Source organism: Monomorium pharaonis, chromosome 1 (assembly GCF_013373865.1).
Source record: "Monomorium pharaonis isolate MP-MQ-018 chromosome 1, ASM1337386v2, whole genome shotgun sequence".
NCBI classification, from domain to species: Eukaryota; Metazoa; Arthropoda; class Insecta; order Hymenoptera; family Formicidae; genus Monomorium; species Monomorium pharaonis.
In genome coordinates this window covers 33,536,140-33,608,228 of record NC_050467.1, presented here as the reverse complement: position 1 = coordinate 33,608,228, position 72,089 = coordinate 33,536,140, and the positions used below count along the sequence as shown (strand labels likewise).

Here is a 72,089-nt window from a genome sequence, read left to right as displayed (position 1 = left end):
CAAATTCAATTTTTTTCCAGTTTTTAGCGTTTTCGAACAACTCTTCTAAATGGTGTTGACGAAGTTGCTCGAATGTTTCAGGTGGAAGATCTGGTTTTCGTGATTGCGGACCGTAATGACTATTTGTTCCTGATCTCTTTTATAAATTTTTTTTGCCTTCCCTGTGCTTCTCGAGATTCTCTGGTTCTCGCAATTTTTTTTCGTCACTGTTTCTCCAGATTCTCGATAACAGGTGGAACATTCTTATTCATACTTCGTTGTAATTCTGTAAGCATTTCGTGTGAATTATATTGTACAACTGCTCCCGCAGATCTAGCATCAAAAGAACCTCGTTTTCCAAAGTGAATACGTTTTCCACCGATCATTTTACATACTATTGAGTTAAACGATTCTGCAGGATTATTGGTCAAGTGTAATAATAAGCTGTCAGAATAACCGCTTATATAAAAAATTGCACTTTCTATTTTTTGATACAAACCATATAACTTTAAATATGGTACATAATTTTTTTTTGTTCTATTTTTATTTCTTTGGCACATTTGACGACATATTTCGCATCGCTTATGTTCGCCAAAAACGTGGCTAGGAATGTTCAAGATATCTTCCTGTAATTCTTTAACTCTACAATGTTGAGGTTTTTGTTCTTTTCTTCGTAATTTTGCTGCATTTTCTATTTCCCGTCGAATATTTAAAATATTTTTTTTTACAATATTTCGCACCTGTACAAAACCACGCTGTCTATGCGTTTTTGGCTGAGTTATTTGTGACACAGCTTTCAACTTTTTGCATAAATTACGGAGTAAATGATTTGTGCATTTTATTTTTTTTACTGTCACCATCTGTTTACTGTATCATATCACATATTGAGCAATACTTATTGCGGACACCAAGAAATAGAACCTTTTTCGTGTGGTAACCAATTATGGCTCCAACACCGGATGCAAGTTCCACAAGGATGGAAAGTGATGCTATTGCGGAAGGTTTTAATTGTAGTCTTGAAATGCATAATTTGATTTATAAAACGGTTATTGCGGATGGTGATAGTAGCGTATTTCAAACCATTCTTGATAACGCACCATACATAATAAATATATAATAAGAGAACTTATGTTCTCTTCAGCCAACAACCGTCTGCTACAACGGGTATGTATGGAATACCGTTTATAACGTCATTCCTTTCAAGAGCGAGTGCTCTTTCAAGTTCACCGGCTTTTTTCATACTTTCCATAGCCGTTTTTTGAAATTCATCAATTATTTGGTCTCTGTACTTTATATAAGTTGGTTCAGATATGCAAGAGAGATTTATAGCTGCACGTAGCTCTTGTAACTGGGCAAAGCCTATTCCAGTTGTAATAGTTCCAGCTACAGCAGCACTATTAATATTTAATGTGTCGTCTTTTGCGGATGCGACCAAAAATAGGCTTCATAGTTACACATTCGACATTAAAAAAAAAATTGTGTTAAAAATCCCAAGCGACGAGAATTTATAAGTATACAATCTTTAAATTGGCACTCTATTCCTCGCGCATGGTTATCGAATGTTCTGTGCATTTCTTTCAAAAAATGAGACATATTTACAATGCAATTACTTTCAGGCTCGTGTTCTTGGATAAAATTTTTACACAGACCTTTTTTGATTACAAGACTATCGTCATCATCTTTGCCAAATTGCACATTTTCATGCATATCTTTCATGCATATTTCGCTTTCTAATTTACTTACGTCCAATGATGCTTCTTGAATACGATCTACCTCTGGATCTATCATACTGTTATTATTTAACAGCGATGCTACTGATGTCTGGCTATTGACAAATTCGTTGTCCGTTGTTTTTACATCACCTTCCTCTTTCAGCTTTTTTGATAACTGCCGTCTAAAAAAAAATATTTATTTTATATATATTTACAACATAACAATTAAAGCTATTTATAAAATATTAGCATAATTAAAAAATATAATTTTACATTGTGTGTGTGTGTGTGTGCGTGTGTGTATGTAAATGTTAATAATGTTACAAGATTTATAATTTCAAAAAAATTACAGTTCATTGCTTCTTCATTATCATCTAATTAAAAACTTATTATTTTACTAGGTTGACTGTTTAATGCAGTAAGTAAAATTCATAATAATAACAAATGTTTTTTTCGCATTACGTATTTAACAATATCGTTAGAATTGACGCATACATTATTATTGAAGTTGATGTTTCATACAATTATTATGTCAGTATCATCATTTTGACACATCGCAACTTTATGTTTTCAATACCGTCAAATTGGACGCATTTGATACTTATTTTGTCAATACCATCAAATAAGACGCATCCAACATTTATTTTATCAGTACCGTCAAATTGGACGCCTCTGACATTTATTTCATCAATGCTATTTTAATTGTTACTTTTAGTATAAAGTAAATTATTATTTGTTATTAGTATGAGTATTATCCTAAAGTAGAATCAGTATGTGGATAAAATAAACCATTTTCGTAAATTTTTATAACAAAAAACTAAGGAACAATAAAATGTCACTATTTTTTAATTATAAATGTAAAAATAATTACCAAAGAATTGTACAATTTTGAGAAATTATGACAATTTTAATAATAATAATAATTATTATTATTGTGATTTTTATCATCCAAAAAGCCATATAAAGTTAAAAAAAATTAATCATATAAGAGTAAACATTAACTATATAAAATATTAAATAAATAAAGAATTTAATTAAATTTTATTTTTATTATAAGATTGATAAAAAGCTTTGATATATATTTAATATATTGTCCTTAAAATAATATTAAAAATAATTGCATACGATAAAAAGTTTAGCGTTGTGCAAGCAATTTCAATTATGCGTAAAACAGTTTAAAAATTAAATATAGAATTAACAATGTTAGCACTGTATAATATATTTATTTTTTAAAATAAAGTATATCTTTTTTTATTTAATAATATTTTATTTGTATAATTTAATATTTAAGAAATTAATTTAATTAATTAAAATTATTTTTATTCTACTTTTCAACGTGATTCACTTTTACACACACTGATTCTATATACGTGTAATTTAATTTTTATTGTATATACATGAATATAAGCAATGGATTGCATTTTTATTATTTTCAGACTCTAATTTTCAAATCATATTACAATAAATATATTATTAATATAAAAATTTTTGTTTATTATTTAATAAATAATCTGAAAGTATCATAAAGAAAGTATTATACAAATGATTAAACAATACTATCTACAAAATAATTTTTTTTCATCTTAGTTAAAAAAATATCAGTCAAAACATTTCACTAAAGGAGAAGTCTTGTATGAACATTTTAAAACTACAATTAAACATAAAAATATATGTAACCATATATAATATAAAACTTTCACAACAGATTGTCTGTAAAAGCAGGGAATTCTTAGTAATAAATGAAAATGGTATGAAAACTTGATACAACTTATTTTTATATATTGGGACATGTTTTTAATTCATGCAATTACTATTTTATCTAAAATCGCATTTAATATGTTTAATTAACATTTAAACATCATAATAATTTTTCAAATTTATTTTCTAATATAATAATATTTGAATAGATTAAAAATGTTTGAACATACATAAATAATTTCAATAAGAACGATTCTACGAATGTAATTTAAAATGCAAGGCGTTATTAAATCTCTTCATTTATTATTAAATCTCTTCATTGTACAATTAAAAAATAATTAAAATTATTGTCATATAATCAAATATCATGTAAATGAAAAATTAAAATTAGATGTTTTGTTTGCAAAATTCACACAGATAACAAAAGTGGCTTTCTCGATAATCTAAAGGTTAAACATGTAACTGTTTAGATTTAGGTTTAGGTTAAAAATTATATAAAAATGAATAATAATGGTTTTTGTAATAATTGTTTCCAGAAGTTATGTACACTAAATATTGCATGTTACTCTAAATCTTTTACAAATCTATATGATGTGTAAAGAAAACTTTTGTCAAATAAAACATACTTTTTGCTTGAGCAGAACTCTTTATGTAATCTACTTGGAACTATAATTATTGAAAATAATGACAGAACACTGAGTAATTCAAAAGTTTTTATAGAATAATACGCAAGGTTCATACGTTTTTCCTATTTGGTTGACAAAAATGAGGTGATGAGGATTCAATATGTAATAACTCTTACACTTATGGTATCAAACTAATTCCTTCATATAACATATTGAAGATACTAACCTTTGTACCCGTCCTCTTTTCATAGAACGTCGAGGATACCAAAGAGGCAAACGTTTATCATTATACGTTTTCCCCATTGTTTGTACTGTCGGTAGTACACAAATATATTTATTCACTTCACTAACTAACTCACTTCACTCACTGAGTTATTTCTACACGTGAGATCTGACACACGTTAGGACATGAACGTCGTCTCCCCGTGCCGCCCGTGCGTCTTTGTTTTGCAACACGCGTTATGCGCTAGCGCCACATTGTGCGCGATTGGTAATTTGCGATTCATACTTCGTAATTGGTGGAAATTTGTTCGATGTTCGGGGAGATTCGTTATTCGTTACTGTAAACCTTTCTGTAAACTATTCGCGATTCACAATATATCATTCGACAAAAAACCGCTTGTCCAGCGAATCAGTGCGAATGACGAATAGCACATGACGATTCGACGATTTTTCTCTCCACACTATGCACGAACGTCAGATAACCGCGAATTACGAATTACGACTCGCAAACACGCGCATAGTTCGCTAGCATTATGCCCGAATCACACTAGCGATTAGCGATTGCATCTGCGTTCGCGGTTGCGTCTACGATTGTCTCTTGACCAATCAAAAGACAGCTGCTGGCAATTAAAATTAAAGATTCTCATTTAGCTGTCCTTCTATTTGTCAAGAGATAATCGTAGGCGCAATCGTAGGCGAATACAAACGCAATCGTCAAACACTATATGTGATTTGAGCATTACATCGGGCATAACAATTCGCGCCATGAAACAATCCGCGCAGTAGATAATACCGGCGCACAAGACAGTCCGTTTACTATATGGTGTACGTATACTACTATAATGATACAGCACGACTAAATATAACAAAAGCTACGTAGCACGAGTCAATGAAAAAGTTTTAAAATAATTATAATGAATATTAATAATTTTAAAATTTGTGTATGTTCCAGTGACTATTTCTCTATTTCTCTATGTGAGAAAACTAAGATATATATGTGTGTGTATCGAAAAGGTCTCTAGGATCACATTTAGTTCATGGAGAGTACGCGACGTGTGCGTGCGCCACAAGCCTAATTTTTGGTCTTTAAGTTTCCGCCCTAGTATGCGGTACATTTATGTTCTTCTCTCTGATCTGCGCCACGCGGTGCCTGTGCATCACACGTTTCTTTTATAAAAGTTATAACCACTCAATTATATCATTTTGTTGTTTACTAAATATAATTACCAACGTACAAAGTTGTGTGTGTTACTACGAGTACCTTCGTTTAGCCTAAATCCCTGTCAGGTTATGGGCCCAGGGATCGTACACTGTGCCAATAAGTAAATTCAGTGTTCAAAGAAAGGACACGCAAAAATGGCTACTGCATCGAGTCTCGCAAATATTGAGAAGCTGACTGAGACTAATTACGAGCTGTGGAAGGTACAAATGAAAAGCGTATTAGTATTCAACGACTTGTGGAGGTACGCTGAAGGCACGGAAATAAAACCGGCAGCAGATGCACAAGAGTGGATAAGGAAAGACTCAAAGGCATTAGCGTTGATAAATTTAAGTATCACGCACAGCCAACTCAACCACGTTAAGAAGGCTACGACGTCGAAGGAAGCATGGGACGGACTAAAGGCGGTATTCGAATCACGAGGCCCTGTGCGGAAGGCAGCTCTGTACAAGCAGTTGCAGAGGATGGAAAAGAAGCTGAACATCACGATGACGCAATATGTAACCGACTTCACACGGAAGGCGGAACAGCTTGAAGAAGCGGGCATCGAAATACCAGATGAGTTGTTATCGATAATGCTATTAGGATCATTACCGGCCGAGTTCGAAAATTTTAGTGTAGCGATAGAATCACGCGACGAAATACCGACACTTGAAAACTTAAAAATAAAGCTCATCGAGGAAGAAGCTAGGCAGAGTGACCGCGTCGCGAGAACCAACGAAGACTGTAATAATAATGAAGCGTTACTGACGAAAGGACGTCCCGAACGGTCAAATCGGTCGAATGCAAAATCAAAGGACAGTCATACAAAGGCGAGCGTAAATAAATTTAGCGGAAAATGTTATAGTTGCGGTAAAAGCGGGCACATGAGTCGATTCTGTAAAGCGAAACCGAAACGCAGTGAATCAAACGATGCGACTAATGCGATGACGGCAATAGCGTGCAATACCGAAATTATTAAGAAATCGAATACTTGGTACCTCGATAGCGGCGCGACCAGGCATATGTGCAATGACGAGCGTGTTTTTGTGACAATAAAAAACGACGAGCGAGTAAAAATAAATACAGCCTCGGATCACTTCGTGGAGTCAGGCGGTAGAGGCGATATAAAGTTAGACGCGAAATCAAATCGACAAATAATTAACTCCGTAAAATTAAAAGATGCGTTATACGTTCCAGAGTTGCGAAATAATCTTTTGTCAGTGTCGAATATTACTGAAAATGGTTATACGGTCAAATTCGGAAAGGATCGAGCAACGGTTAATCGGAAGGACGGTTCTATAGTTTTTACAGCGTCAAAACGTGATCAGTTATATGTTGTCAACGAAAGAAGAGAACAGGCAGCGTTTGTTAATGAAAGAGAAAAAATCGAATTAATAAAATGGCATCAGAGGTACGGACATCTTAATATTAGGGATTTAAAAGCGATAAAAACTAAAGACATGGTACTAGGTATGAGTCTTGCGTCAAAGATAAATGAAATAGATTGCGAGGTATGCGCAAAGTGTAAAATTCACGTGAAACCTTTTAAACCATCGTCTAGTCGTGAACCGAGCGTTTTAGGGTTAGTGCACTCTGACATTTGCGGGCCGATGAGCACTGAGTCGATCGGTGGCGCAAAGTATTTTGCCACTTTCATTGACGATTGTTCCAGACATACAGAAGTCGTCATGCTCCGAAATAAATCAGACATTTTTCAAGCATTCAAGGACTACAAGAGAAGAGTGGAGAATCAAACTGGCAAACGAATCAAGAAGCTCCGTACAGATAACGCGAGGGAATACTTGTCTAATAATTTTACCAATTTCCTCAAAGAAGAAGGAGTTCGACATCAGTTGAGTGTCGAGTATACACCCCAACAAAATGGTGTGGCAGAACGAGCCAACCGCACGCTGGTGAAAATGGCCAGGTGTATGATGCTGCAAGCTGGTCTCCCTGATTCTCTATGGGCAGAGGCAGTAAACACGGCGGCGTATTTGAGGAATAGATGCGCAACGAAGTGTCTTGATGGGATTACACCATTTGAAGCATGGACGCAACGAAAGCCGTACGTGGGTTTCTTCAGGACGATCGGAAGTAAGACAATTGCGCTAAATAAGAATCAAAGAGGAAGGAAATTCCAACCGAAAGGCGACGAATATTTGCTGGTGGGTTACTCCGATGAGTCAAAAGCATATCGATTGTGGAAACCGGGAACGAAGACTGTCATCAAAGCACGGGATGTAAAATTCTTTGAAAGGATCGAATCTTCCCCAGAATCCCCGTCAGGAAAGGTGTTTGCCGCACCTAATACTTTCATTGAAACGTCAGACGGAAAAACGAGTAATGAAGATACTGAGGATGAAGTCATAGGAGATTCTAGAGAAAGTCACAATGGAGATACGGAAGACGAACCTATGGATAATGCATCAGATCTCCAAACAGCAGAATAAGAAGTAAGTGAGCCGCGCCGGGGGCCAGGTCGTTCTAGGATCGCTAGGACAGGCACACCGGGAAGACCACGAAAAGTCTATCAAGACAGCAACGCTAGACATCCAGATCCAAAGTCCACATCACAAATGTTAGAGAGAAATGACAGAGAAGCATGACTATCAGCCATGAAGAGAGAGTATGACATCTTACTAGAAAACAAGACATGGACCCTTGTACCTAGACCATTGGATAAGAAGATTTTAACTAAGCGATGGGTATTTAAGGCCAAAGTCGGTCAAGATAGCGAGATCAAGAAATACAAGGCACGGCTTGTAGCTAGAGGAAACACCCAAGAATGGGGAGTAGATTATGAGGAAGTGTTTGCCCCTGTGGCGAGATATGAAACAATTCGCACGTTACTCGCCGCTTCTGTGGATGAAGAAATGCATGTGCATCAAATGGACGTGATCTCAGCATATGTACAAGGAGAATTGAACGACGAAATATATATGGAACAGCCTGAGATGTTTGTTAAACGTGGGCACGAAGAAAAAGTTTGTAAGTTGCTCAAACCATTATACGGCCTAAAGCAGTCAGGACGAGAATGGTACAAGAAGCTCGACAGCTATATTATGGAGATTGGTGGTAAGCGCACATCGGCAGATCCCTGCGTCTACGTAATCGGTGAAAATGAAAGACGAGTCATTATCATCGTTTATGTCGATGATTTAATTTTGGCTTCAAAGAAGATGGACAGACTCGAAGATGTCAAATTGAAGATGAAATCAATGTTCAAGATGGTAGACCTTGGTCAAATAAATAATATTCTTGGAATAAGTGTGCAGCGCGAAGGTGCAACCGGAAGAATACACCTTTCGCAAAAGAAATACGTTGAAGATTTAATCGAAAAATTCGATATGGAGCAGGCTAAAGCGGTATCTACACCAATCGAGCCAAACTTGAAAATTACTAAGGAAGCAAGTCCATCAACCGAAGAGGAAAGGCAAGAAATGAGGAATCGACCTTATAGAGAGCTAATCGGCGGACTGATATACTTAGCGAATGCCACACGTCCTGATATATCATTCGCAGCCAGCACATTAAGTCGGTTTTGTGCAGACCCAGGAAATGATCATTGGCTCATCGCGAAGCGAGTATTACGCTATCTAAAAGCAACGTCTCATTATGGAATCACATACGTTAAGGATGAGGAACGTCTAAGAGCATACTCTGATTCGGATTGGGCAGGAGACATTGACGACCGCAAATCGTGCACCGGGAATGTCTTAACACTAGCTACGGGTCCAATTAGTTGGAAATCAAAAAAGCAAGCGTCTGTGGCTTTGTCGACCATGGAGGCAGAATACGCGGCACTTTCAGAGGTTTCACGTGAAGTAGTCTATATCAAACGGCTGTTAATTCATATGGGTTTCGAAAAATATGTGACACCTCCAATTAATGTGTTCTGCGACAACCAAAGCGCGATTGAATTGTCAAAAAACGCTGTATTCCATAAGCGAAGTAAGCATATTGATATTAACTTTCACTTCACACGCGAGTTAGTTGATAAGAAAGAAATTGTAATTCATTATCTACAGACAGATTCGATGCTTGCTGACATACTTACGAAACCGTTAACTAAATGTAAACACGATAGGTGCGTACAGATGTTAAATCTAAATTCTATTATTTGTTGATAGAGATCTTGTCGATAGAGGGAGTGTGAGAAAACTAAGATATATATGTGTGTGTATCGAAAAGGTCTCTAGGATCACATTTAGTTCATGGAGAGTACGCGACGTGTGCGTGCGCCACAAGCCTAATTTTTGGTCTTTAAGTTTCCGCCCTAGTATGCGGTACATTTATGTTCTTCTCTCTGATCTGCGCCACGCGGTGCCTGTGCATCACACGTTTCTTTTATAAAAGTTATAACCACTCAATTATATCATTTTGTTGTTTACTAAATATAATTACCAACGTACAAAGTTGTGTGTGTTACTACGAGTACCTTCGTTTAGCCTAAATCCCTGTCACTCTAGAAAATAAAAAACAAAATTTTAGAGCTTTGCTCTCATATATTTTCTAGTTATTACTGTCAGAAGTATGCGCATTGTGAATTATATTATGCAATATTTTAATAATTTAAAACTAATTCCATTGTATTAAAACAAATCCTTGGTTTAAATAAAATTAATGAAATAATTTGAAATAATATGAAAAATAAAATCGGATCTAACTCTTATCGGAATAAATGTAAATTTCAAACAAAATAAATAATAAATAAAATAATTTAAAAAAACTAAATACAATAAAGCCAAAATAAATTATATTGCATACTATATTTTTATGTTAGTTATAAAAATTAATTAGTATTAGACTTTAAACATATTAAATGTTAATTTCTAAATTATACACACTAAAAGAAAAATGTCAAAGTATCGAGAACCAAATATTTCTTATGACTTACGTTACAAAAAGTATTCTTTTCATTACTTTCCAAAATATGTTATATATTACATGCTCGTCGGCAAAAAATATTTCAGAACAAAAATAAGTTAATAATTTCTCGAGTCTGTTATATAGTTCATTTTAATTTACATCAAAAATAAAAATATAAACAATTAATATAAAATAAAAGAGTTAAAAATTATAGGCAAAGAAAACAAAGGATAAACCAGTTTTAAAAATATAACGTTATTCCATGACACAAATATAATAATTATTTACAATTACATGTTGAATTATCTGAAAAAAGGAAATAGTCCAACAAGATATTAACATATCTAAAAATTAAATTTTTTATATTACATTTTCCAATGTATTTGTAAAAATATAATTTTTATAAATTGTTTTATAATTAACAAACATGATTGTTACATTAAATAATATTTAAAAATAATATTAAATAGTAATGAACCAATTTTATGAATTGTCATAGCATATATTTCTAAAACCTGACATTACATTAGATTTACATGCCGCGAAAAATAAGTGCGTAAGAGTGAGTGACTGAGTGAGTAAGTAAATGAGAAAGATGAAAAAGCGAATGCGATTGGCCGCCATAAACTGCGATTCCGAGTCCCGAGTCTGTACTCGAGAATTACCCACTCCACTCACGCATACGAAACGCGCTCTGTGTATCCATGAGACACCGGCAGCAGTCGCGCGCTCTTTTCCCCCTTTGATCCCTCCTTCTAACTCAGCACTGATTCTGAAGTGACCGCGGCGTATGCTATCGCATGGGCGCTCGCAATTCTTATGACCTTTCTCTCTCTCTCTTTCTTTCTCTCTCTCTCTCTCTCTCTCTCTCTCTCTCTCTCTCTCTCTCTCTCTCTCAAGTTATCAATTCTTTTCTCTACAAAAAAATTAACACGAGACAATCACCTATTTTGGAAAATTAACTAACATTGCGTATAGTTTTTCTCATATGAATAATGAGCATCAAAGAACAACGAGATTAGTATAATACAGAGAAGGCGTCACTGATTTGAACGATCTTTTTGTGATAATAGTACTCTATTAGGAGAGTACATAGGCATAAGGGTAAAATCCAAAATTCAATCGTGAAAAATTTTAGGTTCTGGTGATTCATATACCGCATATGTAACGTTGGTTTCAAGAAGGCTCTCTGGCGACGGCCAACAGTCGAATGTCTACCGATCTGTCTATAGTTTTTTTTTTAAATATATTCTAAAAAATTTTTTTATTAAGTAAAACAAGATTTAATAATTGTTTTGAACTTTTCTGAACAAAATAATTATTCTCCTGTAACAATAAAGCACAATTATTATTAATTTTGTGACTTTTTTTATACGTATTGAATCTGAAGTAATAGGGAAAAATATAACGCTTTTTCAATGATACAATCATTTTTTTTTGCGTTGTGTAAAAAGTATAGAAGGGACTAACCGTTCGTACGGTCAGGTCAATAAATTTGGAATGATGAATAAATGAAATTGAAAGTTTGACTTCAAATCAGTTTATATTTCATGAATTCTGATTTATAACATTATAAAAAATATAAAATAAAATTATTATTAAAATTGCGTTATATTTTTCTCTTTTATTTTAGATACAATACGTATAAAAAATAGTCGCAAAATAAGTAATTGTGCTTTATTGATATAGAAAAATAATTTTATACAAGAATTTAAAACAATTAATAAATTTCGTCTTACGTAGATAAAAAAATTTCATAGATTGTATGAAAAAAAAGGAGAAAAGAAGTACGACGGGAATTGAATATGAATCGGCAGAATGCTAGGCACTGGCCCGTTGTCCGTCGTCCGTGTGTTCAAATTGTTGCGAGTTCAAATTTTATTTGGTTTCTTTAATTTTTGCATTTTTATAATTACTTTTGCATGTATACTATACAACTATACAACACATTAAAAAAAAACATTTTTTAATTATTTTTTTAAGTTTGCCATATAATTTTTATTTTAAAAAAGTAAAAAATTTTTTTATTTACATTCAAAGTAAGACAAATAAAATCTACTTGAAGTCATTTTTAAATTATACTATTTTTATGTTTATATGTATATACAAAAATTTATATATGTATAAAAATGGTATAGTGTAAATGCAGTAAATCTGTCTGATAATTATACATACATATGTATAATTATATATACAATTGTAACACGAGAAATTGAAACTTGCACACGGACGTTTGAATATCTAGCGGCGGCCCTGAAATGACAGTACGCCAAAGAAAGCGCTCAAGCCGGCTCGAACGAGACGTGGAAGCGGCAGCAGTTAGCGGGGTGGGGGGAGAGGGGAAGCGCGTTGTTGCCATGCTTTGCCTCGCTGCACCGCGCCGATGCTTGATACAGCCATACAGGCCGTGTTATAGCTCGAGCTGCTCGAGATCTTTTCTTGGCGCGCTCTTCTTCGTATTCGAAAAAATATTGGTTATTATTGCAAAACAATATAAAAAGTCTACTTTTAACTAAATCCTTTCTTCTATCTTTCTCAGAGTTATTATACATTTATCTTATACATATGTATAATTCTCAGAAAGTTTTTGCACTTACACTATATATAACTTTTATACATATATTGAAAATAACACAAATTTTAATTAACAAAAACCACAAACTTTATTTTAAAAAAATTACATTTAGTTTTATTGTAAATTTTTGTCAGAGAAGCCTCTATATATATAATTTTAATAGCAAACTTTCAAAGGCAAATAATGAGAAATGCATTTTTAATCTTTTTTTTAAAACTTTTACCTGACAGAATTTTTTACATTTTTCTTAATTTTTAATCAAAATTTTTATTTTAAACAATGTATGTAAAAAATATTTTAAAATTATTAACAAAATATAAAAAGAAACTAAATCTTTTAAATAAATCTAATAAAATTATATTATTTTGTTCTATATTATCTTTTTTCCTTTAAATTTTCTACTTTGTTAAATTTTTTTAAATATAACAACATAAAGAATCGAATCTGTGCGATAGTAAGTATAAACCAACATTGATAGAAAAATATGTGATATTTGCACTATAATTGCATTGTAAAATAATTAGTTAAAAATATCATTTTTTTTTAGTAATTATTAAAATAATGTTAAAATAATAACTGTATACTTAGTGTTGTCAGCTATGAAAAAATTGTACTATAAATTAAGCAACTATAGGACAATTAATAATTACTATAAAAATGAAATTTCTCACCATAATTATTTTACTATGCGAGTATAATAACAAATACAACACATTTTTCTATTAATGTAATAAACGCTCTGCTACTACGTCTCGACAATGTGATTTTATGTTCTTGTAATTATTACCCAAATAGCACTGGATGTTTCAAGGACGTCCATTTTAAGTCCAATTCAGGTCCGTATGTCCATGGACATAAAATGAACATTCATTGGATGTCCATTATTGGAATTTAAACGGATGTTCTATTCAGAACGTCCTGTGCTAGATATTTGATTTATGTCCGCACTTGTATCTTACTTTTATATAATTTATCTTTATTATTTTTATTATATATATACATATATATATATTATTTACAATATTTATAATTAACATTAATTTATAAATAATAATAAATTATATTATTTTTAATTTTTAAAAGGTTTATTTTAATTGTTCTATTTTTAGATATAATATGAAATAATATGAAATAATACGTATTATTTTTTTATTTATTATTAACATTATTAATTATTGGTATTTTTTTAAATGTTTGTTGTAATATATTATTGTTTCTTTTTCGTTTTTTATTGTTTTGTTTTTTTTGTTTCTTTTTTTTTCGTTTTTTTGTTTCTTTTTCTGGCTAAAAAAGGGACACAGCAATTGATCCGGGTCAAGAGCTGTCTCTGTCTAACCAGTAGCATAATGGTCGCTAGACAGAGAAAGAAATTGACCCGGACCACATCTCCTCTTTGTCTTTACGCCGGACACTTTTTAAGAGCTTTTTGCAGGAAATGCGCAGTCCATGCTTTATGTCGATGATTTTTACAAAATGTAGATTAATCCACTATTGCAGCAAGCCCTTTTATTGAAAAAGGCCCAAAAGAAATAATCAAACCATAATAGGTCCAAAATTTGGTTTATTTCGAACTTTCTATGAATGTCCGAAATTGTAACAAACATATATTCCATGGACGTCCATTATAGGACTTTCTATGAATGTACAAAGTTGTGCCAAACGTATATCTTATGGACGTCCATCGAATGTCCGACGGACCTTATTTGGACTCTTAATGGACGTCCGAATGTCCAAAAGCGGATATCCATTGGACATACAATGGATGTCTTTGTGCTATCTGGGTAGAGCCGCTGTAATTATTGGTCCATAAGCAAAGTGCATAAGAAATTCAACCAATCGAATTTCTTATGCATTTATGTTATGCGTTATGCAAAAGTCTGTGCGGGAGCCCTTGTAATACAGCACACGATACGTATCGTGTGCCGAAGACGGTTCCGGCAGACCAGCGCGATTTCTGTCGCGCGCAACGCGCGATATTCAATGGGTGTACAGATATGAGCGAAAAGGCGGTCGCTCATTGGACATCGCGCGCGACAGAAATCGCGCTGGTCTGCCGGAACCGTCTTCGGCACACGATAGGGCATGATTGGTTCTTGCCCTTAGTTCTTTATCCCCTCTTCATACGCCGTATGCTACCGGGGCTGGAATCTGCGATCCTTCATCTAAGTGTCGCGTAGTCATTGTTTTTCGGTCAAGATGTCTCGCAAGGTGAAAGTGACGAGCGTGACGAGACGTGAAACACAAAAAATGCCACGTAAATGTAAGTACTTTATAATACATATATATAGCACACACACACGCACGCACGCACGCACGCACGCACGCACGCACGCACGCACGCACGCACGCACGCACGCACGCACGCACGCACGCACGCACGCACGCACGCACGCACGCACGCACGCACGCACGCACGCACGCACGCACGCACGCACGCACGCACGCACGCACGCACGCACGCACGCACGCACGCACGCACGCACGCACGCACGCACGCACGCACGCACGCACGCACGCACGCACGCACGCACGCACGCACGCACGCACGCACGCACGCACGCACGCACGCACGCACACACGCACACACACACACACACACGCGCGCGTGTTGATACAGATTTAATAACCCATCGAGTTTGCTAGTATATAAAATGACCACGTGGTTCATCTTTGCGGATATCCGACTCGATTGTTCCAACTTCTAGGTAAACTTATCTACCAGGTAAGAATGTGTCTATCTTTATTTATTTTCTTAAATAAATAAAGACAAAATATATTTACCTGATAGGTAAGTTTATTAAGAAGTTGGAACAATCGAGCCAATGTCGGATATCCGCAAAGATGACCACGCGGTCATTTTAATGTGTGTGTAAAATTATTTATAGACTAATAATCTTTTCTTTCTTGTTACAGCAAGAAGTGAAGGCGTTCTGCTGCCCGACGGATAGCCGACGGCACCCTTGCCGCAGTCGACGGCGGCGTCCTTGCCGCAGCCGACGGCGCCCTTGCCGCAGTCGACGGCGCCTTTGCCGCAGTCAACGGCGGTGCCCTTGCCGCAGCCAAGAGCACCTTTGCAAGAAATAAAAAACGAAGATACCTATTACGAAGATTATGAGGAAGAAATAGAAGGAGGAGAAGGAAGAGGCGGAAGAGGAGGAAGAGGAGGGAGAGGAAGAGGAGGATTGTTGCATAAAAACGTAAGTAATTTATAAACTATAATATAGTTAAATTATAATATATTATAATAAATCATAATATTATAATAAATTATAAGTTATAATCTATAAATTAATTAAAAAATGTTTATTTAATCTGTACGCACATAATTTTTATACATTTGACATTTTTTTTTGCAGCAAGTCAAAACTTAGTGCGGCGGGCATTACAAAAAGAAAGAAAAAAATTGTATCGGAAGATATATGTATCCATATCAATATCAAAATGCATATATCCATGGAACATATCCACCACCTCCACCTCCAGCTCAGCTGCCGCCGCCGCCGCCGCCGCCGCCGACACCATCCTCGTACATGTACGGATACGGTAGTTACTACTATCGTTATCCGTATATATAAAACGTGTATGTAAAAACAACGGTAGTAGTAACTACCGTATATATGTAATGTATATATGTGTACATTGTGTATGTATATATGTAAAAATAAAGATATTTTATAAAATTGATTTTTATAATGATCTCCTATCTCTTTCTCCTTCTCTCCTTCCTCTCTCTCTCTCTCTCTCTCTCTCTCTCTCTCTCTCTCTCTCTCTCTCTCTCTTCCAAGCTCTACCCGATTACCCGATGCTTTCCCTCAGCGGCTTGACTCGTTCCTTAGGAGACACCGGAGTGTGATAATAATCGATTTAAAATTATTCCATCGAAATATTATCATGTCAAATATTATTGGGTAAAAGGATAATCGGCAATACTTATTCATTCGCGAGAAAATCGAGAATAAAAATTACGAATGCACATATCAACCCAAAAAAGAGAATTTTCTGGCAAGAAGCGCGTAGCACAGCGGCAGCGTGCTAGACTCGTAATTTTGACAGTGCGGGTTCAAATCTGAAGCAACTTTTTTTTTCTTGAATTAATAAATTTTTTTTTAATGACACAATTTTTTAAAATAAATTAATATAATTAATACGTTTTAATTATTTATTTCATAAAAATACATATTTTCTTTGCCTGGTAATTGTATTTTTAAACATTAATGACAGCAATAAAATATACACAACGCAAATAAATTTGAAACGAAATTTGAAATTTTTATTTATGTAAAAGTAGATGGAACAGTACAAGTTGCAGGATGATATTTATCATAAAAACAAACGAAACAGTAATTTGCACGACATCTCGAGCATCGTACAAAAGCCGCTTTTTTGCAATTTGACGCAAACCGTATGCGACCACGCATACCGTAACATGTTTTCAAAAATCGGAACGGACAGTTGATGATGTAGAATGGAATGAATTTTAATGCAATCTTTACGAGATGCTATTTCGTGTTTCTTCTAATAAAAGTGAACAATTCTGCAAACGTTTAATGAAATTTTTTACCTGTCTATAAAAACGTATAACGAATTAATTATATTAATTTTATGTTAAAAAATCGTGTCAATAAAAAAAATTTATTAATTCAAAAATTAAAAAAAAGTTGCTTATAACGAGACTTGAACCCGCAATGTCAAAATTACGAGTCTAGCACGCTGCCGCTGTGCTACACGCTTCTTTCCAAAAGATTCTCTTCTTTGGGTTAATATACCGCTCGTAATTTTTACTCGCAATTTTCTCGCAAATGGTTGAGTATTTCCGATTATCCCAGTAATACTTGACATGATAATATATCGATAGAATAAATTTCATCCTAATCGAGAGTTTGCAGTTTACTCCGAAACACGTCATATTTAATAGTGACGCGATTTCGAGAGGCGAGCGTGAAGCGATAGATGCAGCGCTGCCACATTTGATGCTTTGCCTAGTCGGTGTGACACAAAGCTATGTGATGGTAACGCACACACGGAAGAAGCCGTGTAGAAGCAGGTTTGGCAACGCTGGATGGATGGCGAGCGCGAGAAGCGAGCGGTAAGCGGAAACTGTCAGCTGAGCGCCTTGTTTGTTTTCGGAGATCTTGCGACAGAACTATCTTTTCTCGCACTCCCTCGCACGCTGTACATTTTTCCGACGATCCGAGTGTCTCGAAGAACTTTTCTTGCCACGCGTAGACGATGCTATATATAGTATATAATGCTATATGTAGTATATAAAAACGTATAATTTTTTATTTATTGCAAATTATTGTAATAAATTATTACGAGAGAGAGGGACATAAATATCTGAATATAATTTTTATGTTTAGAAAATATTAAGACTTTTGATCACAAATGTATATATTAATGCAATGTTTTACATATAATATGTTAATTACGTACTAAATAATAAATATTTGTGATGAAGGCGTTCAGCTGACAGTTTCCGCTTACCGCTCACCTCTCGCGCTCGCCATCCATCGCTTCCGCTCGCCTCTCGAAATCGCGTCACTACTACAAATGACGTGTTTCGGAGTCAACTGCGAGCTCGTTGCAATATTATAGAAGTAGATATGTAATGAATGATGGTAATATCTCATGAACAAAATATTCACGCTATAAATGAGTGTTATAAATAAAATGTTTCATTCATTATTATGAATAAAAGAGAGAGAGAGAGAGAGAGAGAGAGAGAGAGAGAGAGAGAGAGAGAGAGAGAGAAAGAGAGAGAGAATATGCGGGCGTAAGATTTGGAGGTAAAAGGGAGCGAGGAAGTGCTGGACTACGGTAGCGCCGCCTATCTAAACATCCGTGAACTAATTGACCGCTATATATAACACATTTCATGCAGGCATACAAAATTTTCGGACTCGAAATGTTTTCCAATGTGCAACTTTTTTTTTTGGACGCCTACGCTCGATCTGAAAGCGTAGTATTGTTCCTTAATGTTCACTCGTGTGCGGAAGGGACTTGATTTATACATACAAGTTGCAAAATTTTTATATCAAGCACATTTTGGTACGAGTCCACGCCAGACGCCGACAATTTTAAAACTTTTTTTCGTTTTTTGTATAAAATTGTTACTTCCGCATATTGTTATCGTCTATACTTAAATTGTGGAGAAAGATTTTTAATTCTGTAAATTTAATAAAAAGAAATCCTTTGGTAAAAATTGTCGGTAAAACAGACGACTTTAGGATCCCCTTAAAAGATATTTTTCTACTTTCAAGATTGGCACAATCAGACCTTGTCAATGAATCAATACGAATTCTCGACAACAATTGTCGATAAGTATCATCCTCTTGTTGACGCATATTAATCGTCAATTCATCATAATGAAATAATGTAGTCCACAAATTAATGGTAATTAAAGAACCAACACATTTTAATTTTGTCATTAGATAATTGCACAAAAACAGGATCCTCACGTACGGGAGGTAATTGAAGCAAATCGCCAAATAAAAAAATGTGTTTTCGACCGAACTAATCCTCTTCAACATCATTAGTATCACATATTTCACTCAACCGAAGATGTATATACATTAAAGTCAAATTCGATATCATTGACACTTCATCAATCACAAAAAGAACAACATCTTTAAGCTCTGCACGTAAAACTTTTAAAACATGATTAGACAATGGTTTATACTTTAAAGTCTGACCGTGTTCAACAGGTAATTGGAGTAATCTGTGAACTGTCAAACCATCAATATTAAACGCTGCTATACCAGTAGGTGCCGCTAGAGCAGTATCTTTGTTAAGATTTTGTTTTATCCAGCATTTAATTGTTTTAATTAAGAAACTTTCCAGATCCACCTTCTCCACTAACATATAATTGTAATATTGAATTCCCTAACCTTATAGTATCAATAACTCTATCGAATACTATTTCTTGATCCGAATTTAATTTTGTTATCATTTCAGAAACATCGATTTTCTCATCTATTTTATCACCAAGATCTCTAAAATCTTGCATCGCTTCACCAGCTCCTATATTTTGAACACCTATCGGATTATTAGGGTCATACTGAGACACATTTTTTTGTAATTTTTCATCTTCTTGTCGAACTAACTCTTTTGCTTTTTGAAACTCTTGTATCTTTTCGTGGTATTGCAATGCCTCCGTAAGATGTAATTTTTCTTTTTTAAATGCTTGCGCATAAGTATCACAACCATCTCTAAGATCCTCTAAATTTCGCCATGGTTTAAAGTTTAAACTTAAACTATAAACTTTGTCTCATTGGCCCTTACGCGTTAACATCACGCGGGTCCTGCGTCCTCCCGCTCGGGAGCGGACGCAAAAGTGTATTTTTGTGTGTGTGACGTCCCGTGTGTTGTCCGCGTACTAATCGTTAAGATTTTGCGAACGCTACATTGCGAGTGCGGTGGAAATCAGTGGCCGCAGCGATCGATCTTGTAATTTTTTGGCGTCTCGTCTCGATGGAGAACATTTCCGGAGGTCACCAAGTGAGCGGACACCGAGGGAATAACGGAGATCCTTTTCGAGCGGGGGTCCACAGGTAATACCGCCCTTGTCTTGCCTACAATTCTCATCACGTAAGAATTCCGATACTGCGGCCAAATTACGCTTTTAGGATCCAGCGAAGGCGCGCGAGGCTGATGTTCCGACGAGGCACCTACGAATCCGATCCCGCGCTAATCCCGGCGGAGATCACGACAATTTGACATAAGTGAACGCCCTCATCGAGAAGGAAATACCGCCCCGGTGGCGAAGAAGGCGCCTGGCCAGGAAGAAGGAATCTGCCAGAGGAAAGCGCCAGAAATTCCCGCGCACGGGGCCCAACAGTGTCGACTACCGCGCCTGGATCGATCAACCAGCGACGGCATGCACGCCGCGCGAAAATCGATTTTTGAAAAATCGACCAATAAGGACGCAGAGTATCGGAGGCAGGGCGGCGCGCGTCGCAAAGCGGCCCCCGCGGGATCCAGGATTCCTCACTCGAGCTGTGGACGTTGTATTGTCTTGTGCGATCCGGATCCCGAGCTGAGATATCATGTAAGAGAACGCAGGAGCCGGAAACCTCCCGATCCGGACGAAGCCGAAACGAAAGAGTCGGCTTGGTGAGACGAACGTCGCAAATTGTAAAGCCGCCGATTTTGTGATTGGGCGACTCACGATAGAGTCACAAATTTATTATGCTCTTGTAGTATTGGATTAGAGTCACGAATTCGTTGCGAACTTGTGGTCATTAGACTAGAGTCACGAATTTATTAAAGTATCGTTGTTTCGCCTGGTTGCACCCGCCCGCGTGAGTTCGCTCCGTGTTCGCTGCTGTTCTAATTACGTTGCGTATGGCCGCAGCCGAGTCAATTGTGATTTCGTTCTATAGTTGTGTCGCGAGTTATTAACCGCGCTGTGAATTGTCGCGCATTTATGATTTATTGTTAGAAGAATTTGGTTTAATTTATCGCATCGATATCGCGAATCTTTGGTAATTGCGCTTTCGTCTAATTTCATATTCTTGTCTTGTACTACTTCGTTATCGAGCTCAGAATAATTATCGCGCATATTACTCGCGGGATCTTGTAACGTGCGGAGGAGCACGAACCCGCCGCGTGTCGCGTGGACTCGGAGCTACTGTTCGTCCCGATCGCCCTTGGCGACAGTTATTCCATTGGGAGTTTGGCGTCCACCAACGGCGCCGGATAAAAGCGTAGACCCGTCGGAGAATTCCCGCGTACGTCAAATCATCCGTTCATTGATTATTCCGTATTCGCAACATGTAATGTCAAGTGATCGTCAGCTTGTAACGCGCGCAGATCACCATTGCCGCCCCATAGAGCCGTCTAATTCTGTATTACTTACTGTCAAATATATTTGTTAATTTTATTGTTAAATTTATGTTGCTTCAATAGTTCTCTCGCTTTCCCGATTTCATCCACTCGCGCCGAACCTCTCTCTCTGCCATTTTAGGGCTGAGCAGCTGGATATCGGAGCCGCTAACGCCTCGGTCGCCTAACGAGCGCCCGTCTTTTCCGCGATCTTATTAACGTAACGACAATTTGTGATTTGGTGTAAACTGAGTGGTACGCTTAACGTACCTGGCATCCAACCGAATATTTATGTAGAAAACTTTGCTAGAAAAGGTTGCCCCGACACCTGGGCGGCTAAGGGCCGCGACCAGGGATGGAGGCAAAGTTGGCCGTCGCTCGCGAGCACGGTTACAACTTTAAACATAAGCAATGAAGAAAAGAAATAATCTTCCAGTCGTGTTTCAACATTGTATTTATAGTGATTAATAAGACATGCGCGTTGTCGCCGTTTAAGATAATGAATATTGTTTATTTTATAATATTCAATATTGTTACTTCGCGGTTCGATCGTCGTGATATCGTACCATTGTACGAATTTATAAAGAGACACAGACTCCAATTCTTGCGATCTATTTGGATAATAATCGTCTATTACAGATGGACAAAATATATCTGTAGATTCACCATCAAGAGTTTCAATTTCTTTACGACTTTTTAATTTCTTCTGTTGTATGCGATAAACGTTTAACCATTAAATAGTTGTATTGCGATCAGTTCCATATAAAGGAATATTTAGCAATGTATCAGCAGCTTCAAAAGCTCCACATTCTCTATTAGTTAGAGATCGTAAACCAAAATTCCAAAGAACACTTGCCAATGATTTGCTTTTATTATTCTTAAAACTTTCAAGATCAAAGTCCGACAACTCACTTTTTCCTGGTTTATTCACATATTTAGTAATATACATGTAAGCAGTGTCGACTTTTTACCAATATATTGTATATCCATATTTCCTTCCCATGCAGTAAGAAGAGCAGAATTGTAATCATTCATATCAACTTCATCAGCTGTTCGAGGAAGATCATACAATCTGCTTTGATGTTTTAATTGTTTTCTGCCTGCTATGGAAGTTGCTACATCTCCCATGCGCAGTGTTTCAGTAACGGTACGAGGAAATCCAAAACGACAACAACGAATAACTTTACGTCCTACTTTTTTATTACGAAGACAATAATCATTTTGTTTATGTCGTTGATGCGTAGTAACCCGTCTGTACAATAATGGCGAAATATTTTTATCTGGCTTTTTGCAGGTTATGTATTTTAAAATAAATTTAAAAACTTTTTCTACAGAGGATTCAACAAAAATCGGTGCATCTTTAATCCAAACTAACAAGTGAAAATGTTGTATGCCTCTACCTTGATATTCTCGTCGCCAAAAATAGTGTGTTACTTCACCAATTGGACAATCTTTGGAACAAATAAAATCTATCATTGCTCGAAATTTATTATCAAGAAATCTCGACGTTGATACAGGATCTTTAGCAACAAGTTCACTGGTACTCAACGAAGAGTTTTGTCATCCATTAACTTCACGAATATAATCACCGAAATCGTCCCATAACATTCACTAGGACTTAACGTTATTGTTAAAAATATACGTTATGCACGTGCGATCTCGATTAAAAGATCTCCGCTGGCTTCTCATCGGTGTAATTTCTCAAGAGATTAAGGCGGTCAAGGCATATGCGCCTTTTAGTTTAATTAGCTGAATAAAGACGATCACTGAGTAATCACTGAATCAACTTTATTGAATTTGACAAGCTATCGTACACGATGTTAGCGACATGGAGAGACAAAAGATTCTGGTCTCCTTGTGGTTGCAGCGCGCCTCAAGGGGAGCCGGAAGGGCCCGAGGAAGGCCGAACCACAGAATGACGAGCTCGACTCGATAGGAGCGGGCTAGTATCGGAGAGCGCCCGGGGGAATATTATAAAATTTTGTTATGAATGGCTCTACACACAAAAACGTCTAATGCAAGACGTAACAGTTATAAACCATGTTGCAGATCCATAATGTCGGGTCATACAATCTAAATCATTTCTTGGTTGACGCCCATATTGCTCAGTATTTTGAAGTGAAGAAAATATAGTATTTAAATTGAATTCCAACGCATCTTTAGACATAGCATCTAAGTATTCTGCAGCCGTGTAACGACTTCGTGGATCAGTTATATTCATTTTATGATAAATTCCACGACTTAACTGATGAATATTCGCTTTATTTAACAAATAGAGTAAATATTGTTGATTTAATCTAAATCGTGGATGCCTAGACATTAAACGACATTTAATAAATTCATGCTCTTGAAGTTTGACCGGTCTTTTTTCATCACATTGTCCATTCGAACCGAATGGATATAAATCTGGAAAACACATCAAATCCAAATTCTTTTCACGATTATCGAAAGATGAATCTTGAATTTTTAACATTTGATACAAGGCAGTCGCAGTTTTATTTCCTTTTTTTCATACAATGGATATATAGTATATTGCTCGTAGTAACTGTCACTTTCATCTTTTTGAGTTAACATAGCCTCACGCTGATGCAATGTAACTTTCACGTGATCTGTTATCTCTTGCATTTGTAAATCTGAATTATTTAACGGTTTACATTCTTCATTAAATAAAACTTCTGTATCATTTTTTGTTTCTTAAATATAAAATTCTGCATTATTAAGGGGATGCTGGAGTTGTCTGTTTTACCGACTGAACACTAATTATTTTCTTTTTCACTTGGCTCTTAATTGATTTCATAGAATTGTAAATCCTTTTCCAGAATTAAAGTATAGACAATAACAAACGCTGCTAGATACAATTTTCTTTAAAAAATAAGAAAAAATTAAAAAATTATACTTTTGTGCAGTCGTCTCGTAACTTTCATCCACAACACTAAGTTTTAAAGACTCTTTACGTATAAAATAACTGTTATGCAGGGTTGTCACTATAGGGAAGAATAATGTGCTTTCAGAATAGCTAAGAAGCTTTTGGTATAAGAGAAAAATGTCAATGGAAATTTCATATGAATGAGTGAATCACTGTGAATGTAGAATCGTGTGAGTGCGGTCCCAGGATAAAAACAGAGCACTACTTTAGTTGCAGGGTAGCATGATAGGTGGTGCTGTAGTCAAATGTTCGGTGAAGTGCATCATTGAATCATAGGATAATCCATCGACCTAATTGGATTTGTGGCCGGTTTGCATTTTCGGCCGATTTTCACAAGTATCTTTGTTCTTCTCGTTTCGTAGCTTTCTGACTACTTGTAGGAACGTAATGTGAAATGGAAGCGGCTTTAATTCGCGAGCTGATTTGAACAAGCTTGATATACATATACACACGCACGCACGTGACTTTACGCGCGCGTGTGACTTTGAAAGTCAACACGATTACAGAAGTCGATAACAAAAGTATAATTTTCTAATTTTTTTTTTGTTTTTTAAATACAATTTTGTCCAGCAGAGTTTATTATTGTCTATACTTTAAATCTGGAGAAGGATTTACAATTGTGTAAACTCAATAAAAAGATTTTTGCAAATGAAAATTCATCTTACGTCTTCGCGAGTCCTTGAAGCAGGACTGCCATGCAGGACCGTCTGTGGCCGCTTTAGCGCCACGGACACAGCACGTATACGCTGCTCATACGTACATATATATACATATGTACGTACATGCATACATCCATATATACATTACGTAATTTTATTTATTTATTATTTATTTTATGTAATTTTTTTTAATTTACTTGTTATTATTTAATGTTTATTGATGTTTTTTAAATTTATTATCAATGTAATTATATCAAATATTTATTCATATATCATTATATTTGTTAATATAATTAAATAATTTATTTGTACATTGTGTGTATCTATATTGTACTATTATAAAATTCAATAAAATATTTCTCGGGTTACTTGGAATTCTTCAGCACATTATAAAATATAAAAAGATCTATCCAATGAAAAATACTTATTTTCGAGACAACTAAATGAAAACTGAAATTTCATAAGTGCATTCACATTGCATGTTTCTAAAACGATATAAAGTTTGCACTTCAGTCATCGACCGAGACTTTACAATTATGTTTAATCTTTTCACACAAGTTATTTTATCATACACTTTCTCCATGCATTTTCTCTCATGGGTGTGTTCGGGGAGACGCTATTAGCGCTATCAGCATCAGTTTATCCTTGTTCTACTTTTAATGAATAATGAAGATGGACTGATGCTGGTAGCGCTAATAGCGTCTCCCCGAACGCACCTAATGAAGCCTCTTTTCTGCGATGCTGATTGGTTCTCTCGAGCTTACTTCATATTGTGAGAATAAATGTCATTGCAATTTGTATAGATGATTATCTATACAATTATCCTTGTAGTTTATCTCTCTATATATTGTAACCGCCGCTCGCGAGCGACGGCCAACTTTGCTTCCGTCCCTGGTCGTGGCCCTGAGCCGCCCGGGTGTCGGGGCGACTATCTTCAAAAGATTTCCCGACGTAATACTAACAATTGGGCGCCAGGTACGTTAAGCGTACCACTCTGTGTGCACCAAATCGCGAACGAACGTTACGGTAACTGAATCGCGGAAATGACGGGCGCACGCTAGGCGACCGGGGCGTTAGCGGCTCCGATATCCAGCTGCTCAGCCCTCAAGTGGCAGAAGGGGAGGTTCGGTGCGGGCGGATAAAATCGGGAAGGCGAGAGAATTATTTACACAACATAAATGTAACAGAGAAAGTAACAATTATATTTGATCGTAGGAATTACAATAGTAGCGGCTCTGTGGAGCGGTGATGGCTCGCGCCCGTTACCAGCTGACTACCGTTGTGTATCAAATATTACGAGAACGGGATATTTAATGACTGTGAAGTTAGCCCCACATTTTTAAATTTTATAAAAATTAATCGGAGTGCCAGTTGCCCCCGCACGAGTGCAACAGTGCTGAGTCAAATTTAAAAAGAGTGCAACCGTTTAAAGCAAAGAAATTCCAATTTCAAAAATGGGGGGGCCAACTTCACGCAGCCCCCCATTTAAAAAAAAGAATATTTTTTTTGCGGATTTCAAAAGATTTCAAAGAGTGCTACAGTGCACCGATGAGTGCGAAGAGAGTGCAATCAAAATAACCCCAGAATTTAAAATTAAAGTAAAATCCAAAATTTGACTGTATCTTTGTCAATTTTGACTTTAGCGCTTCGGGTCATAAGAGACTTCGAAAGCACTCGTGCGGGGGCAAACGGCACTCCCGCGAAAACACCAAAATTCGCAAAAAAAAATTTTTTCTCGGGAACTTAGAAATTTTTCGAAACTTTAAGTGGCTGCATCTTCGTCAATATTGACTTTAGCGTTTCGGGCATTAAGAGACTTCGAAAGCACTCGTACGGGGGCAAACAGCACTGCCGCGAAAACATCAAAATTCGCAAGAAAAAATTTTCACTTGGGACTTAGAAATTTTTCAAATCTGAAACTTTGAGTGGCTGCAACTTCGTTAATACTAACCTTAGCGCTTTAAGTCATAAGAGACATCAAAAGCACTCGTGCGGGGGCCAACGGAACTTCAACAAAAATTTTAAAATTCCGAAAAAAAATTTTTCTCGTAAACTTAGAAATTTTTCGAAACTTTAAGTGGCTGCATCTTCGTCAATATTGACCAGCCCACCGCCCGAATCTTGAACCCCGCGGCCCGCGCTATCCGTAGCCAATCAAATTAAAAGTTCACGGTTACAACTTCATCCCAGCGAGAAACGATAACGAATTCGACACCAATTCAACGTCGAATTGACATCGAAGTGATGATTTCGATGTCGAATCGATGTCGATTGGATGTACTATTTCTCACTGGGATATTCTTATTTTGTAATGTCAAATCAAAATCGTTTTAACCAAGAATACATTTTTGAAGACGTTTTGTTTAAAAATACATTTTTAAGGGAGTTTTTTGCGCGCATGTACTTGGCGCTTTTTTTACCTTTTTTTACCTTTTTTTAAAAAAGGTAATTTTATGGGAATTTCACTTATTTTATAGTAACAGGTATCTCATTTATTTTTATAATATATATTATTTATTAAATTGTTTATTAAATTATTTATTAAATAAACATATAATTTAATATCTTATTCATTGATTCTCCACTAAGGTAAACGTTTCAATGACCGGACATGTATCTATATCCGGACATTTACACAAAATTTATTATTAATCTCAAATGCTTTTTGTGTTTACTTAAAGGTACTAAATATAACATAGTTTTTCAAAAATTATAGAATATAATGAACAGTTTATTTTTTTGCAATGTATTGAAATAGGTGAAAAGCATCTTGTCCGAAACAAATACAACGAAGTATACACTATAATGCCACTCAGCTGGCCTGCCGATGAAGTGGTTATGATCTGCAATATGAGTAATATATTTATATGGATACCCAAGAATCATCTGTACGTCTTAGTCTACCAGAAAAATAATTACTACTTCCAAGTAAATATTACTTGTTCTAACCCACCAAACACGAAGTTACATGTAACGTACCTGTTAGTTTTTTAGTTAGTAATTTCCCACTCAATAATGTAATTGTAATATAACACGTGTGTTATATTGCAATTATATTATTGAGTGGGAAATTACAACTAACAAGCACGTTATATGTAACTTTGTGTTTGCTGGGAAGTAATTGATTTCTTTCTCTATCTGCAAATCTATGATAAACTTACAAGTATCACATTTACTTAAAACATTCTAAATTGTAGTTAGTGTAATAAAAATACATGATTTATTGGAAAATATTATATGTATATTAAGACACAATTATCCTTGAAACGTGTATTTCATTGTCTTGCACTTATAAAGTATTTGTTAAAAACATAATTGATCAATATTATACAATATAGACAAAATATTATTACTATTATATAAAATCAGCAACATTCTTGAAACAACTATATTTTACATTGCATAAAAATTATGGAACACTTTTACGTAATAATGTGTAATCACTTGTTAAGAGCATTAACACAAGCAGGAATAAAACACAATTATCCTTGTAACGTGTTTTGCATTGTCCTGCACTTTAAATTAATATCCTTAATTAATTTTTTCAAAGTCAAAGAAAAAAGGTTTAACAAGACACTTTTAAAATTATTAGATTTTTAAAAATAAGAAAAATAATTCTCACCCATACATTAAATATGTCTAATTAAAAATATTCACAAAAATTTAATAAGAAACTTTTTCAGTAAATGAATGAATTGTATTTATTGTGGGGAAAGAGGTTATAGTGGTAATGGATAAAATAAACACTGTATACATATGTAGAATTTCTATATTTATGTTACAAACAAAAACTTTCTTATAATTAATATATTTAAAAAATTAAAAAGCTAACTACTTAAAATAAAATAAAAAGATAAAATAAAATAATAAAATCAAACATAAAATATTTAAAAACTAAACAGAAGTGTAATAAAATGTAATAAAATTAAAAAAAAATGAAATAAAAGACAAAATGTGACATAAAATATTATTTAAAAAAAAATTTGCTATCGCATTAAACTTAATAAAAAATTTTTTAAATGTTTTACATATAAATGTTTGATTGGACCATATATGGTCCGTTTCTCCAACCTCCTCCTCCTCTGCTGCCTCTTCCTCTTCCACTCATCCCTCTTCCTCTTCCGCTCATCCCTCTTCCTCTTCTGCTCATCCCTCTTCCTCCACAGTTTCCTCCCCAGTTTCCTCCCCAGCTTCCCCGCCATTCAAAATCACCTCTTTCTTTTCCGCCTCTCCCTCTACCTCTCCAATTTCCTCTGTTCCATTGATTTTTTGACGAATAATACCTGCATAAAAAACAATAAATTAACAAAATTGAAGTAATTTTATGGTTTATTCTTATATATAGAACTTTACATTTATATGTACCTCTTGTTTCTTTGTTTTAAAATTTTTCCTCCTCTTTTTTTTATTTTTTTCATTTTCTTTATCACTTTCAATGTCAATTTCCATAATCTCTCCCTCGTCCTCTCTGGTGTTTTTGTTTTTTCGTTTTTCGTTCTCTTCTCTTTCTGTTCTTCTGTGCCTCCTCCCTCCTTCGTCCTCTTTATCCTCTCTGGTGTTTGTATCTTTTTGTTTTTCGTTCTCTTCTCTTTCTGTTCTGTGCCTCCTCCCTCCTTCGTCTTCTATTACCTCTCTCATTTCTCTCATATTAAAATTTTGTTCTTTTGCCTTCCTCTCCAATAGAACGTTTCTAAAACATTTTTATACTTTTTATATTGTAAATGTAGACCAATAACAAAATGATGCAAATTTATTATTGCCTTTATATGTAACTTAATCTGTACTAAATTCACATGTCTATACTAAACCATATTAAGCTTCCTCCTAACATGTTAACTTTAACAGTCTAAGTTGCATTCGTAGATATATTAAGGCTGCTTATAAAAATCTTAGGTAGGGGTATTCTACAAAGGGAAGAGGGAACGAGTTAGTAGGGCACTTTTCTCTTTCTTCCGCCTCTCCTTCTCACTGATATATTAGATTAAAGAGAAAAATTACCCTACTAACATGAAGTGAGAATAAGGACACTCAACTAGGTGGCGTCTAAGAAGAAGAAAATTGGTTATAAAAAATATTCTGTCAAAGAGGATGTTTGCTGAATGCAATAACTTGCAACATTTTGTTGCCATATTAAATTTATATGTGTGTGTACGTGTGTGTGTGTGTGTGTGTGTGTGTGTGTGTGTGTGTGTGTGTGTGTGTGTGTGTGTGTGTGTGTGTGTGTGTGTGTGTGTGTGTGTGTGTGTGTGTGCGCGCGCGCGCGCGCGCGCTGACTTTGTCGATGTCGTCGGTGTGATGTTCTGTTAGGTTAGGTTGTAACCGATCTCGGAAGTTGGATAACAAATCTCGCTACTAATTATATATTTAATCAAACCTTTATGTAGTGCCGCTCGTGTCTCTGCACCGGTCGCCAGCTCTTTTACCCTCCTAAGAGCAAGGATTTATTATTGTATTAATTGTCTTTCTTTATTTCCAGGTTTCCCGCTGCCATCGGATCGTCTCTGGACTTCAGGATCTCCGCCTTCGTCTGGATCGTCGCCGCAGGTAAGTTGAATATTCTTCCAGTAATCCCAAAGAAATGGTAAATAACTAATTCACTTTTGATTTCAGATCACAAGCTACGATGATTTATTTCCACCTTGGATTTCATGCATGGAACGTAGCAGGTTTGTATAAATCACTCAATGTATTAATTTTTTGTGTAACTCAAATAAATGTTTATTAAACACAACAATATTATTATTAACAATATCCCGAACGCGTCGCTTTAATTCACATACGTGTCCGCTTCTTCTTCCTCTTACTCGTTCACAAAAAATATTTACATGTCCCGAACGCGTCGCTTCGTTCACAAACGTGTTCGTGTTTTTAGGTTATGAAACCTGTCAACGGAAATTTCTTCGATTCCGTGTACAAAATTCGCTTACTCGCATTCAACGAATTTATCAAAATATTACGCGTGTTCGCGTTAACTGATACTATCGCACGTCGCTTTAGCTTTTTGTTAAGTCGCAAGAAAACTCGCGAAAGCCTATCACGCACGCACGTATCACCAATAACAATTTGTTGTCGCGGTATGCCTTCCGCGGGAAAGAATAAAAGACTCGACTTGTTGCTACGCACGCTAAGACTTTAGGCGCGAAAGTCGTTCTTAAGTACGCGTGGTTTATCTTCTCGGCACGTACGTGTTGCCCGTCTGAAGATTCGCGTCACTCTCTCCCTCTGCGACGCCGTGTCGTCGTATTTTATACTGGCACGCGCCGCCGCCGCCGCAGTTCCCTCGCCGACCAATCCGAGCTCTTTCGTCTCCCTCTCGGATTCTTCGTCCAATCCCACGCCATGCGAGAGACGCTCAGCGCAAGATAGAATCCTCGTCCAATGCGCAGCCACTGTGTCTGCGATGCTCCCCTCCCCTCCCACCGACTCCCAGACGTTCCCCTCAGCCGGTGGCATCAACATCGAAACAGCAGCAGCGGAGTGGCAAAATATCATTTTACGAAGCTGCGAGAACTGAGAGGAAGCACCTTCAGGGTAAGGAGGTACTTAGCGTGACGTTGAGACGAGCGGAGGTGATCGCCGACGCGAAGAAGCAATAGAGTCGCGTTAATCTTAATAAATGCGCGAGATTTAGTAGCGAGCGCAAAAAGATATCTTATATTATTTTTAATAGGCTAGCGTTAATTTTAGTTAGTTTATGTCAAAGCGACAATGTTTTTTATTTTTCGTTTACCAAAGAGGTACAAGTCATTATTCGATAGCTAGCGATAAAGTGAACGCGCGTATGAATAAGTTTTCCTTATACAAGTTCATATATATACATATATATATATCTTTAAATTTTATAACTTTATTAATCTATTATTATCCAGTAAAATACGTTTAAATTCCCTTTTTATTAGTTTAATGCATGTTGGTAAAACGAAAACGGCATGTGTAAAGTCGAGAAAAATCTTGTCTTATTTTTAATAAATGACTTTGTAATTTTTATGTTATCTTTAAACGTTACATTCCTTGTAACATATGCCTGGTGCATGTACGTCACCGTAACTTGATATTATTTGTGATTTTATCAGTTTTAAGAACATTGATAAGTATTGGTCAGGGTGGCACTTTATTTGTCAAACCTGCACTTTTAAGTGCAACCCGTAGAAACATTCCGGGGAGCAAAGTACAGCGTAAAGCGCAACCTGAGCTGCACTCTGGAGCAATAACGAGCTATCCTGTGATTGGTCGACCAGCCTGGAGAGGGGATGACCACAGCCATCCTGCAAAGCGGCAGTGCCATCGTACGGGGATTGGACGTACGATACCTGGAGGGGGTAAACACACTCTCCCGACGTCGCAGACGCACGGGGATTGGAGGAAGCGCGCAGAGTGAGGGAAGGCAGCAACCCGGGTATAAAAAGCGATGCGAGGAGCTCACGAGAGCTTTTCGCGCCACGAATTTCGTCGAGTAAAAACCTCACGACATTAAAAGTGAGAGCGACGCGTATTGTTTCTAGAAGTTACGCCGAATGCGAGTAGGCGTGCGTGAGCGTGATAGTTCCGCGGGATTGCTCGAAGTGCATACCGTGTTTAGTTTACGAACTGGGCCGAATGCGAGTAAGCCCAAGATTTTTTGTTTATTAATTGCAATCCGTTTACCCGATTGTGATGAGGCGTCGCGTACGGGACATGTGGAGATTTATTTTGACACACGACATTCCGAAATGAATGTGAAGAAGCGACGCGTCCGGGAAGTGATTGTGAAACGTGCAAATCTGCAAAACATGAATAAATTGTTTTTTTTATTGTTTGTTTAATAATCAAACGTCTAATTAACTTACCTTACGTGCGTGAGAATCCGATCCTTGTCCTGGTGGCTGATCCTGGGAAAACCTGAAAAGAGAAAAAATCCTAATTACAACCGGGGCGCAAAGCAGACACCTAACCTAAAAAATACTTACCTGGAGACGTTCCTGGGGGATGACGGCGATCCTGGAGAGACCCGACGGGCGGCGGCAGCACCTGAAAATATAAGTTAAAAATTAATAAAGTGAATATCACATTGCGTGGTCAGTCGAATGAGTACAGCTGGATTAAATAAGTGACTTAGCATTAAGCGAGAGAAGTTCACATCCACGTTGCGACGATTCCTGACACGGCGGCGGTGTTCGACGGTGCAGTGGCGATACCGGAACACCTGATCCTTGCTCCGGGGCTGGATAAAGGAGCTGGCGACTGTGATTTTGGGCAGCAAAGGTACGTGAGTTTCAATAGTCAGTGAATAGCCAATTCTTGTTAATCGCTTCACCGGTCACAGTGAAGGGTGGCTTTCGCGAGTGGATTCGACTAAGGGCATGTAAATTCGAAGACGAAGTCCGGTGTCGTTATTGTCCTCTGGCAGATCATAATTGATAAATTCCGATCATCATAACCCACTAATAGTAATAATATACTACAACGATAGATCTACATCACTTCGCCTTTTTTTTTCTAACCTGGCGACCGTGACAGGACGTTACCGATCCGCGTGAATGAACTACGTGTTGAAAACGCGAAAAAAAGTTTAGCGGTGTGAAGTATCAATCGAGTCTACTCTGTGATAAAGTTCTATCCGAAGGTGAAGTTCGAAACGACCATCCAAATTTAAATAGATTAAAATTACGTAATGGCGAACAAAGCGACTAGCGAATCCGAAACCGATAAAGAAGTCGAGCGCGAAACGAGAGGTGCAACATTCACCTAAAAAGAAATTGTGCGACGACAGAATAACGAGATCTAAGACCAAAAACGCGATGGAGAGCGCGACGGAAATGAGTGCCGCAGATATTAATCGTATTCTTGAAGAGAACGAGATCCTGCGCAAACGCGTGGAATTAAGCAAGCAAACGCGAAAAGGGGATAGTAGTTTAGCGAAAAATGACGAACTCATATTGCTGTTAGCGGAAATACGTCAACGGTTAGAGAAGCTAGAGACGCGTGAACAACGGTTGCGCGACGGATCCGAAGGTGAGCGAAATGTAAGTAGCGAGCTAACGAGGAGTGTTACAAGCGCACCGGCGCGCGAGCCAATAGCCCGAGACGCGAATAACGTGATACAAGCGAGATTGCCAAGGGGAGGATGGCTGAAAAGCCCGTTTGAAGACTTAAAGTTTTACGGGAAGCCGGATTCCCAGAACCCCGTCAGATTTATTAAACATTTCGAAAAAATAGCGATCTGTGAGGAAATAAGCGAGGCCGAGCAGCTATATTTCTTTAGTAAATGTATGCGCGGAACACTATCAAGCTGGTACGATGTGCGCAATCCGGATAGTATAGCAGAGGCTAAGAAAGCTTTCATAGATTACTATTGGGGGGAAGAACAACAGGCAAGATTCCGTGAGGAAATTTATAATGGGAAATTTAACGAATCCGCGCATGTCGATGGCGGAATACGCGTTAAATATCGCGAAACAAGCTAGATACCTCAATCCACCAATGTCGGAGAGCGAGATAATTCGCAACGTAAAGAGGCACTTCGATAAAAGTATAACGAGGGAAATTAGACCGAGCACGGTAAAAGACGTGGAAGAGTTTGTAAAGTTGTTGGACGAACTCGACTACGAAAACAAAAGGAATATTAGACCGAAAATGCGCGAGCAAACCCAAGTGACGAAACCGAGCGATAAAGCGACTGTAGCCAAAAAACCAAGCGTCTCACGATCCACAACAACCGCGAAATATAGCCAACGCGAAACAAGCGACGGCGCGGGGACCGAAAAACGCGACGTAAACAGGCGAAACGAACAGCGCGCGAGGAACTACAAGAAGGGGGAGCAAACCGCGTGGAAGTATTCCAACACACAAAACGAGAAAAAAGCGAGACATAAGACAACCGACTTGTCTGAATCCGACGAGGAGGAGACGTCTTGTCGCGAGATAGTGCCGTATGATAAAAAATTCGCGAATAAGGCGAAGAAAGAGTACGCGCAAAAGGAAAGAGCGAAACTGAACGCCGAGTCGAACGTAAACAAAACGAGAGCGACAAGCGAGCGAAAAAAAGTAGCCGCGACAGAAACAATAACAGAAAAAACCGACGCGGATAGCGATCGTGAAACAATAGAGCGTAGTGCGGACGAAAAACATTTAGCGATACTGAGAACTAGGGAAATCTTACGCGATGTCGAGGAAGTGTCAATTCAAGACCAGGGAGCGGATCGTGGAAAACCGACACCTTACGTGCAGGTGATTATGCGTAACATCCGTATTAAAGCATTGGTCGATACTGGGGCACAGATATCCGCTGTAACGAAGAACCTGTTCGATAAGCTAAATTCCGAAGCGCTAGAAATGCGTATTATTCCGATTCGAAGATTCGTGCTGCGAGGCGCGTTCAATGACAAAGGTCAACCTATAGCGAACCGTGTGCAACTGAAATTCGAAATCGAGGGACGAGAGTTTATTCACGAGTTCTACGTTGTAAGAAACTTGTCGTATGAAATGATATTAGGAATAGACTTCTTGATCGAATATGTTGCGACACTCAAATGCGACGAGGAAACATTCGCGGTAGAATTTAATGAGATTCAGTCAAACAATAACGCGAAATGCACGAAAATAAACGCGATAGACGCGAGCGAAGCGAAAATACTGTTGAGAGAAACGCTAGAGAAATACGATAAATTCTGGCAAATCCCACTCGAGTCACAAAGTGCTAAGTACACGGGATTCAAATTCGATAATCAAACATACGTTTTTAAGAGAATGCCTTTCGGTCTGAAGACAGCTGGCGCGTCATTCACACGTGCGATCCGTAAAGCGTTGGGCGACGAATGTGATTCGTTCACGATAATATATCTTGACGACGTTTTAATCGCGTCAAATACGCTCGAAGAGCATTTGTATCATATAAATTTCGTACTAAAAAAATTAGAAGACATAGGTTTTCGACTCAATAAGAGTAAATGTGAATTTATGAAACCGGAAATAAAATTTCTAGGACATACTTTCAACGAAATCAGAGCGGAAATGAACGAGGACACGAAATCCGCTATAAAAAATTTCGAACGTCCCAAAAATAAAAAAGGAATTCAGGCTTTTTTAGGGCTTGTAAACTGGGACCGAAGGTTCATTAAAGGACTCGCGAACTTAACTAAACCGCTCGAAAATCTCTTACGAAAGGGCGTAAAATTCGCGTGGACCGATATCGAACAAAAGGCTTTTAACGAGATAAAGCGAGCCTTCGATGAGGCTGAAAAATTATTCGTGATACGTCCAAATAAAAAGTTTGGAATTTTCGTCGACGCATCGAAGTATGGCTTAGGTGCTAGATTATATCAATACATCGACGAAGAGCCAGAAAAGAAATTTACGATAGCTTACGCGAGTAGGTCGTTGAAGGGCGCAGAACTTAACTACACCGTCACGGAAGTCGAATGCTTAGCGCTAGTGTGGGCGTTGAAAAAGTGGCATACAACTCTTCTAGGACGTAAGATTCGCGTTCATACGGACCATCGAGCGTTAAAGTTTGTCATTTCATGCGCAAACGATAGTAATAGAATAGCACGATGGATTGCTTTTCTCAATGAATTTGACTTAGAAATATGACTGTGAAGTTAGCCCCACATTTTTAAATTTAAAAAAAATTAATCGGAGTGCCAGTTGCCCCCGCACGAGTGCAACAGTGCTGAGTCAAATTTAAAAAGAGTGCAACCGTTTAAAACAAAGAAATTCCAATTTCAAAAATGGGGGGGCCAACTTCACGCAGCCCCCCATTTAAAAAAAAAAATTTTTTTTCTTGCGGATTTTAAAAGATTTCAAAGAGTGCTACAGTGCACCGATGAGTGCGAAGAGAGTGCAATCAAAATAACCCCAGAATTTAAAATTAAAGTAAAATCCAAAATTTGGCTGTATCTTTGTCAATTTTGACTTTAGCGCTTCGGGCCATAAGAGACTTCGAAAGCACTCGTGCGGGGGCCAACGGCACTCCAACGAAAATTTCAAAATTCCGAAAAAAAATTTTTCTTGTAAACTTACAAATTTTTCGAAACTTTAAGTGACTGCATCTTCGTCAATATTGACTTTAGCGCTTCGGGCCTTAAGAGACTTCGAAAGCACTCGTGCGGGAGCAAAGAGCACTGCCGCGAAAACATCGAAATTCGCAAAAAAAATTTTTAATCGGGACTTAGAAATTTTTCAAATCTGAAACTTTAAGTGGCTGCATCTTTGTCAATTTGGACTTTAGCGCTTCGGGCCATAAGAGACTTCGAAAGCACTCGTGCGAGGGCAAACGGCACTCCCGCGAAAACACCAAAATTCGCAAAAAAAATTTTTTTCTCGGGAACAGAAAATTTTTAAAGACGAAGAAACTTTGAGTGGTTGCATCTTCGTCAATATTGACTTTAGCGCTTCGGGCCTTAAGAGACTTCGAAAGCACTCGTGCGGGGGCAAAGAGCACTGCCGCGAAAACATCAAATGTCGCAAAAAAAATTTTTAATCGGGACTTAGAAATTATTCAAATCTGAAACTTTAAGTGGCTGCATCTTTGTCAATTTGGACTTTAGCGCTTCGAGCCTTAAGAGACTTCGAAAGCACTCGCGTGGGGGCCAACGGCACTCCAACAAAAATTTCAAAATTCCGAAAAAAAATTTTTCTTGTAAACTTACAAATTTTTCGAAACTTTAAGTGGCTGCATCTTCGTCAATATTGACTTTAGCGCTTCGGGCCTTAAGAGACTTCGAAAGCACTCGTGCGGGGGCAAACAGCACTGCCGCGAAAACATCGAAATTTGCAAAAAAAATTTTTAATCGGGACTTAGAAATTTTTCAAATCTGAAACTTTAAGTGGCTGCATCTTCGTCAATATTGACTTTACCGCTTCGGGCCTTAAGAGACTTCGAAAGCACTCGTGCGGGGGCAAAGAGCACTGCCGCGAAAACATCGAAATTCGCAAAAAAAATTTTTAATCGGGACTTAGAAATTTTTCAACTTTGAAACTTTGAGTGGCTGCAACTTCGTTAATACTATTCTTAGCGCTTTAAGTCATAAGAGACATCAAAAGCACTCGTGCGGGGGCTAACGGAACTCCAACGAAAATTTTAAAATTCCGAAAAAAAATTTTTCTCGTAAACTTAGAAATTTTTCCAAAATTTAAGTGGCTGCATCTTCGTCAATATTGACTTTAGCACTTCGGGCCTTAAGAGACTTCGAAAGCACTCGTGCGGGGGCAAACAGCACTGCCGCGAAAACATCAAAATTCGCAAAAAAAATTTTTAATCGGGACTTAGAAATTTTTCAAATCTGAAACTTTAAGTGGCTGCATCTTTGTCAATTTGGACTTTAGCGCTTCGGGCTTTAAGAGACTTCGAAAGCACTCGTGCGGGGGCAAAGAGCACTGCCGCGAAAACATCGAAATTCGCAAAAAAAATTTTTAATCGGGACTTAGAAATTTTTCAAATCTGAAACTTTAAGTGGCTGCATCTTTGTCAATTTGGACTTTAGCGCTTCGACCCTTAAGAGACTTCGAAAGCACTCGTGCGGGGGCCAACGGCACTCCAACAAAAATTTCAAAAATCCGAAAAAAAATTTTTTTTGTTAACTTAGAAATTATTCGAAACTTTAAGTGGCTGCATCTTCGTCAATATTGACTTTAGCGCTTCGGGCCTTAAGAGACTTCGAAAGCACTCGTGCGGGGGCAAACAGCACTGCCGCGAAAACACCGAAATTCGCAAGAAAAAATTTTCACTCGGGACTTAGAAATTTTTCAACTTTGAAACTTTGAGTGGCTGCAACTTCGTTAATACTATTCTTAGCGCTTTAAGTCATAAGAGACATCAAAAGCACTCGTGCGGGGGCTAACGGAACTCCAACGAAAATTTTAAAATTCCGAAAAAAAATTTTTCTCGTAAACTTAGAAATTTTTCCAAAATTTAAGTGGCTGCATCTTCGTCAATATTGACTTTAGCACTTCGGGCCTTAAGAGACTTCGAAAGCACTCGTGCGGGGGCAAACAGCACTGCCGCGAAAACATCAAAATTCGCAAAAAAAATTTTTAATCGGGACTTAGAAATTTTTCAAATCTGAAACTTTAAGTGGCTGCATCTTCGTTAATATTGACTTTAGCGCTTCGGGCCTTAAGAGACTTCCAAAGCACTCGTGCGGGGACAAACGGCACTGCCGCGAAAACATCGAAATTCGCAAAAAAAAATTTTCACTCGGGACTTAGAAATTTTGCAAATCTGAAACTTTGAGTGGCTGCAACTTCGTTCATACTAACCTTAGCGCTTTAAGTCATAAGAGACATCAAAAGCACTCGTGCGGGGGCCAACGAAACTCCAACGAAAATTTCAAAATTCCGAAAAAAATTTTTTCTCGTAAACTTAGAAATTTTTCGAAACTTTGAGTGGCTGCAACTTCGTTAATACTAACCTTAGCGCTTTAAGTCATAAGAGACATTAAAAGCACTCGTGCGGGGGCCAACGAAACTCCAACGAAAATTTCAAAATTCCAAAAAAATTTTTTTCTCGTAAACTTAGAAATTTTTCGAAACTTTAAGTGGCTGCATCTTCGTTAATATTGACTTTAGCGCTTCGGGCCTTAAGAGACTTCGAAAGCACTCGTGCGGGGGCAAACGGCACTGCCGCGAAAACATCGAAATTCGCAAAAAAAAATTTTCACTCGGGACTTAGAAATTTTGCAAATCTGAAACTTTGAGTGGCTGCAACTTCGTTCATACTAACCTTAGCGCTTTAAGTCATAAGAGACATCAAAAGCACTCGTGCGGGGGCCAACGAAACTCCAACGAAAATTTCAAAATTCCGAAAAAAATTTTTTCTCGTAAACTTAGAAATTTTTCGAAACTTTGAGTGGCTGCAACTTCGTTAATACTAACCTTAGCGCTTTAAGTCATAAGAGACATTAAAAGCACTCGTGCGGGGGCCAACGAAACTCCAACGAAAATTTCAAAATTCCAAAAAAATTTTTTTCTCGTAAACTTAGAAATTTTTCGAAACTTTAAGTGGCTGCATCTTCGTCAATATTGACTTTAGCGTTTCGGGCATTAAGAGACTTCGAAAGCACTCGTGCGGGGGCAAACAGCACTGCCGCGAAAACATCAAAATTCGCAAAAAAAATTTTTAATCGGGGCTTAGAAATTTTTCAAATCTGAAACTTTGAGTGGCTGCATCTTTGTAAATTTTGACTTTAGCGCTTTGAGCCTTAAGAGATATCAAAAGCACTCGCGCGGGGCCAACGGAATTCCAGTGAAAATTTTAAAATTCCGACAAAATTTTTTCCTTAACTTAAAAATTTTTCGAAACTTTAAGTAGCTGCATCTTCGTCAATATTGACCAGCCCACCGCCCGAATTTTGAATTCTGCGGCCCGCGCTATCCGTAGTCAATCAAATTAAAAGTTTACGATTACAACTTCATCCCAGCGAGAAACGATAACGAATTCGACACCAATTCAACGTCGAATTGACATCGAAATGATGATTTCAATGTCGAATTGATGTCAATTGAATGTACTATTTCTCAGTGGGATATTCTTATTATATAATGTCAAATCAAAATTGTTTTATACAAGAATATATTTTTGAAGACGTTTTGTTTTGTTTAAAAATTTTTGAGGGAGTTTTTTGCGCGCATATACTTGGCGCTTTTTTTACCTTTTCTTAAAAAAGGTAATTTTATGGGAATTTCACTCATTTTATAGTAACAGGTATCTCATTTCTTTTTATAATATGTATTATTTATTAAATTATTTATTAAATAAACATATAATTTAATATCTTATTCATTGATTCTCCACTAAGGTAAACGTTCCAATGACCGGACATGTATCTATATCCGGACATTTACACAAAATTTATTATTAATCTCAAATGCTTTTTATGTTTACTTAAAGGTACTAAATATAACATAGTTTTTCAAAAATTATAGAATGTGATGAACAGTTTATGTTTTTGCAATGTATTGAAATAGGTAAAAAGCATCTTGTCCGAAACAAATACAACAAAGTATACACTATAATACTACCCAGCTGGCCTGCCGATGAAGTGGTTATGGGCTGCAATATGGGTAATATATTTATATGGATATACCCAAGGATCATCTGTACGTCTTAATCTACTAGAAAAATAATTACTACTTCCAAGTAAATATTACTTGTTTTAAATAATTGATTTCTTTCTATATCTGCAAATCTATGATAAACTTACAAGTATCACATTTACTTAAAACATTTTAAATTGTAGTCAGTATAATGAAAGTACATGATTCATTGGAAAATATTATATGTATATTAAGACACAATTATCCTTGAAACGTGTATTTCATTGTCTTGCACTTATAAAGTATTTGTTAAAAACATAATTGATCAATATTATACAATATAGACAAAATAATAATATTATTATTATATAAAATCAGCAACATTCTTGAAACAACTATATTTTACATTGCATAAAAATAATGGAACACTTTTACGTAATAATGTGTAATCACTTGTTAAGAGCATTAACACAAGCAGAAATAAAACACAATTATCTTTGTAACGTGTTTTGCATTATCCTGCACTTTAAATTAATATCCTTAATTAATTTTTTCAGAGTCAAAGAAAAAAGATTTAACAAGACACTTTTAAAATCATTAGATTTTTAAAAATAGGAAAAATAATTCTTACCCGTACATTAAATATGTCTAATTGAAAATATTTACAAAAATTTAAAAAGAAACTTTTTCAGTAAATGAATGAATTGTGAGTCTATTGTGGGGGAAGAGGTTATAGTGGTAATGGATAAAATAAACACTGTATACGTATGTAGAATATCTATATAGTATTTATATTGCAAACAAAACTTACAATTTATCTATTAAAAAAATTAAACGCTAACTAAACCTTAAAATTATATAAAAAAATAAAATAAAATAATAAAATGAAACATAAAATATTGAAAAACTAAATAAAATCTTATAATAAGATTTAAAAAAATAAAATAAAAAAACAAAATAAAACAAAATATTATTAAAAAAAAAATTTGCTATTGCATCGAACTTGTAATAAAAATTGTTTTTAATATTTTACATGTAAATATTTGATTGGACCATAAATGGTCCGTTTCTCCAACCACCTCCTCTGCCGCCTCTTCCTCTTCCTCTTCCACTCATCCCTCTTCCTCTTCCGCTCATCCCTCTTCCTCCCCAGTTTCCTCCCCAGCTTCCCCGCCATTCAAAGTTTCTTTCTTTTCCGCCTCTCCCTCTACCTCTCCAATTTCCTCTGTTCCATAGGTGGTTTTTTGACGAATAATATCTGCATAAAAAACAATAAATTAACAAAATTGAAATAATTTTATGGTTTACTCTTATATAGAACTTTACATTTATATGTACCTCTTATTTCTGTATTTTAAAATTTTTCCTCCTCTCTTTCTTTTTTTATTTTGTTCATTTTCTTCATCACTTTCGATATCAATTTCCATTATTTCTTCCTCGTCCTCTTTGTCCTTTCTGGTATTTTTGTCGTTTTGTTTTTCGTTCTCTTTTTCTGATCTTCTGTGCCTCCTCCCTCCTTCGTCTTCTATTACTTCCCTCATCTCTCTCATATTAAAATTTTGCTCGTTTGTTTTTCTTTCCAACAGAACATTTCTAAAACATTTTTATACTTTTTATATTGTAAATGTAGACCAATAAAAAAATGATGCAAATTTATTATTGCCTTTATATGTAACTTAATCTGTACTAAATTCACATGTCTATACTAAACCATATTAAGCTTCCTCCTAACATGTTAACTTTAACAGTCCGAGTTGCATTCATAGATATATTAAGAAAGACTGCTTATAAAATTCTTAGGTAGGAGTATTCTACAAAGGGAAGAGGGAACGAGTTAGTAGGGCACTTTTCTCTTTCTTCCGCCTCTCCTTCTCATTAATATATTAGATTAAAGAGAAAAATTACCCTACTAACATGAAGTGAGAATAAGGACACTCAACTAGGTGGCGTCTAGAAAGAAGAAAATTGGTTATAAAAAATATTCTGTCAAAGAGGATGTTTGCTGAATGCAATAACTTGCAACATTTTGTTGCCATATTAAATTTATATGTGTGTGTACGTGTGTAAGTGTGTGTGTGTGTGTGTGTGTGTGTGTGTGTGTGTGTGTGTGTGTGTGTGTGTGTGTGTGTGTGTGTGTGTGTGTGTGTGTGTGTGTGTGTGTGTGTGTGTGTGTGTGTACTGACTTTGTCGATGTCGTCGGTGTAATGTTCTGTTAGGTTAGGTTAGATTAGGTTAGAGGTTAGGTTGTGTAATTTAATATTAAGTAATCTGAAAAAGTATAAGTGATTTTGCTAATTTTAAAGTATAATAAAGTTTAATTATAGTACATAATGTATAGATATATATAATATATATATATATATATATAATTAATTTATATATTTATTTTATATAATATTTATATACCTATATATTTATTTTAATTAATAACAGATATTGTGCTCATAATTAAATATTAATATTAATTTATTTAACATGCAAATGATTTTAGATTATAAAAAGAAAAATGTTAACTAAAATTAATGTAAAGATGAACAAGTTTATATAAAATTTTGTTAAAAATTATCTTAAATATGTATGTATAAGTATAAAACAAATTTTATAATTTGCTTTAAAATTTTATAACATCGTACAATTACAAATTATACTATAATTAAACTATACTTATTTTAAAATTATCAAAATCACTCATAGTTTTTCAAATTACTTGATACTAAATTACACCTAACCTAACTTAACAGAATATCACGACGGCACCGACGGCGACATGACACAGTCGAGTACACGTGTACATATAAATTCAATATGGCGACAAAATGTTACAAGTTATTCTATTCAGCAAACCTCATCATTGACATCCTCATTGTTCCGTCAACATTTATCGTGACCACTATCTATCGTTTCCATATTCTTACTTCGTACCTACTAATTTGTTCTTTTCTTTGTAGCGGATACTCTCCCCTACTTCGTAAACAATTTATCTTATTTGATCTATGTGTTCGATAAGATTTCTTTACGTCTCTCTCACATAACCTAATCTTTGCAAGTGCGATACAAAAATGTAAAGCTCGAATTAGCGCGATTCATCTTACACATTCCTAAATTTATATTGTAACTTAAAAATTAAGTATAATTATACAAACCTTTCTCTTCTCGTTTTTCTGATCTCCTCCTCTTTCTCTCTCCTCCGTCTCTCTTCCTTTTCTTTGTCTCTCTCCTCGTTTTCTCTCCTCAGTCTCTCTTCCTTCCCTTTGTCTCTCTCCTCTGTCTTTTTACGTCCATCTCTGCTTTTTGATCTTTCTCTGCGTTCTTTCTCTGCATGCATTTCTTTGCTCATTTTTATTACCAGCTTCACTTCGCTTGAAACTACCTTTGATTCGCTTCAAGTTCAACTGAGTTCAACTTCGCTTTAGCAGGATGTCCAACTTGACCAAGTAATGTTACAGACATAGATAAAAAATATATAGAATAGACAAGCCATCCAAAAATATGTCTCGCCAATGAAAAGAAAGAAGATAGCGCTCGAGAGGGCGTGAGCCACAGAATGGCTGGATTGACCACAGCCATTCACAGGTGATTGCTGCTATAGTCTCTTATATACACCAATTAGAACATTGTATTTTTAATTATCCAATTGATAGACGTGGGCATTCTAGTGCCACCCGTTCTCGACCTGTCTGCTGCCGCATGCGCAGTAGGATCGCATAGGAGGTTCTGCCTTAGCTATACGTACACATCTATGGACATTTTTTCTCTAGTGTCCCTAGAAGAGTCCGGACAAACGCAACGTATAAACAGTGCGTTTTTTGGCCGTTATTCATAGGTCAGTATTCATAGTCGGATCTTATATTTAAGATCATCTTAAGTACTATCTTAAGATGCCATCAGCCAATCACAGAGCTGTATTAGCATCTTAAGATATTGCTTGAGACGATCTTGAAATAAGATTCGACTATGAATACCAGCCATAGGCTGCGTTTCGATATTCACTGCCAGTACTGAAAATCTATAGTTTACGTCACATACACTGTAGAATTTCAGTACTGACAGTGAATATCGAAACGCAGCCGTAGTCGAATCTTATTTTAAGATCGTCTCAAGTAATGTCTTAAGATGTTAGTAGGGCTCTGTGATTGGTTGATGACATCTTAAGGCAGTACTTAAGATGATCTTAAATATAAAGATACAATTTCATGCAAGCGAAGCAAAGCTGGCTTTTACCTCTTCTCCATCGATTTTCGTTAAAATGGCTGTTTCAGCGCATTTCAGCGAAGGCACGCTCAAAGTTCAACACGATCGAACTTTACAGCGAAGCAACTGTAGCTGCCACTGTACGTCTGTAGTATTTGACGTACGCGATGTACTGACTATAATACTGATTATAATTTATTTTTATACGCGGTTAATTACAGGCAGTTGCAAAATAATGTAATTATTGATTAATAATTGAATAAATAAATTAAAAATTTTTAATTAAATTTAGTTTAATTGAAAATTAAATTCCAATTCTTAATTAAGTAAAATTTAATTGAGAATTAAATTTTAATTCTCAATTAAATTTTGTTGTAATTGAAAATTAAATTTTGTTGTAATTGAAAATTAAATTTTTTTAATTAAAAATTAAAATTTAATTTTCAATTACAACAAAATTTAATTGAGCATTAAATTTCATTTTTAATTAAATAAAATTTAATTGAGAATTAAAATTTAGTTCTCAATTAAATTTTAATTAATTAAAAATTAAATTTAGTGCTCAATTAAATTTTGTTGTAATTAAAAATTTAATTCTCAATTAAATTGTGTTTTAATTGTAAATTACATTTTAATTTTTAATTAAATAAGATTTAATTTAAAATTGATTTTTAATTCTTCAATGTAATTAATTAAAATATTTAATTAATTATTTGTAACTCTGCCTGTCGTGTCTCATTTCGACATTATCATTGACTACACGAAAAAAGAATTATAATCTAATTCTTAACCTAATTTAATTACATGAAAATTAAAATTTCATTCCCTGAGAGATATAATTTTATTGAGAATTAGAATTTAATTATTGACTAAATTTATTTATTTAAAAATTACATTTTAATGATAAGTTAAATTTATTTCAATTAAAAATTAAATTTATTTTAAATAAAAATTAAAAATTTTTAATTAAATTTTATTCTAATTCATAATTAAGTTTTAATTCTAAATTAAATACAAATTAATTAAGAATTAAAATGTTATTGTCAATCAAATTTTAATGCTTAATTAAATTTTGTTGTAATTGAAAATTAAATTTTAATTCTTAATTAAATAAGGTTTCATTAAGAATTAAATTTTAATACTCAATTAAATTTTGTTGTAACTGAAAATTGTTATTCTCAATTTAAAAAAAATTTAATTTTCAATTACAACATTTAATTGAAAATTGAAATTTAATTTTCAATTAAACTAAATTTAATTAAAAATTTTTAATTTAATTATTTAATTATTAATTAATAATTGAATTATTTTGCAACTCTGTAATTAACCGCGTATAAAAATGGATTATAATTAGTATTATAGTCAGTACATCGCGTACGTCCAATACTACAGACGTACAATGGCTTAGTTTACATCGTGCATTTAATACGCGTATCAGGTACCATATTCGTATCAAATTCGTACTAAATATTTAGTACGCACGATGTAAACGCTGCCGGATCAATTTGGTACGAGCGTATCAAGTAGGAGTATCGTACTAAACTGATACGCGTACCAAGTGATACAAATGTCGATGTAAACGCATAAAACGCATTTTAGAGAGAATTTAGCAATTGAGCATAACCTCAGTGCTAAAATCTAAAAACCGGTGTGAAAATGTCTTAGTAGGAGACATCAACATGAATTAAATTTGTATTATATTTTTCACAGTACATGCTTAATACATTCGATGTAAACGCGCCCGTACTAAGGCTTTGGTGCGCACCAAACTTAATACGCGTACTAAGGTTTTGACGATGTAAACTAAGCCAATGGCAGCTACAGTTGCTTCGATCGTGTTAAACTTTAAGCGTGCCTTCGCTGAAATGCGCTAAAACAGCCATTTTAACGAAAATCGATGGAGAAAGGATAAAAGCCAGCTTTGCTTTGCTCGCATGAAATTGCACCTTAAGATTTGATTATGCATACCGGCCTTTAAGTCTCTAGTTTATGACGTCATTTTGGTTTAGAACTAGAAGATCGTCTGGGCTCTCCCATCTAGAAATACTAGTTTTCTCAGCTGGACGTAGCCATTTTTTCGTCCTATGCACGAGAGAAATAGTGATTTAATTTGTTTTTGATTTCCGAGTGACTTTAGTTAGAAGATAAAGTTTTTAGGAAGTCTTCAGCAAGAAGTCTTATTATCAAGGTATTCAAGAAAATATTAATTTATTATATGTTTATCATTTTTTAATGTACACATTGAGGTTAATGTAACATACACTTACATTAACCTCATTTTCCATCTTTAGAATTTGTTGAGTGTTTAGCTGGGAAGTTCTGGCTTTATTTACACTAATTCTATTGTTTGTGATAAATTAAACAAATAATTTTGCTTATTACACAGGACCACAGGGTTTTTTTCTTCATTTAAGAGCTAGGAAGTCTTCATCAAGAAGTTTTATTATCAAGGTATTCAAGAAAATATTAGTTTATTATATGTTTATAATTTTTTAGTATACACAATGAGGTTAATGTAACATACACTTACATTAACCTCACTTTCCATCTTTAGAATTTGTTGAGTCAGTTGAGTGTTTATGAAGCTGGAAAGTTCTGACTTTATTTACACACAGAAAAAAATGTAATATAGTTAATAACATATGTGATTGTGGGTTGCCAATTACATAAAATACTCAATACAATAATATTTGCTATTAATGCAAGTATAATGTTGATACTGTAATAGCATATATCACTGTATTGTGTATATCTGTAATTGGCAGTCCGCCATAACATATCTTATTGAATATATTACTTTTTTTTCAGTGCACTAATTCTATTATTTGTGATAGATTAAACAAATAATTTTGCTTATTACACAGGACCGCAGGGTTTTTTCTTCATTTGCAAGAGCCTGTGAAGGGTACTCTGTGTAAATTTTGAGATGCTGAGTTCGAGTTTGTTGCTCGGTTTGCTCCTATGTCTGATTATTTTTGTCAATTTCGAAAGTGTGTGATTGATGGGCATTGGCCCATTAGTGATCGGCTATTTGGCTTGACTAGCGGAGGGATTGGAAGGGTGATTATTGGAAGCTTTATTTTAGGTCAAGAGAACATTTTAGGCGTGAAAAAAATTTTGGGAATTTGTTTATAACAAAATTTGTTTACAAATTACGAAAATCGACTTTTTGAAAAAAAAGCATCACCCAATTGTATAGGAAAAATTACATGTATTATATTGCCAAAAATGTTTTTATTTTGCTATATTAATATTATAAACAATTTCTCTGTACCCGTTACTGTCGATGGCTAAACTAGCGGGGAAGGGAATCTGAAAAGTAATTATTGATTTCTATATAATTTTTCCCATACAATTAAATGGCATTCTTCATTTTTCTGAAAAAGTCGATTTTTGTAATTTGTTTAAACGAATTGTTGTTTAAACAAATTCAAAAAATTTTTTCATGCTTAAAATGTTCTTTTGACCTAAAGTAAAGTTTCCAATAGTTACATTTTTGATCCCCTGCTGGTCTAGCCATGGATAGTAATGAATACAGACACAGATAAATTGTTTATAACATTACTACAGCAAAATAAAAAAACATTTTTGGCAATGTAACACATGATTTCTATGTAACTTTTCCCGTACAATTGAATGGCGTTTAGTTTTTCTCGAAAAGTCGATTTTTGTAATTTGTTTAAACAAATTTTGTTACAAACAAATGTAAAAAAAATGTTTTACCCCTAAATGTTTTTTTGATCTAAAATAAAGCTTCCAATAGTTATTTTTTCAATCCTCCTGTTGGTCTAGTCATGGTATTAGTAGGTTGGTCTAGCCATGGTATTAATAAGTTAATGTATAAATTACATATTTTCGAAATTTACAAAAAAACCTGACATGTAGGAGTAAAACGAGCAACATTTGAATTCAGTACCTCGAAATCTATAGAGCCTTTTCTGGATCTTGTAAATAAAGAAAAAAATTGCGTGGTTCTGTATTGTCATTAAAGAAAGAAATAATTTAGAACAAAGTAAAACGTGTGAATCTGTTGTCTCACTACGTCCTAAGCCATTTATCATTATATTTAATTTTTTTCTATGAACTTCTTTAATTAATGAGAAAGCAGTTATTTTTAAATGTAAACAATATTTGTTTTTCTATAATAATATTTTTTAAAAATCTGTCTTTGAAAGAATTGATTTCATAAAATTAATCGGCGTTAATAAAATACATAAAGTAAATTCTGTAGGTATCGATGCGGATAAATCAATGCGGATAAAGTAAAAACTTACGGAATGAATGTAACAAAGATTGAATAATCAGATTTATCAGATTTATTTTTAAATTAAAATTGCTTTGTGTACTATTAATTATACAATACTATATTTTCTGGTTTTACTGATAATTTTGTAAAATAAATGCTTATTTTAATTTACATGTTCAGATAATAAAATTTAAGTTTTGTAATAATTGTAAGATGAGTACAAATAATATTAAAATAGTATGTATTATATATATATATACATATGTACAAATTATACATAAATACCATAATTACTATTTCAAAATTTTTATAAGTAAATTTCTTAACAATTTTCTTAAAATATACCTAAAAAATCGTTTTTTGGTAAACGCTGAGCGTTTGGCAAACTCATTTTGTAACAATTTAAAACTTTAATTTTTTACCTGAGTTGTTTATTTTGTTGCAATTTTTTTTATATTAATGATTAATATCTATATGTATATACTGTATATATGTTATATACATGTCAATATTATACCTTCTTTAATTATGGATTTTGTATAGAATTAAATTAAAAGTAAAATATAAAAAAATATTTTTAAACATACATATCATATATTAATAATAATAATATATAATTATAAAAATTAAATATATGTATAAACTTGCATATTCTAATTCACTCTGTTTATTTACATATGACTATAAATTTTCTCTTTTATCTCTGTTCTTTTTAAAGTTATTAATCATTATTTGAATTTCATCTTCTTTTTTCAGTTGTATTCAACTTATTTTTTAAAACTGTAATTGACAACTTCAAGAATTGTAACGTGTTATTAATAAGTTATTAATAATAATTTTACATTTTTTATCATAACAAAAGAACTTAATATAAATAAAATTTAAGAAAAAAATATACATACATACACACGCATATATACGTATATATTGGAAATAAAATAAAAATATAATAATATAAAATATAATAATACAATATTAGAATTCGCTTTATACAAGCATTTAGCAATTAACATACAAAATAAAAGTATGAAATTTATAATTTTTAGAAACTCCCAAAAATCTTTAAACTGTAATTTATAACATTAGTCATTGATTTTTGTGTCAAATTCATTACAGGGATCAACATAAGAAAAATATTCAAGCTACATTTGATAAATCAAATAATCATTATATTTCTAATATATTTTATTAATTCTTTCTTACACGTTTTTTTGTTTTTTATTCATTTCTGTGTAATTTTTTATATAACGGAAAATATGGTACTTAACGTATGATATCTTACGTAAAATATGATACTATACATAAGATATGATACCTCACGTAATGTAAGATTTTTACATTAAAACTATTAAAAAAAATACTTTTTATCTTAAAATTTTTGCTTAATACTTTTTCTTCTATTATCATTAAACACTGCTTCTTTTTAAAATGCGTTTTATCTAAACAATCAGAATTACATAATAATTAAAAATATTGGATAACATTCATTTGACATAACTTTCAAAAAAACTAAAAATATTTTTAATAATAATTATTTGTGTCAATAAAAACAGTTTAATTAAGTATTTAGAAGTTTGTTTTGTTTCCTACATTAATTATTAATTTGCAGTATTAAAGTCGTTGACCTTTTTTATGCATAAAAATAAATATAAATGATAAATAATCGTATATAATCAATTGTACACAATAATCTGCATCTATTATAACAAATTATTATTTTTTAAATCATATTTTGAATATATATATGTACATATATACATTCTTTTTTTTTACCCGTTTCCTTGTTAAGCTTTCTTATATTTACGTAAGGTACTCTCATATTTAAGTTTCTTGCAATATTTTCAAGTATAATTCAATGTTCTAAAAAAGTGGAAATATGATATAATATATGTATTTTCTAACTTTCAGAAACATTATAAAAATTATATAAGAATTATTGCATTTAAAGTAAAGTACCATGTTTAGCTAATATCAATCTTACTTGTTTTTTTTTCTTGTCCTCACACAATAATTTTTATTTCTCTTTGTTAAGAAGTAAAATAGGTTTTCCATTTTTGTTAAAAATAATATTTATATTTAATAAATCTGAGTGTGTGGGGGGGGGGGGTGAATATTTATTCAATAAGTTAAATGCACGTGCAAAACATATACTTAACTTAAATTTACTAACATGCTATAACAGCGATACCGGGCGCGTGATTAGGACCAATTGTCTCAACTTTTTGGATAACTTACCTATTAGATAAATATGTGTCTATTTATTTAGAAAAAAATAATCTAAACGGAATATTGCGGAATTTGCTCGTAATTGATTCAATCTTTGTTACGTTTATTCCTCAAGTTTTTACTTTATCTGCATTGATACAGAACTTACTTTACGTGTTTTATTAACGTCGATTAATTTTATAAAATTAATTCTTTCGAAGATACAGGTTTTGTGAAAATATTATTATAGAAAAACGATTATTGTTTACATTAAAAAATAACTGCTTTCTTATTAATTAAAATAAAATGTTTACGTTGTAAACAAAATTATATAAATTTATACATATAATATAATAATATAATATAATATAGGTAATATAATTATATCTATAATATTGAAATTATGATGTTATATTTAATCATATTTGATTTTTTTTTTTGACATCGATTATTCTTTTAAATCATAATTGGTTAATTTTTTATGGTTTACAATCTACGATACGATCAATATAGATTTAATGATACACAAATTCCGTAACTCCGCGGAATCGTTAAAACATCCTCAAAAGACCTTCCATTGGTCGATATTATTATAACTTGTATTATTATTTATTTTATAATTTTTATATATACTAAAAAATATTTATAATAAAAAGTAAAGAAAAAACGTGTATAGATAGTCAATATAACTTAATTTCTTACTTTTGGTGTTTAATCTTTTTATGAAAGTTTAACATCTTAAAAGTTTAATATCTCATATAATTTCCTTGTTAGATATAAGTTCCCAAAGTAATCTTTATCTGTATATGATTACTTTGGGAACAGCCCCGAAAATAATCCATTTGTATATAATGTAATGTATATAAAATAATGAGGATAATCCTGAAAGTAATCGCTTGTCTCCAAAGTAATCGGAATATGTAAGATTTTGACCTTAAAATAATAGATCTGTAATACACACACACACACACACACACACACACACACACACACACACACACACACACACACACACACACACACACACACGCACGCACGCACGCACGCACGCACGCACGCACGCACGCACGCACGCACACACGCGCGCGCGCGCACACACACACACACACACACACACACACATATATATATATATTAGAAATTAAGAAAATTGGACCGTTATATTTAGACCTTGGTTTTATAAAATTTAATAAATTTATTAAATTTTGTAGTCCAAGGTCTAGATATAACGGTCCAATTGTTATAATCTCTAATCTGTAATCCAGTTGACATTATGGTATTATAAGTTGTCGTTTTTTCTTGTTTAAATTTCTAGATTTGTTTAGGTTTTTTTTACAGCAATATATATATATATTCCAATTATATATATATATATATATATGTATATATATATCCCATAATATTATTCCGAATATTGTAAAAGAAAAAGTTATAAGAATATTAATCAATTATAAAATAAATTAAAAATTTAACATGTACGACAAAGAAAGACTGATCAACATTTTAACCAGCGAGGGATATAAAACTATAGATGACAATGGTCAGATCTTTCGATCATGTCATCCTGTTTATCGCGCTGTAGCTGAAGCAATGGTAAATAGTGGGTCCTATATGACTGCAAAACATGTCCATACAATAATGAAAGAAGATAGGAATCATATACGCCAAGCCGTATTAAGAGCATATTCTGTTGAAGAATCAGAGGCACCCAATGAATCAAATAACGATAGCTCTTATAATGTAACTAACTTGAATGATGGTTCTACTCGTGAAGAAGCAGATAAAGAAGTAATAAAGTTCAAGCTAATAGTTTCAGAAGAAAAGTGGACGCAAATAAAGCCCACTAAAATGCAATACAGATGCAAACGACAAAACAAACGTGAATATACGTCATTACAAACAGGAAAATGGACCCACATATTTGCTGACAACATATGGCAGCAAACTAGAATATCATGTGCACTAACATTTAAGCGTGCGAAAGTATTTGAAAGTAGCAATGCTAAATGCTACGTAAATTTTAAAGGCAGTTGCAAAGAATGTGATGCAAGACTTACAGGCTTTTTATATAGTAAGCCTAAAAAAGGAAACGATGTTATCTTTGAATGCACGCTTACCGGTTTTTCTTCAGATGTCAAGCACACTAAGAAAAGACAATTGAGAGGTGCATTACGAGAAAAAATTGCAAGCGAGTTGGTGGATGGAAATAAAAATGCTAACGTATGGCGCAATGAGGAAGCCAACAGAATAATGGAATTTAATGATGATATTCCACCAATTTTATATGATACAACAGTTTTGCGCAAAGCGAAACAAGAAGAAATCGATAAACGATTACAACTGAAAAATACAAATCCTATAGAAAATTTATATACTGCAAAGTATATTAGACTGACTGGAATTATACATAATATAGGAATGGATCCGTTTTATTGTATGTACTGGACTCAGGAGCAACAACTCGTGTATAAAACAGCTTATAAGGATAATAATAGCTTTTTAGCAATAGATGCTACAGGAAGTATAGGAAAAAAATTACGTCTTCCTAACGGTGAAAAATCCTCACATTTATTTTTATACGAATGTGTTTGCGTATCTAAATACGGCAACTTTCCAACTTTCCAAATGGTATCCGCAAAGCAAGATGCAGCAGTAATAAGCTACTTCCTTTTGGAAATTGTAAGAAATAGTGCACCGAAATTTCGAACTGTTGTGACAGATTTTGGAAAAGCTATTTTGATCGCTGTTGCACGTGTATTTGCAAATTGTAATGATTTAAATCATTATTTGCAAATATGTTATAAAATTATTAAGAATAAATATACGGATATCCCATCATGTTATTTGAGACTAGATGTTAGTCATTTTATAGCCATGATTGCTAGATGGGATTGCCTAAAAGGTAAAGCGACAAAAATACGTCAATTTTATTTACGATGTTTGGCTAAATTAAATCAAATGGATAATTTTCAAGACATTTCTGAATTTCTAAAACATATATTGGTCGTAGCATTAAGTGAGGATCTAGGCGATGATGTGATCGACCCGCCACTGTTGCTACCATCTGAAATATATCTGATGCAAATTAATGACATGATTAAAGGAGTTACGGTTAAAGATCCGGAACAAGATAAAAATTATGAAAACGTAGAAAATGAAATTAGTACAGAAGGTTGTTGGAATACTTGGGCAGAAGATATATTTGTTAGAGCAGAAGAAACTGCCCATGCTTGCAAAAATGGAACTGTTGTAAATGCATTTTACAACGTTGAAGTTGCCAAAAAGATAAAAGATCTTATATGTTATTTACCATTATGGACAGGAGTAATGAGATCGTACTTTAAATATGGTTTACCAATTGCCACATCAGCCTTTGTTGAAGCTGAATTTGCAGAATTAAAGACCAGAGTTTTTAAAAATAAGTTACCCATGCGAATAGATAAATTTATATTTCAACACATTGATTACCTTGATGGTAGACTGAAAATAGCATGTGGTTCATCTAATGAAAAAGTAGATTTAAATAAGACAGAATCGACAGAACCAACAAAAAAATCAAAAAAGAACAAAATAAAATCATCTTGTAACGAGCCGTTCCTCCACTACCGCTTGAACGGAGGTAAGGCCGTTACCCCTACCTCGCTCGCTCCCTCCGCTCTTCTCTCTTTCCCTCACCACCGAATGGAGGGTATATAAGCCCTCCACTCGCGAGGGAAGACAGAGCTTCCCCGGCCTGCGAAGTGAGCAGACCGTTCCTCCTGGTGTACTGAGCCAGGCATCCTCGAGCGCATATTGAGCGCCGTCACCTAACCTAGCGATCCTACCCGGGCACGCAGTGAGTGCCTTCCTGGCCGCGTATTGAGGGGCCGCACACCGCCACGCTCCGTACCCGAGCTCTCGGCCGCGCACTGAGCGGTCGCCGTCGTCCCGACCCGGGGACTCCGCACTGAGGAGGAACCGACTCCGCGACCGGTCACTACGCGTGGTGACAACAACGCCGACGAGCGAACAGCTGATGCGCCGAACAGCTGACACCGGGCACCGTGCCGACGATCGCGCCGATTCACTGCGCCGCTAGCGTTAGGCCTTAGGGTCGCCGCACAACACCGCACCGCTGCCGCCGATACCGCACCCGCCGCCAATCACCGCGCCGACCGAACGGCGCGCGCGCCGCCGCAGCCTACCGAGGCATTAAGCCGACACCGATCACACGCACCGCCGCCGTAGCCAATCAGGGCACCGAAACTCAGCGTGCGTAGACACACCGCGACACAGTCGCCAGCGTATCACACACACCTCGCACTACGAAGACCATACTGTACATATTAGCGTAGGGAAATGTATATATTAGAACATAGGCTTATTACAGAATAAATCCATAGTATTACCGAACACACCGTCTTCTCATTTATTCGAGTCCGCCGCCGGACCCTGAATCCCGCGGCTATCCGCAGCCAATAGACATACAGGATTCAACGGTTACAATCTGTTAAAGACAAAAATTTGAATGCAAAAGAATTAAGTCCAGTAAAAATGTCTGATGACGAAAGTCTTACAAAAATATTTAATAATACAGATTTGAATAAAACAAAATTGATCTCAACAGTCTGCAGAATATCTGCAGAAGAAAGTCCAACAGATACGCATTCAAAGAACAATACTGATTTAAACGAAACGGAATTAAATACAGTAAAATTGTCTGATGAAGAAAGTTTAATGAAATTGTCTGATGACAAAAATTTCATAAAAACGCTTTTAGAAGAAAATGTGGATTTAAATGAGACAAAATTAAGTCCAAAAATATCTGATGAAGAAAGTCTCATAAACACATTTTCAAAAGAAAATATTGATTTGAATGAGACAGAATTAAATAAAGAAATGTCCAATAACGATCTCACAAAAACATATTTAAAAAGTATAAATTTAAGTGACAAAGCATTATCTGATGAAAGTAATTCAACAAAGTCATTTTTGAAGCAAAATCCGAATAAATTATTTATAAATGAAAATAAAGAAAATGTAGAGCCAAATTCATTAAATGAAATTGAAAATTGGCGATGTAAAATAAAAAGAAAGGCATCTATAAGACATGAAGCACACGTTTCCAAACGATCAAAACCCAATTATTTAACGCCATGCGCCGATTGGGATTTTAGTAATACATGTAAGACTATAGGTCTACCAATTCTAAAAGATGGTTGTATATGTAAACCGACTGTTATTGATAAACGAAAGATAGTTATTCGTGAAACGTGTGCATTTGATTCTATCTTTCAAGTAATTGGAAACGGTATGAGTATGCACGATACGTACAAAACAAATATGAGTGGATTTATATCATCAAATATTTTTGTAAAATTTACAATAAATATATTAAAACGCGAAAAAATTACTGCAAATGATTACAGTACAAGAGCTTCAATATTATGGGATATACCAATTTTTAAAAAAAAATTATCACCCAAATTTGTCACTTAATGCAAATTGTAATGCTGCGCATTTGACAGAATATTTATTTAAAAATATTCCGAGCTACACAACTAAATACAAATGTAGCAAGTGCGATCACAGTTATGAAAATACATCATCAACGTATAACATAAACGTTGATGAAATTTTAAGAAACGGTTTCAATAATTTGCAACAAGCAATTGACGATAACATTATTTGTGCCAAAAAAACAACATGTCATAAATGTAAAAATACCATTCATCGAAATATATCATATGGACCTCAAATAATTATTGATACAAGTGTTTTAAGCGATACAAAGTATATACAAACAATTGGCGTGCAAGAGCGGAAACATACATTAGATGATGTGATCAAGACTATTACAATTGATAATAATAACTACTCTCTGGCAGGTCTTGTTTCGTATAAAAAATATGGAAAAAGATACAGTGATGGACATTATATTGCGTTTACATATACAGGACTACACTGGTACATGTATAACGACATGCCTGTAAAGCAATCTACAGTTATTGGAAAAGAAGAAATATGTCCACACGTATTAATTTATGTAAAAACATAAATTAAATAATAATTAAAATTGTATTATAAATACTAAAAATTGAAAGAAAAGGAAAAAGAACTATTATTACAAAAATGCATTCTGCACTGTGTGCAGTGTTTATTGCAAAAATGCATTCTGCGTTGTTCGCAGTGCTTATCATCAAAATGCATTCTGCGCTGTGCGCAGTGCTTATAAAAATGCATTCTGCGTTGTGCGCAGTGCTTATAAAAATGCATTCTGCGTTGTGCGCAGTACTTACAAAAATGCATTCTGCGTTGTGCGCAGTGCTTACAAAAATACATTCTGCGTTGTTCGCGGTGCTTATCATCAAAATGCATTCTGCGTTGTGCGCAGTGCTTATGAAAATGCATTCTGCGTTGTGCGCAGTCTTACAAAAATGCATTCTGCGCTGTGCGCAGAAAATTTTATAAAAAATTCTATTACTCAAGTAAAAAGTTAATAATATTACTATTATATTTAATAAAATGGCAAGGATGTATTTAAACACGCAAGAAATGAGAAAAAATAAAAACCCAAAGAGAAATCCAAAAGAAGAACAAATGCGCATGGGTGCATTTATATCTTACCGTTAGAGTTCGTAATAAATATTCTCTAATGGATAGACATGATTGCAACTCATGTGCATATCAACAACAGGTGACCAGAAGATTATCCGGTAAGTTTAATTAAACGTTACTCAATTTTTCAATCTTTTTAATAATCTGTTACTAACGCTTCAAGCCTTAAAAGTCATTGATAGAACTCCTACTGGGACAAACAAAAATATCAAATTTTCACAAAAAAATTTACACATAATGACGTTGACATTTATTTTGAATGTGGGAATTTTTTAATTCCCGAAAAAGTTCCGTTTTGCTCCCGCACAAGTTCTTTCAATATCTCTTAAGTGCTAAAGTCTAAATTAACAAATTTAGCCATTCAAAGTTTCAGCTTCGAAAAATGTTTAGCAAGAAGAAGATGCCGACTTGGGGCCTCCAATTTGAATAAAGCATTTTAGATATTAAAGTACTCCACCAGAAGAATACTTCAGTGAAAGGATACAAGTAACATTACAATTTATTAATATATGTAATAATAATATTACATTCATTAATATGGTTCCGTATATATTATTATAATAATAAAGTGTTTTAATTAATTTATTAATATTATATAAAAACAAAAAAACATAATAAAAATAATCTCTTATTGGGAAAAACTTGACGCCGCTATAAAAAATAATAAAAAATTAGTACTTATTATTATAAAAAATTATAAAAACTCCACCAGAAGAATACTTTAGTGAAAAAATAGAAGTAACATTACAATTTATTGTAATATTAATATATAAAAAATTATAAACAATTTTTTATATATTAATATTACAATAAATTGTAATGTTACTTCTATTTTTTCACTGAAGTATTCTTCTGGTGGAGTTTTTATAATTTTTTATAATAATAAGTACTAATTTTTTATTATTTTTTATAGCGGCGTCAAGTTTTTCCCAATAAGAGATTATTTTTATTATGTTTTTTTGTTTTTATATAATATTAATAAATTAATTAAAACACTTTATTATTATAATAATATATACGGAACCATATTAATGAATGTAATATTATAATATTAAAAAGTAGTAATAATAATTTTTGTCATTTATATAAATAATTATGAATGTCTGTTTTTATATTTAGCGCATTTTATATCATTTTTATAGAGAAAATACATTATATGTTTAAAATAAACTTTATTTAAAAAAGCAAATTCTTGTGATTTATAATTTATATTTATTTCGTAGAAAAATGAAAAGTGTAAAATAAAAATGTTATCACTTGAATTTATATAACATGGCGTTTTTTTTTATATACACATTTGGCGCGCTTTTTCAATTAATTTAAAAAATGTAACTTTATTTGGATATAATACATTTTACAGGTATATGTAAAGCATTTTTTATTGAGTATATTTTTGCAATAAAATCTTTTTATGACCATGTCTTTTATTTTTAATATTTAATTATATTACACGTGTGAGTGAGGATGGATGATGTGAATGCTCTTTCCCTCTCTCGTTGAATGCGAGTGTGATGTGATGTGAGCGGCGAAATTAGTTATAAGTTAGGTATAAGCTAAAATGTAAACGGAGCGGAGGTCTGCTTGTACCCCGCGAAAAAAAAGCAATAAAGCAATAAAGATTATTATTATTAATTAATTATTTAATCATATTATTATATATAGTTATAATATATAATCTACATCGTTATTTTGTCACATTAAAGAAAATTTATTATCAAATTATATTTGTTATACGATAAATGTATTTTTATTATGAAAAAGGCTTCATTTTAGTCTACAAATAAATATTTTTTAACGTTTTTTAAATATTTATTAATTTTTTATTTTCAAATTTTATTTATTATATAAATAACGGTATACATAATAAACATTTTTAATAGAAATAGTATAAGATATTACTATGAATACTTCAATTATTCAAGTTTGTAACAATTTAATTGCTTCGAACAATTAGTATTGAAAATTATTGAACATTAATTAAATGTAATTAAATTTTTATATAAATATTTTTAAAAGTTATGTTATCATAAGATTTTTCTTGAGTTTTCATTATATTATGTATGATATTTGGAGTCGAATTTTTCCGTTGCTTGCAACTTAGTAAGCGTAAACAGTGATCGTAGGCAAACATAAAATAAAAATAAAGTTAATGCAACGTCAATTAGTATGGATGTACATCACACAGCATCTGATCCATTCGTTTCATCGTCAACATCATAAATACAATTATGTCAACAATTTAAGAAAAATTTGTCTAGATATTCTTATTGTCTATATAATCTTATTTAAACATGTCTAATGCCAAAATAATGTTTAAATACTTACTTAAGATAATGTTTAAAACTTACTTAAAATATAATTATTAAACAATATCACTAAACATTAGTTAAATTTATATTTAAATAATTAAACTCGAAGCGCTAAAGTTAATATTAACGAAAATGCAGCCACTTAAAGATTCAGATTTGAAAAATTTCAAAGTCCCCGAGCGAAAATTTTTTTCAGAATTTCGAAGTTCTCACTGGAGTTCTGTTGGCCCCCGCACGAGTTCTATCGATGTCTCTTAAACCTCTAAGCGCTAAAATAAATATTGACGAAGATGCATCCACTTAAAGTTTCAGATTTGAAAAATTTCTAAGTCCCGAGTGAAAATTTTTTCTTGCGAATTTCGGTGTTTTTGCGGCAGTGCTGTTTGCCCCCGCACAAGTGCTTTCGAAGTCTCTTAAGGCCCGAAGCGCTAAAGTCAATATTGACGAAGATAAAGCCACTTAAAGTTTCGAAAAATTTCTAAGTTTACGAGAAAAAAATTTTTTCGGAATTTTAAAATTTTCGTTGGAGTTCCGTTGGCCCCCGCACGAGTGTTTTTGTTGTCTCTTATGACTTAAACCGCTAAGGTTAGTGTTAACAAAGTTGCAGCCACTCAAAGTTTCAGATTTGAAAAATTTCTAAGTCCTGAGTGAAAATTTTTTCTTGCGAATTTTGATGTTTTCGTGGCAGTGCTGTTTGCTCCCGCACGAGTGCTTTCGAAGTCTCTTAAGGCCCGAAACGCTAAAGTCAATATTGACAAAGATACAGCCAAATTTTGGATTTTACTTTAATTTTAAATTCTGGGGTTATTTTGATTGCACTCTCTTCGCATTCATCGGTGCACTGTAACACTCTTTGAAATCTTTTAAAATCCGCAAGAAAAAAAATTTTTTTTTTTTAATGGAGGGCTGCGTGAAGTTGGCCCCCCTATTTTTGAAATTGGAATTTCTTTGCTTTAAACGGTTGCAGTTTTTTTAAATTTGACTCAGCACTGTTGCACTCGTGCGGGGGCAACTGGCACTCCGATTAATTTTTTTAAAATTTAAAAATGTGGGGCTAACTTCACAGTCATGGATATTTAACGAGCGGGCTATGGTACGCGGGAATTTTCCGGATTGTCTACGCTTGACCCGGCGTCGTTGGTAGACGCCAACTCCCGCTAGGATGACGACCTCGTCAAGGGCAAACGGGACGGATCGCAACTCCGAGCCCGCGCGGCACGCGACGGACTCGTAGTCTCTCGCGCTCCAACGATTCTCGCGAGTAATAAGCGCGATAATTATTATTTGCTCGCCCATCAAACGGTTCAAGACGATTACGTCGATGACTATCAGAGCGTACTTACCGAAGGGCTCGCGATAACAATGCGATCGACCAAATTACACTGTATAACGAAAATTTTCTAAGGCGCGACAATATACAACACGGGAATAACCCGCGACACGACGACCGGACGAAACGACGATTGACTCGGCTGCGGATCGGGACGCACACGCAACGCGATGCTATTACGAAATGTACCGCACGGAGCGAAATCACGCGGGCGGGCGCGATCGGGCGAGACAACGGTGCTCCGCTAAATCCGCTAGCGCGTGGCTTCAATAAATACGCCGAAAGATATTGCGATAATTACGCGACTTCTCCGCGGCTCGCCCAATCCGCGAAATCGATGGCTTTACAAATCGTGTGACGCTCGTCTCACCACTTCGCCTTTCTCTCGTTCGCCTCCTCCGGGTCGGGATGATTTCAGTCCCTGCGTCCTCTCTTACAGCTCTCGGCTCGGGATTCCGGAACGCACGCACAGTTTATTTTTCTAAGTCCGCAGCACAAGTGAGGAATCCTGGATCTCGCGGGAGCCGCTCGGCGGCGCGCCCCACCTTGCCCTCGGCACTCCGGGCTCTCATTGGCTGACTTCACGAAAATCGATTTTCGCGCAGAGCGCGGTGCCCACGCTGTCGCCGGCTGATCGATCCAAGCACGGCGGTCGATAATTAGGGGCCCCGGACTCGAGAATCCTGGCGCTTCCTTCCGCGGCCGTCTCTTCTCTCCTTGCCCGGCGTATCTTCTGCCACCGGGGCGTTATTTTCCTCCTCGACGGGGCGTTGGTGGATCATTAGCTGTCGCGATCCTTTCGCCGGTATCGGGTCTGTCGTCGCCCCGTCGGGATGCCGGCTTCGCGCCGTCGCTGGGTCCTGAAAGCGTGATTCGGCGGCAGTATCGAGATTCTTAAATGGCACAAACGGTAGGCAAGATAAGGGCGGCATTACCTGCGGACCTCCGCTTAGAAAGGATCTTCTTCGACTCCCTCGATGTTCGTTCCTCGGCAATCTCCGGGAAGGTTCTCCGTCGAGACGAGACATCCGAAAATTATAACGAGATCTTCAGAGCCACCGATCTCCGCCACACCCGCGGTATAGCGCTCGCAAAAATCTTAACAATTAATTAAACGGACAGCACGTGGGACGTAACACGCACAAAAGTACAAGATAATACGCTTTTGCGTCCGCTCTCGAGCGGGAGGACGCAGGGCCCGCGTGATGTTACTGCGTAAGGGCCCTCAGGGCCTTGTGACGGACAGCAGCCTGCGGTTGTCACGTCACAATATATATATCTTTAAAAAGGCATGTAATGAAACCTTTTTTCTGCGATGCTGATTGGTTCTCTCGCGCTTACTTCATCTCGCATTTTGTAATAACAAAATTCCACGATCTAAACAACTGTTTTCTAGAAATAAGTAATCTATTAGTAAATTCGGTCGTCTTACACTGTCACTGAACTCGTATTGCACTAAAGCAAAGAAACAGAAGACATCCATCGAACGTATTGCACTATGAAAATTTAAACTCAATGTACACTAGTGCAGGCAATCGAATTCGCTATAAGTAAATAAAATAAATAAGATACATAAGAGAAATATTCAATTATACTTACCATAACTTATCTCATTCAGAAGCGTTCTGCCATCATACACAATAACAAATATATATTATTGGTGAATATTACCTTTTGCTTTCTTTTTTACATCATAATTAATTATTTATTATTTAAATAATAATTAAATAAGTATTTATTTATTATGTGCTTTGTCACCAACATAAAAATTTTACATTATATAATGATTGACACAAGGAAAAATAAAGATAAAATTTCGAAATAGGTTTTATTCCGAAATAAGTTTGCTTATCTTACTTATTACTATTTTCTAAATGATAAAAAACTATTATTCAAAAAAATATTTATTTCAATTAAGCATTTTTTTCTCTCAGTGTAGTATAATATAGAAATACAAAGTATAATATAGAAAAAAAATTTGTTTTTGTGGATATACTTGAAAGATACATGTAGAGCGACTCTATGGACAATAAGCCTCGTCTACAGAAGTCGCAAGCAGCCAGTTGCGACTTGCCAATGACTGTCGAGCTTTAACTAGAAACTAGGCGCTCAATGACTGTCGCAAGTCGCAAATGGCTGCTTGCGACTTCTGTAGACAAGGCTTTAGAATCACGAAAAAAAGAACTTATCTAGTTTTTATAAAATAAATGAATAAAAGTCTAAATTCAAAATACAACTTGTCTGCCCGCAAAAAATGGATATTAATCTGATGTTAATATATAGAATTAAATACGAAAAGATCTAATAATAATGTATGATCATATATAATCAAATCCAAAAATTGGCGCGATATGATCATATACAATTATAAAAATATAATTAGATATGAAAATATGTAATAATATATGTATTTTATATGACCATATATAATACTTATTATATAATCATATAAAAAACATATTATTAGATTTTATCATATCTAATTATATATTTTTATGATCATATCACTAAATTTCGGATTAGATTATATAAGATCATATATTATTAGATCTTTTCATATCTAATTATATATTTTTACATCTCCTCTTCCGTCTCCTTCACCTAGTAACGTGCTTGCACGTTTCCTACATATTAACTTTTTAAAAATGTTTTGAGAAAAATAAGTACGATTACAACTTACTTTGGAACAATTAAGTAATCAAATAATTTCGATTGCTCGTTACATTTAATTTTACGTTTGTTTTGTTAAATTAATCTAAATTATTATCAATCTAAATTATTTGAAAACTTAATTGTACTTATTTTTCCCAAAAATTTTTAAAAAATTAATACCGCGGTATCCTTGCATCGCCGTCAATGCCGGGACGTATCCCTGCATCGCGGGCGATGCCGGGACGTATCCTTGCATCGCCGTCGATGTCGGGACGTATCCCTGCATCGCGGGCGGTACCGGCACGTATCCTTCCTTGCATAGCCGTCGATGCTGGAACGTATCCTTGCATTGTCGTCGATGCCGGATTGTATCCTTGCATCGCGGGCAATGCCGGGACATATCCTTGCATCGCCGTCGATGCCGGGACGTATCCTTGCATCGCGGTCGATGCCGGGACGTATCCTTGAATCGCGGGCGATGCTGGTGCATATCCTGATCCTGGTGGTGCCGGTAGACCAAATGTATTCACGTATCCATATCTTCTTTGTTTCTTTTTTTCTTTTTGCAGCAATCGATGGACCGTTTGCGTGATTTTCTGAAAATTAAAAGTTTATTATATATATTTATTATGCATATATACATATGCATTATATATACATATGTACACGCGCGCACAGACGCACCCACGCACACAACCGATAAAATATTACAATATATAATTAATTGTTTTCTTGTATTTTTTTATTAATTATCCCGATAGGAAAAGATTTATAAAATTGTATGACAAAATATTGTAAAAGATTTTTTAATCCGTCATTATGAGGGCATGTTGAGAAAATAGATGTAGAAACATTAATCTTTTATAAAACATTAATAAATGTTTGCGCAATTAAATTTTGAAATATGTTGGCATAACAATAGCAATATGACAAATCATCTTAACAGCACATAAATTTAGCAATAAATTGTGCAATAATTGAGAAAAATATTTCAATCGTAATATGTTTAAAACATTTAAATATATATTTATGTACAAAATATTCAAATTATTCCCCAATTATTCTTAAATTATGATGCACAAATATTGAAACATGGAATGTGTAATATTGCATGTTTCAAGATTTGTGCATTATAATGTAGAAATAATTTCAGAGTTTCTGACCGCTATTACTATCAATGAGATACTTAACTCTCCAACGGACGCAACTAATCTGTCAGACAAAGTGCCTCTTTTAATCTTTATTAAATGTGTAGTGAATAAGCGATATTTGTTAAATTCATTGTAATACCTTTTGATATTAATTTTGATTTCAATATTGAAGATTAAATGCTGTAAATATTGCACATTATTATTGTTGCATTATTGCTGCATTATATTGTGAAAATATTGAAGCTTGTAATGTGATAATTCTAAATGCTGAAATAATTGCAAAATATTTATGTTTCAATATTTGTCTAATCTTTAACAAATATTATTTAAGAATTATATTCTGACATAACTGTTGCGTTATGACGAATTATCTTAGCACAATCTTTAATATCATTATTGTGTAATGTTTGCAAAATCTTTCTATCGGGGTTATTTATTATTTTATCATATTATTATATTTATTATTTTATTTCTTTTCTTTATTCGCGTTTTTTAGGCTATTTTTCTAACTGTATTTAAAAAATATAATACATACCTTGTTGATTCCGCCTCGTCCCTTCCAGGTAGCCACAAAGTGGGCCGTCGCTGTGGCCGTCGTCGTCTCGTGCGTTGGCAGTGGCGCCGTCGCTGTCGGCATCCTCTCGTGCCCCATTGCGATCGCTGTCCTCTCGTACGGCGGCAGCGACGACGTCGCTGTCGTTCTTTCGTGCACCAATCGCGGCGCCGTCGTGGCCGTCTTTTCGTACACAGATTGGGGTTTTGTTGGCGTTGCCACTTCGTGCGCCGGTAGCGGCGCCGTCGTGGCCGTCTTTTCGTGCACAGGTTGGGGCTTTGTTGGCGTTGCCACCTCGTACGCCGGTAGCGGCGCCGTCGTGGCCGTCTTTTCATGCACAGGTTTGGGCTTTGTTGGTGTTGCCATCTTGTGCGCCGGTAGCGGCGCCGTCGTGGCCGTCTTCTTGTGCACCGGTTTGGGCTTTGTTGGCGTTGCCACCTCGTGCGCCGGTAGTGGTGCCGTCGTGGCCGTCTTTTCGTGCACAGGTTTGGGCTTTGTTGGTGTTGCCATCTTGTGCGCCGGTAGCGGCGCCGTCGTGGCCGTTTTCTCGCACACCGGTTGCGGCGCACAAATTGTGCCGCAATCACTCTTTGCTAAAATAAAAAACATAATTATAATAATTTATAATAAAATAGCTACCATATTTGTAATTAAATACACTTACCTTTGCGGGTTCTCTTAGTCTTATCCATTTTTAATAACTTCACGTGTTCCGTTCCGTACGACGTCAGCACACTGATTTGTGATTTCGTGCAGAAACGCTGATCTGACCTCAGATCTTGGACTACGCGATTGTCTCTTGTTTATAAACAATCGCTCTCTTCGGTCAACCGCTTCCCAGTCCACAGCCGAGCTGTGTGCGAGCCCGAACACACCCTCACGCATACATCGAGCTCCGTCTATCCGTAAGACGTCTGACATGCTGACAAGGAGTCATTCCATTCTTTTCTCCTCTGTTCTTCTAATTCAGCTCGGACTCTGAAGCGATCGCGATGTTTAAATGCTTTTTCGGCGTGTCCATCGCGCGGGTGCCGTCGGCTCTCGTTATTAATATGATCGGTGTATAATTATAAAAATGATATATACAATTCAATCAATAGTAATAGTATTAATTGTATAATAGGAAAAATTAAAAATTAACTTCAAATGGCTTAAATATTTTTTTTAATTAAAAATTAAGATGTTGCTTCTTAATTAAAAACAAAATTTAATAAAAATTAAAATAATATAAAGATTTTCTATTAAGAAAATACAGATTTTAGTTCTGAACTAAAAATATAAATTAGAAAATTAAAATTTTAATGCTCCAATAAATTTTTTCAATTACAAATTATTATTTTATTATTTTAAATTGGATATTTAGGTTACATTTTATAATTGTGTTATATGTTGCAGACTAATTATCAGATTTTAGTGCATTTTATAAAAAAAATTTTTATAACGAAGCAACGTATTTATTTCTTTATTTTTGTTAACAGCACATACACACGTTTCACGAACGTTTTTATTATATAAATTATTTTATAATTTTTATAAGAATTTAAGAGTAAACAATTTTTATTTTTTTGGTAACTTTATAAACTATTTTAAAATCAATGTTGGGTAAGTTAATATATTTTTTTAATAAAAATAAGTTTTTTAAGTTAAAACTTTTAAATTACAAGTTATTTTAAAAAAATTAAACATTAAAATAATTTTCTTGAATAAATTTATTGGAGCATTAAAATTCTCTAGTCTATATTTTTAGTTCAGAATTAAAATCTATATTTTTTCAACAAATAATTTTAAACTTCTAATTTTTGGTTGTATTTTTATTTTAATTAAGAATTAACATCTTAATTTTTAATTTATGAAAAATATTTAAGTCTTCTAAAGTAAATGTTTTAATTTTTCTTTTTGTATAATTTTTTATTACAATTCATAAAATTTGTTGTGCCGCTCCGTGCACTTCGGGGTCCGTCCTTCGTCAGGGGCCCTTTGCACCGCTGGTCACTTATTATTTGCTGCACTCTGCTTGTTCGAGAGTGCGCTCCCGGGGACTGGGGTTTTAAATAAGGCACTCTCGCCATGGATAATATTAACACTTTTATTTCACTACTTAATTTCACTCGATGGGTTACGTTACAGCAGTGTCACGTGGCAGGATAACGCGACAGATTGATTATTGACTGAGCCCGACTCGGCGTTGGGCTTTCCCTTTTTATTCCTGTTTTCTGGGTTACATTGCATCCTTGCCGATCAGCGTTCCTGCTACTCGGCAAGGCTGCTGCGTCTGAATTTCGATTGTTCGGCTCTAATTGGGCCGTTGCGTTATTTTCTTATTGTCGCGCCCGGAGTTGTGCGATTGATGTTTCGCCGAATGCTTAGTCGCGATCTACATATGTCGGTTACGAGGTCGGGTGGGGAAATCCGGCTCGTAACAAATTGTATATAATTATTTACAATTATACGCCAATTATAATAATTGCAACAGCCAGCAACGCCCGCGCGATAAAAATATTAGTCTAGCCAAATTAGCATTTGTTTGGGAAAAAATTGATAACTCAGGTTTGACTGTGCGTAAAGCACAATTAACGTGTAGATTAAGATAGGTACATTTACCATGCAAAAAGCTAGGGGTTACAGAATTACGGGATGAAGTGAGGAAAAAGCAGTTTTTTGCTTGTGCCTCGTAAACTAAAAACGGAATCGAAAAAAGTTTCAAATAAGAATTACAGATATTAAGTAGACCTACAATAATAAATTTGATTCATTAAGATCGGTCGATTAGTTTGGTTGTAAAGTAGAAAAAACTCTGAAAAAGGGCCGTTTGTTAAATCGTTTATAATTTTCTTAAAAATTAACTCAAGCATTTGAAATCGTAAGAAAATATAGTTTTTATGACGATAAAAAAGTGTACTAAATTTTATTTAAAAATATTAATAACTTTTTGGGTAATGTCTATTGTTTATCCCAAACGCGCTGGACTAAAATTTAATTTCTAGATTTTTGAGACCACGCACGAACCTTAGCCTAAGTTTCTTTTTTTTTTTAAGTTACAGTATCATATATTGGTATTATGAAATGCGTGCAATGCCTTCTTATTTCTTTCTTTTCTCCCTTTCTCTGTCTGTCTCTCTCTTTCTCTTTCTCTCACTTTCTCGCTCTTTAAATGCATAAAATACGCAACGGTTAAAATATATTTTAAATTAAATTTTCACTTAAATTATTTATTATATTTCATTTTAATGTTATTTTCTATTTCATTATTACCTGATTTTTCTCTTTATTTCTTCTTTCTTACACTCTTTCTGTTCCTTTCTCTTTTTTTAACTCTTTCTGTTCCTTCTTTCTACAAAGTCGCTGTTTCATTTTCTAAGTTATTTTTCCCTCTCTCTCTTTCTCTCTCTCTCTCTCTCTCTCTCTCTTTCTCTCGGTCTCTACCGTGATGGACGTGTCAAAGATCGCTCCGCAAATGCAGTTAATTTAAAGTGATTAAGAAGTAAAAGAAAATTTTAAAAAGGTGCCATGGCTGTAAGAATACGCGTAAGGACCAAATAGGACCAAAGTTTTCTAGACATTTATAGTGACGTGTATATTAATTAAAGTTACGTACGTGAGTGGGCGCCCGTATCGATAGGATCGGCATCAGCCGATACCTACTAATATGGTTGATGAATATGCGGAATATAGATGTGCCGCATGTAAGAAGGAAATAAAAAGTCAGGTCGTGACATGTAAGTCATGTGTCAAACTTTTTTTCCATCCAGGATGTGCAAGTAAACATAAGGTGTATGACAGAAATCGAGAATATGTGTCTTGTCCTGGCCCATATGAGAAGTTCACAGTGACAGTGAAAAAGATATAGATGTGAAAAAAACACCAATACAGACGCGAAGCGGAAGAGAAAGACTAAGTTCTAGAGGGGATCTAACGGGATCGACTGGAAGTGGCGGAAGCAGAGCGATAAGAGTCAACGTGGGCATGGATACGAAAATTGATTGGCTAGTAAGAACTATGAGAGAGATGAAAGATGAAATGGCATGCAAACGAGAAATGAAAATGCTGATTAAGGAAACAGTGCAAGAGGAAATAAAAGCTATTAAACAAGAAATGGAAGACCTACGAAAAATAATACGAGGAGGAATGCAGGCGTCAGCGGAAAATGTGCGCCGCAGTTACAGTGAGACAATGAAGAAAAAGAAGGAAAACATCATAATCATCAAACCGAAGACTCAGCAAGAAAGTGAGACCACTAAAAAAATAATAAAAGAAAAAGTTGATATTAAGAATATGCCAATGGGAATAACAAAGGTACGAAAAGGAAGAGAAGGAACAGTAATTCTAGGATGTGAGACCGAAGAAGAAATAGATAAATTAAAAGATAGTACAGTCTAAAGTAGGTGACAATTATAATGTTACAGAATCACTACAAAAGAAGCCGAAAATAAAAATTGTTAATATTAGCGAGGAAGAAATAGAGTTGGATAACGATGAGCTAATAGATACAATAAAGAAACAGAATAGTATTGGTGAATCTCGTATAAGCATAGTTAAGAAAATCCTGAAAAGAAAAAATATGGATGATAGTCAATCTAGAAGGAAAGGAAAAGAAGGTAGATCTTTAATAATTGAAGTAGATGAAGTAACACATGAATTGATGTTAAAAAAAGAAAAGTTGAATATAGGCTGGAGAAAATGTCCTGTGTTCAATCACTTCAGCATAAAGAGATGTTTCAAGTGCTGGGGATTCTACCACATTGCAAAAAACTGTACGAGGGATGAAACGTGTCATAAATGTACAGGAAAGCATAAAGCAAGTGAATGTAGAGAGAAGCAGAACAAATGTGTAAATTGTATGTTTAAAATAAAAACATATAATTTAAAAATAAAAGACGATCATGATGCTCTGGATCCGGAATGCCCGACATATAAGAGGGCTATCGAAGAGGAGAAGAGGAGAGGTGGATGGGAAGCCAAAAAATAGCAATTACAGAAAGAAGAGGATCAGATAATATATATACAAACGCGCAAAGTTTAATGGCACATAAGGACGAGATACAGCATCAGATTATGAAGAAATTAAATCCGGCAGTTATTGCATTGTCGGAGTCGAGACTGATTGCGGAAATTGAAGACAGTGAAATAAGTATACCGGGATACAATGGTTAGATGCGACGCGGAAAATAGAAATACAGGGGGGGTTGCTCTGTATGTAAGAGACGATATCAAGTATGAAATAGTAGTATTGAAAAAATTAGAAAGGATTGTGTGGTGCGTTGCAATAGAAGTAAAAGAGAAATTGTTTAAAGGAGTGTTAATGGTAATATATCATTCACCGAGTGCGTCACATGGAGAGATTATAGAATTCTTAGAGGAGATAGTAGAAAAATTAACGATAAAAGAAGAGTGTATAATATGGGCGACCTCCTTTTGGACACGTAACGATTGGACACCGCTCGATTGGACACGCACGATTGACATGCACGATTGGACACGGCTCGATTGGACACCGCACGATTGGACACCACACGATTGGACACCGCACGATTGGACACCGCACGATTGGACACCG

General features: G+C 34.8%; 2 protein-coding genes across 5 annotated transcripts; both read right to left on the bottom strand.

Annotated features, from left to right (window-relative positions):
• Nucleotides 1-42,254: 42,254 nt before the first annotated feature.
• On the bottom strand, nt 42,255-56,002 carry LOC105841076 (DEAD-box ATP-dependent RNA helicase 42). 4 transcript variants are annotated; one of them, XM_036292291.1, is made up of 5 exons: nt 55,582-56,002; nt 47,461-47,574; nt 44,445-45,064; nt 42,640-42,894; nt 42,255-42,559 (listed from the first exon to the last, which is right to left on the bottom strand). In XM_036292291.1, exons 3-5 carry the CDS (start codon nt 44,636-44,638, stop codon nt 42,331-42,333), a joined length of 678 nt encoding a protein of 225 aa, XP_036148184.1. In that variant the 5' UTR covers nt 44,639-45,064; nt 47,461-47,574; nt 55,582-56,002; the 3' UTR covers nt 42,255-42,330. The 4 variants fall into 4 exon arrangements, with proteins under 4 accessions (XP_036148184.1, XP_036148190.1, XP_036148197.1 ...); XM_036292297.1 differs by lacking the exon at nt 47,461-47,574 and having other exon boundaries at nt 44,445-45,038; nt 55,582-56,000; XM_036292304.1 differs by lacking the exon at nt 47,461-47,574 and having other exon boundaries at nt 44,445-45,024; nt 55,582-56,000.
• Nucleotides 56,003-65,004: 9,002 nt separating this feature from the next.
• LOC105840313 (anti-sigma-I factor RsgI2-like) lies at nt 65,005-67,227 on the bottom strand. The gene is made up of 3 exons (XM_036291490.1): nt 67,200-67,227; nt 66,518-67,128; nt 65,005-65,427 (listed from the first exon to the last, which is right to left on the bottom strand). The coding sequence occupies exons 1-3, from the start codon at nt 67,225-67,227 to the stop codon at nt 65,005-65,007; spliced, it is 1,062 nt and encodes a 353-aa protein (XP_036147383.1).
• Nucleotides 67,228-72,089: the final 4,862 nt, after the last annotated feature.

What these genes read in the sequence shown, in the direction of transcription:
- LOC105841076 (XM_036292291.1), bottom strand. Translation starts at nt 44,638, where the DNA reads ATGAGCAAAGAAATGCATGCAGAGAAAGAACGCAGAGAAAGATCAAAA. An exon ending in AGAAAAACGAGAAGAGAAAG is followed by an intron (nt 42,895 to 44,444) that starts GTTTGTATAATT and finishes AAAATGTTTTAG; the next exon opens with AAATGTTCTGTTGGAAAGAA. An exon ending in TTAAAATACAGAAATAAGAG is followed by an intron (nt 42,560 to 42,639) that starts GTACATATAAAT and finishes TTTTTTATGCAG; the next exon opens with ATATTATTCGTCAAAAAACC.
- LOC105840313 (XM_036291490.1), bottom strand. Translation starts at nt 67,227, where the DNA reads ATGGATAAGACTAAGAGAACCCGCAAAG. An exon ending in GACTAAGAGAACCCGCAAAG is followed by an intron (nt 67,129 to 67,199) that starts GTAAGTGTATTT and finishes TTTTTATTTTAG; the next exon opens with CAAAGAGTGATTGCGGCACA. An exon ending in GACGAGGCGGAATCAACAAG is followed by an intron (nt 65,428 to 66,517) that starts GTATGTATTATA and finishes TTTAATTTTCAG; the next exon opens with AAAATCACGCAAACGGTCCA.